Here is a 72,089-nt window from a genome sequence, read left to right as displayed (position 1 = left end):
AGTATTACTGTAAGTGCAGATAGCCTTCTAGTAGTGCACGTGGTAAATGTATTACAATCAGTCCCGGCCAGGGGGATAAGGATGTGAGGGGCGATGAGATGTGCATAGTAGTGTAGGGAATTCATCGGGGAGCAGAATTCAGTAAGGAGATAGCCGTGGGGAAAAAGCTGTTCCTGAACCTGCTGGTCTTGGACTGGAGGCTCCTAAAGACCCTCCCAGAAGGCAGGAGGACAAACAGTTTATGAGCTGGGTGGTAGGAGTCCTTGATGATGCTTCGGGCTCAACGTAGACAGCGTATCCTCTGTACGTCCTCAATGGCCGGAAGCAGAGACCCTGTGATGTGTTGGGGAGTCTTCACCACCCGCTGCAGAGCCTTGCGGTCTGAAACCAAGCAGTTCCCATACCAGACTGTGATACTGCTGGTCAAGATGCTCTCGATGGCGCAGTGATAAAAGTTGGAAGTGTTGGTGGTCCAGGACAGGTCCTCTGAAATTTGGATCCCCAGGAACTTGAAGCTAGAGACACGTTCGACAGCCATCCCGTTAATGTGGATGGGGTCAAGCGTGCCTCCTTTCTTCCTCCTGAAGTCCACAATGAGCTCCTTTGTCTTTTTTTTGTTAAGGAGCAGGTTATTGTCAGCACACCATGCTGCCAGGTGCTTTACCTCCTCCCTGTAGGCTGTCTCATCATTGTCACTGATAAGGCCAATCACCGTGGTGTCATCTGCAAACTTGATGATGGAGTTGGAACCATACACAGGCTTGCAGTCGTGGGTGAAGAGGGAGTAGAGGAACGGGCTCAACACACAGCCCTGTGGTACGCCGATGTTCAGTGTGATTGTGGATGAGCAAGTGTTGTCTGACTTAACATGCTGAGGTCTACTGGTCAGGAAGTCCAAGATCCAGTTAAAGAGAGATGTATTCATGCCTAGAGCTTGAAGTTTGGTGGTTAACCTGGATGGAATAACGGTGTTGAATGCTGAGCTAAAATCCACAAACAGCATTCTTGCATATGAGTTGTTATTCTCCAGATGCATGAGGACAGAGTGCAATGCTGTGGAGACAGCATCCTCCGTGCTCCGATTCTTGCGGTAGGCAAAATGGTGGGGATCCAGTGTGGATGGGAGACAGATCTTTAGGTGTGCCAGGACCAGTCACTCGAAGCACTTCATAACTATGGGCATGAGCGCTACAGGGCGGTAGTCATTCAGGCACGTTGGGGTGGACTGTTTAGGCACTGGCACAATGGAGGTGGTCTTGAAGCATGTCAACAGCTGTCCGTAAAAACCCCAGCCAGCTGTCCAGCACATGTCCTGAGCACGCGTCCAGGGATGCCGTCAGGTGCGTGCGTTGATCCAGCTCAGTGCTGCATAGACTTCTGTGGTGGAGAGTGTGAGGGGCTGGTGGTCTGCAGGGAGACTGATCTTAGAAGCTGTCTCCTGGTTATCCCGGTCGAAACGAGCATAGAAGTCATTTAGCGCGTTGAGGAAGGAGACATCAGTGGTTGTCGGGGTGGCGTTGCTGGGCTTGTAGTTACTGATGGCCTGGATGCCCTGCCACATACATTGGGGGTCGGAGTTGGTGAGGTGTTCCTCGACCCTTACCTTGTAGCCGTGCTTGGCCTTCTTGATGCCCCTCCTCAGGTTGGCCCTGGATAAACTGTAGGCTTGAGCATCGCCTGGTCTGAAGGCGGCGTTGCGGGCCTTCAGCAGGAGCCGGACCTCCTTGTTCATCCACGGCTTCTGATTTGGGTATGTGGTGATCTGTTTCTGGGTAGTGACGCTGTCAATGGTGGTATTAATATAATCCAGCACAGAGGAGGTGTAGATGTCAATGTCCGTGTGAGAGTCACAGGTAGCCTGGGAGGCAAACATACTCCAGTCCGTGTGTTGGAACCTTTCCTGTAGTACAGAGTCCGTCCCTTCAGGCCACTTTGATGGTCCTCACTGATGGCTTCACACGTTGGATGAGTGGTAAGTATTTGGGGGTGAGAAACAAAGAAAGGTGGTCTGACTGTCCTAGGTGGGGGAGGGGGGTAGCTTAGTATGCTCCAGCTATGTTTGTGTAAACATGGTCCAAAGTTTTGTTTCCTCTGGTGTGGCAGGAAACATGCTGGTAGAATTTAGGCAGCACTGCCTTCAAGTTGGAGTGATTAAAATCACCCGCAACAATAAAAGCAGCCTCTGGATGCGCAGTCTGTTGTTTGCTAATAGCTGCATGTAGTTCTCTCATAGCAAGCTTTGCATTGGCATCTGGGGGGATATAAGTAGCGATTATTATTGTGGAAGTAAACTCCCTTGGCAGATAAAAAGGTCTACACTTAACCATAAAAATTCCAGGTTAGCCGAGCAGTGTCTCTCGGTGATGACAGAGTTTGTACACCAGGCATTGTTTACATACATGCACAGTCCTCCGCCTCTGGTTTTACCGGAGTCATCTGCCGTTCTATCTGCCCGGAGGATGTAGCGTCCAGCTAGCTCAATAGCGTTGTCGGGTATGCAGCTGTTTAGCGAAGTTTCTGTAAGAATCATGATGTTACAATCCATAAGTCTTTGATGCGATGTCGTAACTCGTCCATCTTGTTCACCAGTGACCACACATTAGCGAGGAAAATGCTGGGTAAAGGGAGTCGGTGTGGTGTTAGCTTTAGCTTAGCCCTTAGTCCTCCTCGCTTCCCTCGCCTTTGTTTACAGTCTCGTCGCCGTCTGCGGTGGCCGGGCGGGCAGATTGCGTAGCCTCCGATATGAGAAGACAGCAACTGAGATCAAGCTAAACCTCAGCAGTAGCTTAAACCACAGGTAGGCTACCGCAATGACACAGCTAACGACAGAGCAATTGCCTCATAAAGTTTTTACCGGCCCTGTGTGCCTATCATCTGATGAAATCGTTCAGTTGGGAGGACTGAGAAATGAACGTTTATTTCAATAACAAGATACCATAAAATCATGAATGCTTTCACTGTTAAGGCATGTTGCACAGCAGTTTTCAATGACACACATTTGTATGTAAACCTTTACTTTGACGCTGACAAAGTCACGTCACGATTAGTTCAAACACAGCTTAGTTGCATAAGCTTACCCACAACACGTGCATCTAACCTAAGTAAAATATTGCATTGTCACCGCTGTTTTTTTAATTAACGCTAAATAAAATGTTAGCTGTGAGACGTTATCAAGGCAAGCAAGCTAGCTAGCTACCTAGTGGGTTAAAGGGAACTTCAGGACCACTGATGTACTACCTAGCTAGCTAGCTGCATTAAACGCAATGATATAGAACTTGCTGCGTGACGTATATTCAGAAGAATATAATCGTTTGTAAAGTCCATGCGCATTAACTAATTAAGAGGTAGTCTCAGTTGTAGACAGAACTTGAGAATCGTAGCCAAATATGATTTATGAATTTCCTCAGCAGGCTCAGGTGGTACATCCTTTGTCTGGCCTTTGTTACCTGAGCTTGGATGTAGTTAGTCCAGGTCAGGTCCTCGGTGATATGAACCCCAAGATACCTGAAGCTACTCACTCTCTCCACTTGGGTCCCGCCAATCATGAGTGGGGTGTAAGATTGCTGCTGCCCCCTTCTGAAGTCCACAACCAGTTCCTTGGTTTTGCTGAAGTTCAGATAGAGACAGTTCACCTGACACCAGGTTATCAGCTTGTCCACCTCATCCAGGTAGGCGGTCTCATCATTGTTGGAGATGAGGCCCAGAACCACTGTATCGTCAGCAAACTTGACGATAGAAGTAGAACTGTGAGAGGACACACAGTCATGCGTATAGTGTAGAGTAGAGTACGGGGCTCAGGACACAACCCTGTGGGGCTCCTGTACTTAGGGTGATGGTGTTAGAGGTGGATTGGCCCATTCCCACTACCTGAGGTCTGCCTGTAAGTTCAGAACCCAGTCACAGAGGGGGTGTTCAGTCCCAGTTCCTTGAGCTTGGAGGCCAGCATGTGTGGGACTATGGTGTTGAAGGCTGAGCTATAATCAATAAACAGCAGCCTCACATAGTTAGTACAAATTCTGCCGCTGTAACTGTAATTAGAAAAGACGAGGCACAATATGAGCTTGTGTTCAGCTTGACCGCAGAATTTATTCTGCCATTACCGTTTTTGTTTTCTTTACTTTGCAAGACACCTTATGACTCATTGTCTCATTCGTAATAATCTAGTCATATAGTCACTGAAAGCATAACCACTTGATGTAAGTCCATAGCCAGTACTAAATATTTTCTTTAACTTATCAAATAACAATAAACAATATATACTGAAGAGAACATCTGCATTATCACAAAAAATAAAATATTCTATGTATATTTCAACTCCAATTTCTCTCTAACTGCAAAAAACCTCTTTCCAGTGTCATAACACTTAATCATTCTTTAATGCAAAATACTTTGTTTTCCACATTTCCCATTATTCTGTCAACCTAAACCACTTAAAATAATCTGTAAAGTATTTTCCTTTACCAGCTGTAAAACAACAGTATTGGTATGTATTGTCCTTGGTCTGTAGCAGTGTTTCAATTAAACAAAACATCATGAACATTATCATATGTTCACATCTTCCCAAATCATCAACATCACATATCAAATCATGAACCGTAAGAAACCCATGTACCATTAAAACCTTTTGTTCTTCTCCTTAACCTTTCTTTAAACAAAAGCTCATGTAGTTTACCATATTTGGACCATCTGTGCATGAACAACTCAAAAAAAAAAACAAAAGCGCTCTGCCTTTAAGGACGCGATGACATCACCATTCATTCTGAGCCAGTTTCCTTAGCATGTGCGCCTGCCATTTGCTACTCTTTATGTTAGGCGGAAAAAGCAAATATCTGTCCTGTTAACACAGTTAAACCGGCTCTGTTAAATAGTTTAACATGTGCACAAACCCTTTAGAATTTGTACAACTAACGGTTTTGACAGTAACGCTTTTAAATAACCTATTAGTGTCTAAATCGCGTTATTTGTCATCCCGCTTAGTTCCACACTCAACAGGTCCACTAGTTTAACATACTAGCATGTAGCCTATCCTTCAATTTACCTTATTTTCACAAAACGACTATACTCTTAAATGACATTCAGTGGACCTCTAAGATGAACAACATGCTTAACATATAGGATAAGGCATATGTACTTCATTTTGAGGAATATTAACTAACCTGTAATTAGAAAAGACGAGGCACACAATATGAGCTTGTGTTCAGCTTGACCGCAGAATTTATTCTGCAGTAGTGATGTGCAGTTCGTGAACGAACGAATCCTTTTGAACGAATCTTTGAGGTGAACTGAGTGTACTGAATCCCTAGTCTAAAAGATTCATTCCTTCCTCTTTGCAAACATGCGCGCTGATTAGCTAGCATAGCAGTTATAACTCTCCCTCCAGTATGCGGTCTGTCCACGAAGCAGCCTATCACAAAACTGTATCAGCAGTACGATCATGACAACAACTAGCCAATGGCTGAAATGCTAAAACACTCGAAGCACCTTTCACTGGCCATCTCGACACAGCTGACGATGTGGGACAATGCAAGTTCACAAGTTCATCAGTTCACCAGTTCGTTCGGACTCAAAGGAACTGTGAGCCCTCAGTTCACCAGTTCATTCGGACTCCAAAGATTCACTGACTATGAAGACCTGGTGACTACATGTTGCCAGAATCGCTAGTTCCCAGTATAGCAGGCTTGGGCTAAATCCGCCATTGACTGTGACGATGCAAAAGGAATCAGAGCGCTTCCGTGACATTATTATAGGAATTAAAAACAATATTAAATATTCATCTACAAAATAATATTGCAGGTATAATCATCTACCTGCAATATTATTTTATATTTAGGCTATATTTTTAGCAGTAGCATATTTTAGGTGCGCACAAATTATCGCAGTTCTTGTTTATCACAACTGCAATTTTACATGTATTTAATGTTGACATCACATTTCCTTTTAACGTGAATAAAGTCCTTATTAATAAATACTGACAAATCAACATAGTAGGCTCTAAAACAAAACAGAAATGTGATGCATAAGCCTATGCATCACATTTGTAGCGTACTATGTCTACATTAACAACAAATAAAAATACGACATCACTTACTAGGCCTACAATATTAAAATGTTTGGGCTTGGTTAGTTCAAAACTTGTAAAACGAAGTTTTTTTTTCTAAGGATATAAGCGTGGCTCTTTTTTCCTCAGTCCTTTTTTTTTGTTTTGGCAAATGACATGTACTTAGGCTATTATACGCGTTAAAATGTGGGGTTCTATTACCTTATATATACTTATGTATATATAAGGTAATAGAATGCGGCTGCATGATTGTTTGAATAGCATGGTGCAGCTTCACGTAATGAATATTACGATTTAATTATTATTAATTTCATTGACATTTGGTTTCACACGTGCTGTTTTGCCGCAGAGCAAGCTGTACATGATGTTTGAAACAATGAAGAGTAATTTTTACAGTGCAATAAAACTAGCCTATTTAGGCTACAGATTCGTGTAGGCCTATGCCACCCGGCCGATATGGAAATGAACGAATCAGTGAGTCAAAGATTTGAATCATTTTATTGTACTGAACGAAAGGAACCGAATCACTAAAAAGAATCGTTTTTAACACCACTAGCGTCAGTTTGTGGAAAAATAGGCCTATACCTAACATGACATTTGCGATACTGCGCTACGCGCTAAGATAAAATCCAGGTATTTAATAGTCAAAACTGCCTGTTGTCTTTTTTGTCTAAACTCCATAGCCTATTTCTTTCTAACCAGATCCATTGTTGGCGTATGATTTGGACGCTGTATGTGATGAATAGGCCTACTTCAGGTTTCACCACATTTGTTTGTGTGGAGCAGTCTGTTCCGTAATTACAGATAGCCTACACCGCATTTGTCTCGCTTTCTGCAGCTGAGGCCTTGGTGGAATGCAGATGAGCTAATGAATATTTATTCTCCTTTTTCCACAAGGAGAAGTAAACATCAATTTTCCACAAAGCAGATGAGTATGTCTTGAGAATGCGACAGCCTCCCAATCCAAGTGAGCGAGTGAACGAGTCCATGCTTCACGCAAACACAGCAGCTGTGCTAGCAGACAGATTGGAAAAGGTGTGTTGTACAGTGATGTTTAGGGGCCTAAAAATCTAAAATGTTAACACATTGAAAGGCATCCTGTGACAGGGGTGTAGACCTGGCAGAATCCTAATACTGAATAAGCACTGCCATTGCTCTTCATATAGGCTACTGTGCATATGTGTGAATATGGCGATGCTAGCTTGTATTACACCAAAAGTAAGACTCTATGGACATGTACACTGCCAATGCCACAGCCGTCTATAACGAGCTTTGGGAAATCACTATGGCTTGTAATTGGAAGTTAAATGTTGGTACTAGGGTTGCCACCTGTCCCGATTTTCCCAGGATTGTCCTCTTTTTTGAGCGACTGTCCCGGGAAATTTATAAAATTTATATTCTTTCCCGGGACACGAATTGTTTTTTGTGAAAATGTAGCCTACGTCTAATTTAGAATGTCATAGTTTCAAATAAAACCTCATTTGGTTTCCTTCTACTGCTATTCTGTTTTCTTCCTGGTTATGTTTATAAATCACATCCAATCCTGTGTCCGTAAATGGGTAAAACGGTTAAAACACAGCGACGATTGGCCATGTCTATACTTTTCTTTGATTGGTAGCAGAATGCGAAAGCTTACCTTATCGCCTAGCAACTGCCCGGGCTGTCGGTCTGCCGCGCGCATCCGCTCCACATCCACGACCTCACGGCGACTTCAGTTGCGAGGTAGAGGTAACGTTAGTTTTTTTTTTACTTAATATTTATTTTGTCGGTTTTGTGAAGTGGGGGGAGAGACGGACGAGGGGGACGACAAAACAAAATAGGGCGAGCCACCAGCGTCAAAGAAAAACGATTTACAACGTAGGGGAGCGCGGGGCACAATCTAACACATTTTGGTTTTTGCGAAATATTTAAGTTGGAATAATCATGTTTTTATACAAGCAACATACATCTCTGCTACAAACGAACACAACTTTGTTTCTAGCACCTACCGTTCATGTACAATTCCACCGAAAATGACGGGAAGTGCAATGTTACAACTTACCCCATGGGTGGGGTTAACTGTAACAGACAGAGGGTTAGTTGTAACACTTGCTAGAAAAGTCTGATAAATTAGCGCAAACAAAGTTAATTCAATATAATTCTATATTGTATGAAACAAATATATTTTCCAACCATACTGCATTATATAATATCTATCTATATGACAGACAGACAGTGCATAATTCATGGGCCCACCCCTCACAGAAGACACACTTCACCCATTGCTCCCCAGGGACAGAGGAGGCAAAATCTTCACCACATACAAGGCAATGGCAATTCTCAGAAGACTTCTTAGCTACATTTTTCTTTTCCTTTGCACTCAAGATCTTTCTTTTGGCCTTGAACTCCAGTTTCCTTTTTTTCTCCTCTTCCTCATTTTCTATCGTCTGTTTTACTGGAATGTCTGTAAGGATGGCGCTTATCCTCCTCTTCTTCACCTTTGCAACAAGTTTCCTTGGTCCAGCCTTGGGAAGGGCCTAACTTGAACAAGGCTGAATACTGAGAGAATGCTCTATCACATTCTAGTGTGACTATTTTACATATCAAAAACGCTTATACAACACCGATATGAATACTGAGAGCAAAGACAAAAAAACAACAACCATCAGTGTATTTCAACATTGTTACTTTATTGTAATATACATTGTAACATTGTTACTTTAGTGCAACATGTATTGAAACATTAAAGTTGTAACTTTATTGTGTTACTTAAGCTTGTACTTTAGTGCTGTTACGGGTATGCCACATGACGTCAGGTAAAGGGTGCACGGAAGTAGGGGTTATGGGTCACGTAACATCAGGGTCACGGGTGCACGAAGGTGTGCACCTCAGGTAATTTAAACGTCTATGGCGGCAAGCACAGTCGTCGGGGAATCTGAGTGAGTACCAGCGTGGTATATTGTGCAAATTTAGTGGTTTTCTCAGTTTAAGTGCAGCTTTATGTGTAAAGTTTGTGAGACGGTGGTGCATTTTTTTGTCGAGTTTGTTTTCTAGTTTTGTTTTGTCGTTTTGGGTAGGACGGTGGAGCCAGTCTGACAGTCTATTGCAGACTGGCTGGTCCCCACCGTTTTATTTCATTCTTTTGCACACCGATCTCCAGATCTCCACTTTTCTCTACTCCACATTACCTTCTTCCCTCTCTCAAACCACTCTTTCTAAAACTCCTGTGCACTGCTATCTCTCCAACTAGCTTTTCTCTGATCCGTATAAATACTGTTCAGCCAGTTAAAACTCCAAAGCACTCGTCGCTGCATCGTCTGCCCGGCTGGACCAAACACGGAAGAGTGAGTAGCCGGGTTGTTGTACTTTTATGGGCGGAGTATTTATCCTGCCAACTGCCCTGTGACTGCCTGTAGTCACCTTTGGCAGGAGTCTGGCCGTAACAGTGCAGTATTCATTGTAACATTGTCATTGTGACATTTTAGTGCAACATTCACTAACAACTGTATAGCAGTCCTGTGATTCATTCACAGTGAACATGAAGGTAACATTTAGAATAGAGGTAGCCTGTAGAATATGCATACAAGTAGAGGCCTACACTGGACAAAATAATAATCTCCTTTTCTACTGTTCATGGTATATCTTGAAGCACTCATTGTGCGGTGGCGCTTTGCATTTCTCACATGCATAGGTAGTGTGCATAGCACAATGACGACATCTCTGGAACCACTGCATCGTGTTGATTGGCCAGTGAGAAGCTTTGTCATATCTTGCCTGATCTTCAACAGTAGCAGCCAGTAGAGATCTCCTTCCGTGGCTCAGTGGTTTCGTGCCAAACGTTTGCATAAGAGACTGTGCCACTATTTGTGAGAAGGTGAGCAGGTTGAGCATGGTCTCTCCCATAATGTCTCTGTAAAAGAAATGGCTGTTTACGAGTGCACTGTTGAGTGACCATTCAAACATGGGCCACCACCACTTCTTAGACCTGATCGAGATATGGTATCTTGAAACCTGTAGGTTGTGAAGGTCAACACCATCCATGTGCTCATTGTATCGGTTGATGCATTTTGGTTGTGGGACTTTGTTATAGGCATGTCACTCCTTGTTCCATCTCTTGACAGAGGTCTCACTGTATTTCTCCTCCATGTTTATTGCCACTGTGACAATGTTATTGTCTTTCCAATGGACCAGCAACTTGTCTCCTTGGGTCAGAACCTCAGAGCTTCCCCGGGGTAACTTCATGAAGTCCTTCTGTGGCTTGAATGGGACATCAAACAGACGATTTTGCCTCATTGTTCCAGAGCTCCCATATCCTCTTTTTGTCATTTCATCGAGGAAAGTGAAGTGAAGAGGTTGTTATGAAAGAACTTGCAACCTTGAGGCACCTGAGCTTGCTCTGCAAGACCGAGAACAACACTGGGTCCCTGACCCAACCCAGTTTCAGGGAGGAGAGTGTGGGATCCACCATATGGCTCCATGTGATACATGTAACCACTGGATGAGACAAGGCTCCAGAGCTTGTAACCAAAACAGATTGGTTTACCTCTTATGAATTGCTTACATCCATGTCGGCCATAGTATGGGATCATGCCCTCATCCACTGACCGCCATTCCTGAAATGGCATGACTTTGTATGACTGATTGAGCTCGGAGAAGATGGGCCTAACCTTAAAAAATGGGTCGTCAGTGATCTTTGTGTTGTCAACCACATGAACTGAGGCCATTATTTCATCAAAGCGATTTCTCTGCATTGCATCTGAAATGCTTTCATTGTGTACATCACTGTCAAGTGACCAGTACATGTGTCTTGGAACAGAGCTGTACCCAGATGTGATAAGGATCCTATAGAATGTAAGGAGCTCATCCATACTCAGATACAGTTGCTTGTCCTTGGTCTGGGTGGAGTAGAGGTTGGACATTTCAAAGGTGATCTCTCTTAGGGTTGGTGGATACATTAATAGGAAAACATCCATTGGGTTGGGGCAGCTTTGTTTTACACATTCTGCAGCATTTGGGCTGTATACTATGTGTTTTGGAATCACAGCGGTGGCAGGCCTCTTTGATCGTTTGAACACTTGATCTTTATTTTTGACCACCTGCAGCTTTGCCCTTGGCTCTTCTGGCTGGCCCCTATAGCTTGTAGAGGCGCTTGGATCTTCTGACTGGACCCTTTGGTGGGTAGAGGCCCTTGGCTCTTCATTATCAACAGTGGAGGGGGTGGGGGAGGGGGAGGGCATCATCACTGATAACGTTGTTCCTGTCATGATCAGTTTGCATAAATTCGGCATTTGCATTCAACAGCCTAGCTGGCAAATGGCCTGTCTCCCCCTCATAGTCCATATCTGACCCATTGCTATCACAATCACTGAGGACAGCATCTTTCTCATTTTGAGGGATAACTGCAATGTTGCATGCCTTGTCTGGGTGGTCACCTAGATCCAACATACCCAGAATTTGACTCAAAGTGAAACTAAATGAAAGAACAGAGTAGAAAGTTAGGTAGAACAAGAACTATGTATGTGTATAAGTATGTGTATACCCAGATGCACTGTGTTATCCTGCTGGTCAACATGTTTACTCATTCTATGACCACACTGAACAAAGTTGAGCAACTGCAAATGCATATATCAATACTAGACACCTTAAAGATGATGTGTACCAAAAATCTTTGTCCTATCATGATGTTAACATACTTTAGTAACCGTTTGTTTGGGAGCCTTGATGTAGCCATCGTCTTCTCATGGTACAACCAGGAAGTAAACAGCTCTGGTCATGTGACAATTTACACTAAACATGTGACAATGCACATATTTCACCCTTTATTATTTCAATATTTGCTGGAAATGCATTGATACACCATTCAGTAACATTTTTAGAGCCTTATAACTGAAAAAGTTTTTTACAGTCACTATTGTGACCGATGGGATTAATGTACCTAAACATCGATCAATGATCACCAAATTTGTCTGACATCTCACATGTCATAAACACCATCTATCAAAAAAAGCAAAACTCTCCATTGATGCCCATTATAAGGAAAAGGCTTCATAGCTTTATTTTCCAAACGGCGATCAACTAACAAAAAAACCAAAACTGAAATCCAATGTAAGGGTGATCCAGAGTACAGGGGTTAGTACACCTTGTGTGTTATTTGTGTGTTTTTTGTGTGTTTGTTGTGTTATTTGACATTTTAGCACCTCTTTGTTTTATTTTGAAAAATAGGACCGACCTCAACACTTTCATTGAGGAAATGATTGACAACCGTAAACTTATTTTTTTGTCAACATGAAGATGACTAGTTATTGTTTGTTTCAAGTTTTTTTTGTTTCAATGTATTTGTTTAACAATGTTTCATGTTTAATAAATACTATGAAAAAATGCCTTTCACGAAACGACATGTGACAGGTGTTGAAAGGGTAATTGGTCTGCGGTGAAGAGGAAACTGCATGGAGGAACACTTTCTATTAATGTGAATCTTGAGTCTGTAATTGTAGAGTTGATTACTACAAGTCAACAAATAATGTAATAGTATTTATGCACTATATCAGCTGTATCATACATTTGTCATTCAACACATTTCACAATGTAAACGTCACAGAGCAGAGTAGTGCTTATACAGGAAAGGGGAAAACATTTAAATCTTTAAAACCTAATTTTAATCAAAATGGTCAGCAATGAGGGGGGCCAAGCAGCGAAGCAGGCCAGAGTTGCCATGGCAATGTATGTTATTATGTCAGGCATAACTATAAGCATTCACAAGCAGTTTCATGTGAAATATAAATCCCAATTTATAAACAGTTATCAGCTAAAATACTTTTTTGGTAATTACAGCGCCCCCTAGAAGCAGAATACCACCAAATTTCGTATGCATCCCCCCAATGGGGTCCCAAGTCCATGTACCAAGTTTGTTTTTGATACGTGAAAGTGTTGCAGAGATATGAGCTCACTTCCTGTTTGGCGGCTTAGCTGCTGATTTCGATTGGCTGTTACGGGCGAACGCTTTCGAAAATGAAAAATCCATTTGATAACTTTTGTGAACATTGGTCTGAAGATCACGTATGCCACATTTGGTGAAGATTGGAGAAGATTTGTGACCGGTGAAACTTTTTTCGTGTTTTCAAAAAAATCCAATATGGCGGAAAATCCAATATGGCGCAAATTGACATCATAGGGTGCGTTGAACTCGGCTTGACCCAAGGATTCCAACGGTACCTCATTTTTGAAAATCGGACAAACAGTTCAAAAGTTACATGTCTAAACGCAGGTCCAATTTTGACCGGTTGGTGGCGCTAGAGCGCTCGTGGTGCAGATATGAAACTTAGTGAAAAGAATCAAGGGAGGGTCCCGAATCAGTGTGCCAAATTTCACAACTTTTTACCAGATGGTTCTATGGGCTGCCATAGACTTCAATGACGGAAGAAAGATGTGTAATAATAATAATAAGAAAAGGTAGAAACACAATGGATGCCTCGCAGCTTTGCTGCTTGGCCCCCAATAATAAGAAAAGGTAGAAACACAATGGATGCTTTGCTGCTTGCCCCCCAAATATACCGTGCCTATAGAAAATCATCACACCCCTTTGAAATAGTTACTTTATTTACAAATTTTGCCTTACAACATCAAACGAATGAAAGAAAAAGGCGACAGTTCTGAAAATGAATAAAAAAAAAACTGAAAACTAGAATAACAGGGTTGGAAAAGTCATCAGTCCCCTGATTTAATACTTTGTAGAGCCACCTTTTGCTGTAATTACAGCCATCAATCTCTTTGGATATGCCTGTACTAGCTTTGCACACCTAAATTGGGGAGTATTTGCCCATTCTTCCTTGCAGAATTGTTTGAGTTCAGTCAACTTCCGTGGTGAACGGCAATGGCCTGCTCTCTTCAAGTCCATCCACAGATTTTCTATCAGATTTAAGTCAGGGCTCTGACTTGGCCACTGAAGGACATTCACCTTCCTGTCCATAAGCCACTGCATTATTCTTTTGGCGGTATGTTTAGGATCGTTGTCGTGTTGGAAGGTGAATTACCTGCCTATGTTCAGCTGTCTAGCAGAGGGACGCAGGTTTTCCTCAAGAATTTGGGTGTACTTGGCAGCGTCCATTTTCGCTTCAATCCTCACCAAATGCCAAGTGAAAAGAAACACCCCCACAACATAATGTTGCCACCATCATGCTTCACAGTAGGTATGGTGTGTTTTGGATGGTGTGTTGTGTTTGCTTTTCGCCAAACATAGCGCTTGGAGTTCAGTCCAAAAAGGTCAATTTTGGTCTCATCTGACCATAGCACCTTTTGCCACATGGCATCATAATCCTCCACGTGTGTTTTTGCATAGCGCAAACAAGACTGAGTGTGGCACTTTTTCTTTCTTGCCACCCTGCCATACAGGCCAGCTTTGTGTAAAGCTTGTGAGATTGTTGACACATGCACAGACCAACCAGTCCCAGCCATTGTCCAAAGCCTTGTAAGTCCTTCAAAGTTGCCTTTGGCCTCTTGGTAGCTTCTCTGATCAGTGTCCTCCTGGCTCGGTCATCCAGTTTGGACAAACGGCCTGATCTAGGCAAAGCGTTGGCCATACGCTTTCCACTTCTTAATGATGCTCTGAACGGTACTCAGAGGGATAGCTAAAGCCTTCAAAATCTTTTTGTAGCCTTCTCCTAACTTGTACCTTTCTACAACTTTATCCCAGAGGCCAAAGCACTTTCCCAGCCATGGTGAATTCTTTACAGTACCATGCACTACTAGTGGTGGAATCTTCAAGAAACAGCTGGTTTTATTCTGAAGTAATCAAAACCACTACAATTGATGGCAGGAGGGGCAATTAGTCTGGTGTTTGATCTGGAATTTGGTTGTAACTTAGCAAGTTTATAATGGTACACTCTAAGGGGCTGATCACTTTACCAAACCAGGTATTTATTTTATTAATTTTTAATAATTCTCCAGAATGTTTAAAAATGTTATTTTCACTTTGATGAAGAGGGTTATAATGTGTAAATACAGCTCAAAAAAGTTAGACTTAATTTATTTCATTTTCCAGGGGGGTATGTGACAAACGGTAAAGATTTTCACGGGGTATGATGACTTTCTATAGGCACTGTAGCTGCAAGCAGCAATGAAGGAGCCAAGCACCTCAGGGTCACCAGGTAGACAACTAATCAGAACAACCCCTGAACAAGACACCAGTCTATCACAGGGTCAACAGACACATTGACACCCACTCTTCCACTCTCGCCTATGGGCAATATAGCATGTTCAATTGACATTACCTGAATGTGTTTGGACTGTGGTAGAAAACCAGAATACCCAGAGGAAAGCCACATGAACACAGGGACAAGGTACAAACTGAATGCAGACGCACCCCGAATTTGAAACCTCCATAATGTTAGGCAGTACTGCCACCCATTTGCACCACCGCACTGCCCCCCACTACATATATGTCAAGCTTAAATATAAGCAGTGCCACATAAAATGCAGTGTGCCTTCTTGGGACATTGCAATGAGAAGTGCCAACTGGAGGCGTGCAATTTTTGGGTAATTGAATAATTCCAAAATCATGGGGAAAATGGCAGGGAAGATACCATATTAGCTGAATATAATACAATGTCCATGATTAGTAAAAGGAATCCCCATTTTTCAACACCTTTATTTGGTAAAAGACTTTTTGAAGATCAAATCATATTTTTTAAAGAAATCATTTTATTTGATATCAATTTAAGAAAACACTGAATGAAACAAGGCACAGTGACATATTTTCTACATCTTTTAGATGAAACTGCCACATTTAAATATAAATACAATGCAATCACATTTTCAAATGTATAAGTTATTTAAATAAAAATAAAAATAAACGGGTCTACTGGGATTTCTAAATACCACTCAACAATCTCAGATAAATGGCGCCATCTGCTGTTCTTAATGTATGATTATATTAAAAAGTCTAGTCCTCGCATATGGGATAACCCCACTTTTCAGATGTAATTTCTGAAGTAGAAAAAAAAACCCTGTCTTACATTCAGCCCAATATGAAAAGTCCAAATATTTCTTCAACACTGTTTAGTGTATTACTTGTGCCAATAGGTCAAAAGGTGCTGGAGATGTGCCTATTTTAAGTGCTACAAACTGATTGTATCTTAGCAGCCATGCTATTTGGACATTGAACTAAGTGTTCATTTTCCAGTTAGGACCTGATATGTAATGACCTACAAAAAATGGTGGCAATATCTGCTTTTCTTTGTGTGGTCTGTGCCTTTTGATGTCTATTGGCTCAAAATGTCATTAAAAACTAAGTACATGGACACATGGGTGTTTAAACCTGTTTTTCAGTATAGCATCCCAACGTGGCCAAATTTCACTAAACTTGCTGTGTGGCACCCAAGCCTAATTGTAAGCATGTGTATCGACTTTTATGCCAATGAGCAAAATCATTGCAGAGATATGGCCACTCTTCCTTTGTGGCGACTTCACGGGTGAATTTGTGGGTACACTGCGGCCACATTGTTCAACCTGGCAACTATCCTTTAACAACTGTTAAAGACAATGGTCCAAAGAGGTAATACACAAAACCTCATTGTGCCATAACTCTAGGAAGAGGTGGTTAAATGTGTTTTTGACAAAATGAAAGATGGATGACACACAAAATGGCTGATGTGGAGGTTTCATAAGTTCCCAGACAGGATCCTTAACTTTGATGAAGAACAAGAAATTTAGTTGAAATATCTGCTTTTCTGCCAGAATAATGGGTATTTAAATGATTTTTTAATGGTATAGCGCCCCCAAGTGGCCAAATTTCATGAAACTTGGTGCATACCCAGTATTGCTAATACCAACAAAGTGTACCAAGTTTGGCATCACTCCAACAACGCACTGCTGAGATATGACTCACTCTCTGTTTTTGTGTGTACTAAGGATGTGAATTTTAAGAAGTGTCCTTAATCGATTGTTGTTAACCTTATCAAATAATAATCAATTAATTGTCGGGTTTTTTCTTAGCCCACCCAATACTGTTTAGTAGGCTAGGCATAAATTCGACGACGATCATTGAAGTTTATTGTACTCTAGGCTATTATAAAAGCGATAGTTACCTTGTATATATACATAACACAAATGCATGTTATATTCCTCAGTTAAATGTTTATTGTAAATCAAAAATATAGGACATTCTTGTATAGCATATCAAAAAATGATGTGTAGGCCTAGGTTTCGTTTTCCTATTAAGGCCAACAGGAAAGAGGGGGAAAAAACTTAAACAACTCTGTTTCGTTTGTCTCAAGTGAACCGATAGCCTAACATTATCCCTCTTGAACGATATAGATGACAGTAGCCTAAACTAAGCCTTCTGAACTAAAGGCATACACACTTCAGAGTCTGATCTCCTATGCTCACATAGACCTAAATAACCTAAAACCTAAGTATTTTTATTCAGGAAGATCAGCATATCTACGTGGTCAGGGGTGAGTCTTGTGCGCAGTCTGTTCACAGTAAGGCCAGCTGCTGAGAATATGTAACTTATTTGTTATGGTATGTAGCGTGCGTGTTACCTTATATGGTTTGTTATGTTTTCATTTGCGCTATTAAGTTTCTCATAGATTTCAGTTAGCATTTGCTGTATTTTTAAATTAAATCGCTGTTTCCTCAAAGCTAAAATTGGTTAGAATTTCTCCAATCTAGTGATCTAATGGCACCAGTTATAGCATGTGCGCTAAACGGCTAATCACACCGGTTAAAAACATTGAAAATATCGGCTATTACGTGGTAAACTGAGCGTCTCAAGCTTCAGAACACGACTGACCAATGAAAAACACAGAAAAAACTCGTCACGTTACGTCACTTCCATGTCCTACCAGTGGAGCCTGCAGCCAGACCCTTCTCAGTCATGGCCGCAGAGGGACCAGCAGCCATGGGCACAGACTGGTCAAGTGTGGAAAGTGTGGCAGTTGTTGGCTCTGGCCTATCAGTGACAAAGCCTGGGGCAAAGTCATCTTCACTGAAGATATCACAGTTGTAGGGCCAGATGCCTGTGCATGTAAACCCTGATGTGATATTTTCAGGGGTTGCAGCCTGTGGCAGGGCTTTGCTTACAATGCCAGGGATGTCATAAATCGTGGCACTGACACTGGGGTGGCTCTTCATCCAGCAGTCAAAATGTGTGTTCATTCTGTCTTTAAAAGAGCGGAACACAGTTCTGTCCAGTGGCTGGAGCTTATGGGAGCATTGAGGCGGGAAGGTCAGCAGCACAACACCATGCTCTTTGCAAAAATTCAGTGCAGACACAGAGATGTGGGAAGCATGGTTATCTAACAAAAGGAGGACCTTGGACTCCTGTGATGGCTTCGTGCGGTGGACAAAATGGCGCAGGAACACTAAAAACTCAGCATCCTGCATCCATCCTGACCCATTGGCTGCACCAATAGATCCTGTGGGTCCATCACGGATGAAGTGTGGATGAAATTTCTTTCAAGGGAAGATAAAGAAAGGGGGAATAAAATTCTCCTGTGCATTGACCGCAACAGCAACGGTCACTAGGCTGCCTCTCTCGCCAGATGTCATGGCCCCAATCTGCCACACCCCTTTGGGGTCCAGAGTGAGTGCAACTGCGTCAGGGAGTGCGTCTGCGTCAGGACAAATATAGGTAGGAGAGGCAATAGGGAGTCCTACAACTGTTAACTTATGGTTTATCCCCCCCCCCCCCCCAAAAAAAAAATGGTGTCCGGTTTTTCATAAATCGAAGGTGGCAACCCTAGTTGGTGCCTGTGAGGAAATAGTGGAGCTAATGTATTCTGATTGAAAAACTGTATAATTTTGCATGTGAAAGAAGTTCTGGATAGTTATGTCCTTAATTGAGATTAACCACATGACCTTCTTGTTTTTGATACTACTACTACTACTAACAACAAAAACAAAATAATAATAACAATAATAATAATAATAATAATAATAATAAGGTCAACAAAGTTCACCCTCACCTCCAAATGGTGCTGACTGGGCAATGCTAATATGGTATTTTGCCATATTTTCAGGTAAAGGGTCAACAAGGACCACGATCACCAATGAAGGACCAGGCTGGGAACAGAAAGTATGCAACTGGAGCAAACAGTCCTCAAAAAGTACTAGAAGATATCCACACCAAGGGCACTCATCATAGTGGCCTTTTAGGTACAGCATCCACAAAGGATCCACAAACAAGACAGAAATGGACAAGGGATGAGTATAAAGACGTAATGGAAGCATTCCATGTTGCAACATTGTATCCCACCAAGAGCTCAACAACATTAGTCACTTATAACATCTGGCAAACAAGACATCCAACTGAACGACGTAACCTTGATGCCAACAAACTTGCAAATATCAGGCAAGACATTATTAAGAACAAAAGATTAACAGATGTGGAACTTGAAACCATCCAACAAAACATCAGACAAACCATGGATAACAACAGCAACACAGAAAAGAATCCAAGGCAATCTGAATCACTTACAGCTACAGAAAAGGATCCAAATGTAGAGAGAAATACCAGCAATGATCCTGCCTTCAATGAACAATATTAGAAAACCTTACAAGAAGAATCAGGAAGCGAGAAAATACATGAGATTAAAGAAAACATTAAATGAAAATGGGAAGCTCTAAAAGAAATACCAATGAGAGAAAGACCAAGGATACCAAAAATACAGAAAGACCAATATACCAAAGTTGTCATCAGTTATGCCAATAAAGCCACCACAGCAAAGGAAGAAAATTAAGAAAAAACAACTGACCTGGAAAGAGAGGATCGAGAAAGAGATAAAAATGCATGGAGATTTGTCTGTTCTATGTGAAATTGAAAAAGGGTGCAACAAGAAAAGAAAAGGACACTGTTAGTAAAATGTCCCAGATACCTAAACGTGTTTCGTTCCGACAAAGAAGTAGATCCAGTGTTCGTAGAAAAAGACAGGAAGGTTTACTTGCACAGCCGGCCGTGGGAACATCAGCATGTAGCAGAAGTTCAACAAGTAAGGTTTAGTTCTTTTTTATATAGTTACAGTAAGTGTATTTACATGAGTTACAATGACCAGAGGGGGTGCTGTTTTTGATTGGTTTTGGGGAGCTGTGAATTGCTAAACAGCTCCCTCTCTAATTGGGCCTCTCCTGAACCCCGTTGCATAATTGGCTCCATTTGTCAGTGCTCCGCCTCCTTAGCTGTTGTGTTTTTGTTTTCCGTGTCCATGTGCTTTTGTTTTCCTTGTGTTATAGCCCTGCCCCGCTCCCCGCCCGGTCTCCGCCCGCCTGATTGCCTGCACACCTGCTTCCCATCCCCTCGTCAGCCCTGCCCTATATCTTCCCTGCTTTTCCCTGTCCTGTTGCTAGTTCGTCATAGTGTGTTTCGTCCCCGCCATTTGCTTCTGTCTGCGTATTTCTCATTTTCGACCCTGCTCGTATCCTGACCTCGTTTTTGCCTGCCGCCTTGCCACGTTCGCCTGATTGCCTGCCTGTCCAGTTCCCGACCCTGCCTGCTCCGGTTCCCGATCCTCATTCTGTCCACGGACTGCCTTCCGGTTTTCGACCCTGCCCGTTTCTGATTTGCGATCTGCCTGACGATTTCATTAAAGACGCTTGGAACCCGAAGCTCCCGTGGTCCGTGCCTGAGTCCTTGCCTGAGCCCTGACACCATTGGGTTCAAACTTCGGAAGTGAAGCCCATATATGCAGACTGTTACCATCACGATGCGCCGTTTGGCTCCAGTCGGATGTAGCGGCATTGCTTTGTATTCAAATACACATCGCTTGTCTCCAGCATTTGTATTATAATACACATCGCTATCTCCAGATCAAACGCTGTGCTGTTCCTCAGAACTGTCTCCTAACAACACTATTATATCAAAAGCTAATAATCAAGAAAATGGAGGCCCTACTCACTGCGAAAAAGAAAAGCTAAAGCAAGAAATTCAAGCCAAAGCACAAAGATTAAGAAATTCAAGCCTAAGAAGATACATGAAGAAAAGTGAATTTGTTAAACTAAAGATCTTTAGAGAAGATGCAAAAAGGTTCTAACTAAGAAGATGAGAAGAAGAAGTTGTTGTCAATGATTCACCTTCTATTGAAGCTGTGGAGGAGTTCTGGAGCAAGATTTGGGAGAATGAAAAAAGGCACAATGATAGAGCCACCTGGATCCTCGAACAAATTGAGCAGCACAAAAATTTAGAAAGTCAAGAGTGGGCTAATAGAACTATAACAGAAACTGTTGATGCCATCAAGAAGACCAGTAACTGGAAGGTTCCAGGGATAGGTGGGATAGCCAATTTCTGGATTAAAATCTTGCCCAGCATACACAAAGACCTTACATATGCATAAAACACCATTGTCAAGAATCCAGAAAAATGCCCCAACTGGCATCGGTATCACCTCCTTACTCCCTAAAAGTGATGAGACCCAGAACCCCCAAAGCTACAGACCTATTACCAGCCTGCCCACCATGTCTAAGATCCTAGCCTCCATCACCACTGACACTTTCCTTGAATGCAATAACCTTCTACCAGCAGAACTAAAATGGTGCAAATGAGGTAGCTATGGATGCAAGGACCAGCTTCTCATTAATAACGCAATCATAGAAGAGACCAAATCAAAGAGAAAGAAGCTGTGTACTGCTTGGATTGATTATAGGAAAGCATTTAATAGGGTGCCGCACTCCTGGATCTGGAAAAGCTTAGAAATATATAAAGTTTGCCCAATTACCATCCAATTTATTAGAGAGAGCATGAAGACCTGGATGACCTCCCTAAATCTCCACTACGTGAATGGAACACTAACATCTACACTAATCAATATCAAAAGTTGAATCTTCCAGGGAGACTCACTGTCACCATTTCTCTTTTGTAATGCGTAAGCACCCCTTAGCACTTTACTTAACAACAGTGGCATCCTTTTTATATTTGCCAAAAATGATGACCAACAGATAAGTCTACTTAACATTGTAAAGACCTTCAGTGATGACATTAAAATGGAGATTGGGCTTGATAAGTGTGCAAAAGCCACCTTTAAAAGAGGAACGTTCACCAATACCTGTGACATCAACCTTGACATCAACACCACAATCAAAGAGCTAGATCGGGAGGGTACTTACAAGTACCTAGGAATTGATGAAGGAAATGCCATTCAACTCTTAGCCATAAAGAAGAAAATTCAAAAAGAATTCTGTAGAAGAGTCACGATGGTACTGAGAAGTGAGCTTAATGCAGCTAACAAGTTTGAGGCCATTAATACATTAGCTTTACCAATAGTGACATATAGCTTTAACATCATCAGTTGGAGCCTTAATGACATCAAAAGGATTGACACCAAAACAAGTAAAATGCTGACCGTGGAAAAAATTCACTACCCGAAAGGTGATGCTGACAGATACTATATACCAAGATCAGAAGGAGGATGTGGTTTAATTCAGCTGGAGTTGACTTATAAAACTACAACCATTGGCTCGGCCACATATCTATCAACTTCCATTGTGCCTCTCCAAATAATGAAACAGCATGATAGTAAGAAGAAGTTATACTCCATAAAGAGAAGCTGCCAAGTACAAAATTGAACTGGTAATCTCAAATACTATACCAACCATTAATGAGGCAGCTAACAACTATGCACAAAGAGTCAGACAGAAAGCAAAGCTACTCATACAGCAACAGCTACAACAAAACTGAGAAGAGAGAGCAATACATGGGAAATACCCAAAAAGAATAAAAGAAGCAGACGTTGACTGGCAAAAGACCAATTATTGGATCAAAAGCCATGGAGTGAAAGCAGAAACAGAAAGACTGATCATTGCTGCTCAAGACCAGAGCCAGAATGAAACACATCTGTCAATCTGAGAAACTATCCAAGTACAAGGGTCTTGAGATTGAGATCAAAAGGATATGGGAAATGTTCACAGAGATTATATCAGTGGTTATAGGAGCTCTAGGACTTGTAAAAAAAGGCATGGAAAAATTTACCAATGGGATTCCAAGCAACATCCAAGAAGTACAGAAGATAACCCTCCTAGGAACAGTGCACGTTTTGCGGAGGGTGCTCTTCATTACACAAAAGACAGTCTGTCCTATAGCATCCAAGGACCATTGTTTGGACCCAGTTCTATAGATGTATCACAAGATGCAAAAAATAATAATAATAACAACAACAATAATAATAATAATTGTATATTTATATTATATTATAGGATAATATAAATACCTTAGTTTGTCCTTGACTGTGTATCAAAGTAGGAACGTGAAACTGATTTAGGCTAGGCCCATATCTTTAATTCACACACAAATGCACACTCACACACTGCTCCCAGTACAAAATGATGAATGCTGTCACCAACATGGCCACATTTTTACTGCAAATAGGCATGGGTATGCATGCCTCTGGACAATGGATGACAACAGTCTTAAATTCTGCTTCAGTTACTGCACTTTCCAGGAAATATGACACTATTTTGACAGGCTTAGCACTAGCCCGCAGCCTGCTTCTCTTCAGCACTGTTATGTAAGTCAGGTGGAAGAGAAGAATTACATCTTGATGGCTCTTAGTCTTTAATACACAGACAAACAAGTCCACACACATAGAGAGCACAAAAATAAATGTTTTTGTCAGGACAGTCATTTTTGTAAATTCAGAGAGAGCAATGAATGGAAATGGAAATCCACTAATTAAATGATTGAGATAATTAACTTTCATTAAACAGAAATAGATAAAGTAGGGCAAGGATTAAAACAAGGTCCATACATTATACAGCATTTTACAGCGGAGCATTAAATCAAATCCTATATTTTGCCCATGGACATGTGTTGCCATGGGAACACCAGGGTAGAGCTTGTTGGGCCAGGGAATTTAAAGAGGCTGTGCAGAATTTTTATATCTCCTTATATGTCTTTCTGTCTTTATTTATACCTAATCTTGGCAGGAAGAGAGACGGGGGAGAGAAAGAGAAGGACAGAGGGAGAAATAACAGGAAAGAGAGGGACAGAGAGAGCAACAGAGACAAATGTGGAGACAGGGGGGAGCGACAGAAGGAGAGACAGAGAGAGAGGGAGTGAGAGAGAAAGAGAGGGAGGGACAAAGGGAGAGACAGAGAAAATGAGAAGGAGGGACAGAGGGAGAGACAGAGAAAGACAGGGAATGCATGGGGAGAGAGAAGGGAGAGATGGAAAACTGTTTCAGCATAATCATACAGCATTCCACTAGTGCTTCTCATTGAGAATTGTAATAATAAATGCATGACAACATGTCTGATCATCTGGCAGAATGGCTCTGTAACACTGCACTGAGAGTTGCATTTGGAGGTTGCATTTGTTCACCAAACGTCCATGCTGTTGCCTTTTGTCTCCTGCTTGCCCATGGGGACCATGGTGAGCTCACTGCCCTGTTTTCATCCAACCCAGGGGTGCTCCTGTGTGAGCTGCGCCTGAGGCCTGATATGAGTGGGTTACACTGAGAGTGTGTTACAATGAGAGTGCTAATAGTGCATTTAGTTAAGAGTGTGTTACAATGAGAGTGCTGTTTGTGAAATTGGTTAAGAGTGTTACAATGAGAGTGCTATTACTGGATGTGTGTGTGAATGAGAGTATGTGAGTGTGTATGGGTATATATATATATATGTGTGTGTGTGTGTGTGTGTGTGAATGGGTATGTGAGTGTGAATGGGTATGTGTGTGCACATGACTCTATGTAAATGTACTCTATGTGTTTGTGTGTGAGTATGTGTGGCTGTGTGTGAGAGTTTATTTGTATGTGATTATGTGATTGAGTGTGTGAGTGGGTGAGTGGGTGAGTGAGTGTGGACCCTGGCAGGTGCTTTACAGGGCTCAGAGTCTGAGGGGCAGAGGGAAGGTCAGTGGAACCTGAGGGACCTTTTCGGGATGGTCACCTCGTAAATTTTACACCTTCGCTGGAGGGAAAGGAGATGGGGAGAGAGAGAGGGAGCTGGCCTGAAATATTAAAAAGTGAGTGCCGAGGAGAGAGGGAGGTGGAGAGAATGGCACTGGGCCCACGCGGACACCTCCAGGTAAACAGCACAGGGAGCGAGAGCGCCAGCCTCTGGGTCCTCACGTCTTTTACATTTCTAATTAAAAGAGATAAAGAATCTGGGAGTCGTCAATGCCAGAGTGATTTCCCAGTTAAGGTTTTAGAGGAGGCCATAAAACAGGCAGCCTGGAACCATTGATTTTATAATTAGCTCATCATCCTGGCCTTGAGAGAGAGAGGGGTGGAGAGGAGGAAGGGGGGGGCGTGAATGCAGGAGTCGAGGACAGGAAGAAAAAGACAAAGTAGAGGTGGGCAGACAAAGGCGACAGCCGAGGCAATGAAAGAGAAGAGGACAAAGATGTGTGGCTCATAGGGTATAGCAGAACCAAGGCACAGGAACAGTTTTGTTCGGTCTGGTTCTCTGATACGGATGACATTTTGATCAATGCAGGCCTTTTTCTTTTCTCCTTTGCTCAGTACATCAGCTATGATAGAAGTGTGTACTGTATGCACCTTCAAATAAAAATTCCCACCCAAAAGATATCAGTTGGACATGACAATTGGTAAACACAGTATTTTATTACATAAATTCAACCACACACTTTTGTACAGTATTACACCAGCCAGAAAACAAACTTTATGGAAACCGATGGCCAAAAACAGACAAAAAGGGCTAAAATAAAAGCAGGCAGCAAAATATTGTTGAGCTGCAATGGCAACCATGGCCTGTGCAAACATGCTAGTGCAAGCTACACCATTTCTCAGTAGGACATTGTTGCTGAAAGAATACTCTCCCATGATCCTTTGCATGAAGATTTTACAGGCTCCCAGGAGGAACCCAAAACCAACCTCCAAAACAGCATGACCTCTACATGGGAAATCAAAGTAAAAATACATTAAAAGTTTTAACACTCATAATAGTAAAGATTTCATAGTAATAATGACTATCATGATAATGAGGGAGGCAACAACATTTGAGGGGTTTCCATGCAGGACTTTTACATGGTTCCAGTCACTGATTTCAAGTTGCAAGACATTCTCCTGTCCCAGTCAGGTCACAGCAGCATGGTTTTCATATACAAACCAGAAGAAAGCACCTGGCTAACGGATTTATGCTGAATCGGTGACAGCTGTGAGCAAACACTCTTCTACAGCGTCATTTAAAGGAGGAGGACATCCCCCTCCCTTTTCATGGGGCACTGTGTTCTGGGTCAAAACCAGACTTTGGCCTGATGTATGTATATGTAAGCAATACTATTGATAATTACTATCAATATGATCCAAAGGAGCCAGTAACATCCTGTACTGTGTACAGACACCCTTCTGCAAATGCAAAATGCAATTCATATTCAGCTATAAGCAGATGTTTTGTAGCAGTATAACAGGTGCACATTACAGTAAATAGCAAAACAACCACAGAAGGTGCCTCTAATTTTCAAACAAGCTAAAACAAAGGCATTCCTGTGGACCCCTGGGTCATGCACAGAGGAGACCCAAGCAGGCTGACTGTGCCATTCTCCTCTGAAGTCATTCTGCTTTCAGTGCATTCCTAGGACACATTCTCTGTGAGACCCCCCTCAGATTTAAGGGTTAAACCAGTAACTCCAGGATATAACAACTCAACAGGTATTGATTTGCCATTTAAAAAAATGTCTCTCCTCACATTTCCATTGATACAGGTTAGGGTTAGGGTAATTCAATACATCACCTTCCCAAAATATTCCTAGATTTTGGCATTCGTCAGGTCTTCATGCATTCTTTCAATCTCTATCAAAGTAATATTGCTTTTTATTTTATGTTCCTCTAAAACTACAAAGCACAGTACAGTCTCACTCATGGTTGTTGCTGAAAAAATTAGATTTAAACATACTATTTATTAATCTATGAGGATGAGGAATATACCTTAAACTGTGCATAACTTATGCTCTGTTAAGAAACCCTGAACCATGAATACCTCATACCTCATACCATGAATTTTTGGCAGGTAACAGTTAACTGTGATATCAGTACCCATGTAAACTGGATACTGTGAGTTCGTACAGCAGTGAACACCTACACAGAGGTCTCTCTGTACCATGCCCCCCAAACCCCCAGGATGTTGTTTAGTGAGGCTGCAGTATCAAAGCTGAAGCAGCCTTGCTCTGATGTAAACACAGCTCCATTAAAATTATCCCAGACGTTGCAGACCAAATGTCCCATGGACGCAACTCTGATCCCCGATGCTACGTATATACTCAGCCTGTTCAGTGTGTAATGACTTTTTTCCAATGCTGATTGTGATGCCACTCACACAAAGTTAACTTTCACTAGAGAAAAATGCGCATATCTGACTGTGGGAGGCTCCCTTTGGCCAGGGTGATTGCTAACAGTAGAAGTAGTGCATCACTGCCCATGCATTCCCCTGCTATGTTCATCCATCAGCGGAAGACACTGGAGAAGTGAGGGGTGGGGATTAGCATTGTATTCCAGCTCTGTTCGGGTGATCACTGTTAGCACCTCCAGGATGTGTTTCACACAGGTAACGTAGTAAACCTGACAAAACACTTCAAAGAGTGTCAACCAATCCACAAACACAAAGATTCTCAGTGGGGTGGTGGCCTCCCTCCGTCCACTGTGTGTTTCATACAAAGTGTGAATGCAGCTGTGGCTCAGGAGCACTGTATCATTGTTCACTGGAACATTACGCAGACTGTGAACGTCATGACCGGGGCTGACTGCGCGGTCAGCATGTGGCCCTCACTAAATCTGTGTGTCAATTTAAAGGGGCATACAGCTCCGGTGGAAAGATAGCACTGGCATCAGAGAGAGAGCTGGGCATCAGAACCACCACAGATACTAGACTTTTAGTGCGTGGTAGAGTGAGGCTAAATTCAACCGTTCAAAAGACTGAGGTCAACCCATTTAAAAAAAACTGGAAACACACACACATTTTACATTCACACTCAACGTAAAAAAACAAACAAAAAACAGCTCCTTTTTTTTGTTGGTCAGTCCATCAAAAATGATCACACGCTGCATGCCCTCTATGTAAGTAGTTTCTGTGATTACATTGTGTGTGTGGCAGTGGTACATATTGTATAAGTGCATTTTATAGGTCGTACTGCAGTTCCAATGGGAATACGAAGTTCATATATATGTGCAAAGAAATACTGGATATCAAATTTGCATAGTCAGTGTGTGTATCCATATGCAACAAACTGATTATCATTGCCCCCAGCTGAGCGTTCCTCTTGCGTTTCCACTCACTACCACAGGGGGGAGTCTGCAAGCTCACTGCAAGAGAGGAACAGAGACAGAGGAGAAGATAAGGTTGTACGCAAATGAAGAGGGCAGAGGCGTGAGAGTGAGGTGCTGAATGATACTTTAATGATGCTGAAAATTGGCTGTGAACTGCCCAATAATCATAATAATACTATAATAATAAATCATTGCTACAGCTGCGCTGTTGATTTTTTCCCATCCTCCGCTTCTCCTCAAGGCTGAAACCATCTCCCTTTGTTTCATTCTCTGTCTGTCTCACCTGGTTCTACACACAACACAACACTTCTACAAGGTTTGCAGTCCCTCTATTGTTAGGTGTGCCCCAGGCTTCCATGGCTCTTTATTATCCTCCCTTTGAACCATCCTCTCTGTAGGCCCTCCCATAGAGTCCGATATGCAAGACATCAATCAGACCTCTCACTGCTTTCTCTTTCTGACAGGCAAGTATTCTCACGAATCACAGACGTGCAGGCAGCTCCACACCCGCCCCAAAAACCCTGTGGATTCTTTTGTATTACCATGTACCTCAGAGCAGCACGTGAAAAAATAAAACTCTTGTTCAGAGTGCATCTAGCACTGTGTGAGCCCTTCAGGTAGGTCTAGAGCAAGAGGTGGCAGCAGTCATTACAGTTACCTAAGGATGGTGCCTGTGTGGTTTGGCAGCACCTCGCCCGTTTCCTCCCTGGAGCTCTGGCCCTCTGATTGGCCTGTCTCCTGCTCCTCCCCCTCCTTAGGTCAGACAGAGTAGGATAGACAGACAGAGAGAGAAGGCAGACAGGGGATGAACACCTTCCAAAAGACTCCTGAAGGGACCAGTGTGGTTAATGAGTGCTTGTATCCATAACTTTGTGAGTCCTAGAGAAACATTACATTACTGTTATTTAGCAAATGCTCTTATCCAGAGCAATTTACATATAATTTCATCCATTTATACAGCCGGATATTTGCTAAGATAATTGTGGGATAGGTACCACGTCCAAGGGTACAACAATAGCGCCACAGCAGTTATGCATACCGCTCCTTGCCACTACACTACACTGCTGCCCATTATCTAGAACCTTACAGGACAGTATCAGTGACCAGTGAGCAGCACCCTATCCTCCATTTACTAAATTGCTATTGCAGTTACTAAATTGTTGCTGATAAAAAAAAAAAAATCATAACGTGTCCTAGCTCTTACCGACTCTGAACTATGCGGTGGAGTGTTACTGCCTGGTTGCCGTGGTGACAAGAAGGGGGCTGGCTGGCAGATGACAACTTCCCCCTGGGACTGTTCCTTGGATGGGGATGAGTCAATAGGCAGGACCGGCACCTCCATTTGGGAAGTCTCACACAGGCTGTAGGAGACCAGGGGAGCAGCAGAGCGTGGCAGCTGCAGAGCCTCAGGATTCTCATCCTCAGCGTCTGATGTGGGGCTGCTAGGACAACCTGTGAGCATCATAAGAGTGGAATTATAACCCATGAGCATCATAACAACACAACAGAGTGCAATTATGACCCACGAATACACGTGTATAATTGAATTTGATTATGACCTGTGAGCATCATAACACAGTGCAATTATGATCTGTAAACCCACACATTGTAAGAGTGCGGGAATACAACTTGCAAGCACACATTATAAGAGAGTGGTATTATGACCTGTGAGCACACACATTATTATAGAGTGTGATCAAGACTTGCATTTAATGTAACATAGTGTAATTATGACCTGAAAGGATTGTAACAGAGTGGGATTATAAACTATGAGCACACACATTATAACAGAATGGGCTTCTGTGAGCATTTCAACAGAGTGCAAATACAAGCTGCAAGCATTATCCTACAACAGAATGGGATTACAACCTACAAATTCATACATCATAATTTAGTAGTATTCTATTCACTTAGCTAGTGACATAGCTCTGTGTAGCTGTCTTAACTGAATGTGATTAGCTAGCTAGCAAGATAATTTACAGACATACATTATGAAATAAAGGTCATGTCTCCTTGCTCTACATACGCATGTATAACTGTAAAAGATAGACCTTAATGGTCAACAGAATCAGAAAAGCATTGGTTTTTAAGACAACACTACATGACTGGAGCTTAAGCTGCCTTGGCCCTAGCATGCACCTGTCATGCTTGTCCTTTGGAAAGTGCTCAGAAGAATTGCAGCATTGGCAAACCACAAGGGAGGGTGCATTTTGCGTTGGGGTCACTTACTGCTGGAGTTCAAGGCCGTCTCCACCCACTTGGTGTCGGCGACTGCCTCCAGCCTCTGCTCCAGCTGACGCACGTAATCCATGAGGTCCTGCAAGGGCACGCAGAAAAGGACACACATGACACGTCAAGGAGATGTCAGGAACATCGCTGCCCTTTCCGAGACACCACCCCACTCCACACACTACATCACGCTCAACAAGTTAACCGTCCATAGGCCGAGCCATCTTCTCATGCTGAAAACTACCGCGTGTCAGCCTGGAACCTTCTTGATCTTAATTCTCTTAGACCTCTATAGTGATGGATGCAGATAGCCTTGCCTACTCAAAGCCATGCATGGTGCAACTTCTCATGCAAACTACTGACTCAGGCAAGGAAAGCGACTGCTTGTCTTTGGGATTATTATGAACTGAAACTGGTAGCCTCAGAAGACTCATTTCTTTCAGTTAAGAGGTGAAAAGCATTCATTTAACTGTAGGCTTGTTTTTGTGGAATGGAAATTCAGGTACCAAACACAGGGCTTGCTAACTGACTGGACAGCAATCTCCACAGTGTACGTCTTAGTATGGCAAGTGCCAATAGAGACTGATTCACCAATGAATGCGTTGTTGATTGACACACAACTTTATGCCATTTTAAAATGTTGATTTTAGGCTTTGAAAAACAATTAAATAAGGGTTCACCTAACATGTAGCACACATCTTACATATTATCTGTGAACGTTTAGCTTAGCTGGGACAGTTTAGACCATGTGCTTGCCTGAAACAGGTTATAACATGGTTTACTGTGAACATCTAGCTTAGTCAGAATGGTTTAGACTGAACATTTGGCTCAGACAGGATGGTTTTAACTGTGTAGTATAGGCTGTTGGTGGTTTAGACTCATGGTTTAGGCTGTGTGTGTCTGGCTTAGACAAGATGGTTTAGGCTGTGTGCACTTTGGTGTAGACAAGAGAGTTTACACTTTGGGCTCTTGGCTTTGACAGGATGGTTTAGGCTGTGCATTTGGTTGAGAGGATAATATAGGCTTTTTGTACATGGCTTAGATATGATGGTTTAGGCTGTGCATTTGGCTAAGACAGGATGGTTTAAGCTATGTGTACTTGGCTATATGTACTTGCCTGTTTCTCCAGCATGTTCTGCTCTTTATCCTTCTGGGCCACACGTTGACTTGCCTTCAACTCTTGCAGTTCCCTGCGTGCCTCAGCCAACTGAGCCTGTAGGGGGCAGTTTTCAGTACAATCACTACACAGAACGTGTCAATAGCCTGTGCATAGCTAGCCAGAGGATAACTGACTGTGGACATGTCAGGCTTCCATGTACCCTCAGATACTACTCGCCCCCACTTTATGATTAATGAAATATAAGTACACCTAAAAAGAGGGGACTGACCTTCAATATGCAATCTGGTAGTCTGATCTGAAGTAAACATCAAGTTTTGCAAAAGGTGTGAACCATGAGTGAAGAAGCAATACATATGGGCTATTGTTTGGAGAGGAAATGGACAAGCAGAAACCCTATGTCACTGGTCCCAGCCCAAGACTGTTGGGCCATTTACTAGAGAGATTCTCTGGCAGTAAAACTGAATTATATTCTTGTGAAAGGACTTCAGTCAGGTAGCATATAACATTTAATATAACATGATATTTGTATATAAAGATGAGTGATGCTTAGGATAAACACAAGAACCAAGGTGTTTGAGTCCTGGTGTGTGGGTTTGTAATTGTACAGTGTGTGTATGTGTGTGTATGAGTGTGCGTAGAATGTGTGTACGGGTTTGTGTTTATTTGGCATCTGTGTATGTGTATGGGAGTGTGTGTGTGTGTGTGTGTGTGTGTGTGTGTGTGTGTGCGTGGTATGTGTGTATGAGTGTGTGGGCTTGTGTTTATGTGGCATCTGTGCATGTGTATGGGAGTGTGTGTGCGTGTGTGTATGTGTGTGATTACCCTGTTGGTATCTCTCTCCTTCACCAGCTCCAGCTCCACCTTCTCCCTCTCCATCCTCTCCTCCTGCAGCCACTCCTCCTTCCTCTGCACCTCCCGGCTCAGCTTCTGCACTCTCTCTCTGTCCATCTGCAGGAGTGGAGGGTCAGGACATCCCACAGCGGCCACACATTGTGCCATAACAACGACTGGCAAGTCCAGATGGCCAATCAATGCCAAGACATTCATTCAGTTAATGAGGCCTGCATCAGCCAGTCAGCATGAAAAGCAATATATGTCCATTTTTTGTCAAATTCGAAATGCTAATATGCTTAGTGTGCTCTCTTACACTGTCTCTGTATCTACATATGTACATAGCTTCTTATATGCAACTGTTTGTATATATGCCCAAGTGCCTATGCCTACGTGTCTCTGTGCTTTATACATATGATGTATGCCCCCCTGATTTGGTGGATGGCACACCTGCCACTCAAAAACATTCAGTATTGTCTATTGTGCCATGGTACATGCGGGTCTTTGTACGGGCGGCGGCAGGGCACCTCGGCACTGTTTCGCAGGGCCTCGCGGTCCTGGGCCCAGCTGGCCCGCCCCTCCCGCAGGGCGAGGCCAGCGTCGGCCAGCTGCAGGGTGAGCTGGGCGGCCTGGAGGCGGGCCTGGTGCAGCTCTGCCTGGCCATGGTCCCGCTGGGCCGCCAGGTCGCTGAGCTCTGCCCGCAGGCCCTCCACCATGCGATCACTGGTGTTGAGGCGCTCCTGCAGGCTATGCAGCTCGCTCAGGGCCACCTCGCTCTCCATCTGGGGGGAGGGTGGGGGGGGGGGGGGGGGGGGGGGGTTGGTGCAGGACAGGGGTGCACTCTCAGTTTGTCTCTTTTCCCAGGGTTCAGTGATGTGCCTGACAGTGTGCTGGTGTCCTGATATCTCTGGGAACTCTCTCCGCTCTCTCCCGCTGTTTCTCTGTATCTGCTGCCTCTCTTTCTCTGGCATGTGCTTCCTCAGTTTTCCAGCAAACTACTACTGCTGTCTACAATTAGAATAAAAAGTATATCCAGAACTTGCATTTTAAATGTTAAATGTTGCCTTATTTCCAGTTGACAAATGCAGAGTCCATAGCCCATCTAAAAAGTTGAGGAGGGGTGGGTCCAAAATCATCACTACAGAAATATACTTAATAACTCCCCTCATGCCCCTCTGCCCAGGAAGAGGGTTGATCCATCCAAGCCAATTGCTTTACATGCTAAACAATTCTTTCATTATCAAGACATCCAAGAAAGCGCTGGCTCGGTTAGGCTGCGTGGCAATATGTGGCCATCACTATGTAAGTAACTTGTAGTTAGTGAGTTCATAGGAGATCCTGAATGTGATATATACAGTTATGGTGTGTGAATTTGTATGTTTTTTATGGTCATTCAGAAGTTGCTAGACTAAACTGTAGTTCATAATGGCTTATTCATAGTAGCTAACTTAGCTTTTACTATATGTGCAACTGAAGCACATAATGTTATTTTTATTGATGTAGGGTTGGAAAATGGAGTTCAAGAAAAACCCCTACATTTTTATATTTAGCTTTTTCTACTGGTGAAATTTAACAGCACAATGCAATATTATCAAAATAAAGCTGGAAAACAATTCAAGAAAAACAACACCCCAATATTTTATACCTCTATATTTACATATAAATATCATTATTTTTCACTATGAAGAGATCTCTAAAAGGTTTTTCATTCATGTCAGAATGTCTTTGATCATGCAGGGCTGTAGCAAGCAGTAGCACCATGCAGATTTGGGTGACAACGAAAGATTCTAGCTTTGAGGACAAAAAGGCAACAGCTGTCAGCCCTCATGTTCACATTATGTTCATTAAGATTATCAGAGAGTGAGATCATGCAGGGACACATCGGTAGTTTTTAGCCAGGGCAGGGCAGAAGTTGCTCACAGAGATCCAGCTGCAAGTACTGTCCCAAAGAAAGGAAACAGGCAGCTCAAGTGCATGTTAACAAGAAATAATGTAAAAGGACAAAATAATGCCTGCACTCATTCTGGTAAACTATATTTGGGAATAGAGGCTTAGAGTTTGGGTAGCATTTGTCCAAATTACATTATAGGTAGGCGATTATAAAGCCTGTATATATTTTTTCAGGGGAAGACTGCAGTCAAAATTGTGGTCAAACACATCACAGCCATAGTGAATTTGAGACATCTACACATGAATTGTACAAATGTGATTTAGCCTCCTTCTCCTGTTGCATTGTCAGAAGTCTGTGTTATTGTGTAGACTTTTTCTACACTTTGCTGATTCTGTTCAACAGGATGTGTTCCTACTGCACATTACAGTCTCATAACCTGACAGGACCTGACAAAACATGGTGGGTTTGGGCTGATTTGGTCCTATAATTGTGTTACAATGATCGGCTTCCAGTCAGGCTAGGCTCAGCCTTTCTGCATGTCAGGGTTTGAATGCTCTGCTATCTGAAATCTTGGCTAAAATCTAATTTTGAATGAATCACATATACACAAAGGGAATGAACAGTTTTAGGGCTACCAGATATATTAAGTTCAAATGGAGGATTACTTTATTTATGTAGTTATTTAGACAGGAAGAACTTATTTTTGCTTAAGTACCTTCTGTTTTTCTACAAATGATGGATTTGTTGAACTGTTCAGCTGAATTTTACAATTTTTATTTGTTTACTTGTACAGATATTTTCCTAACAAGTACAGATTATGTTGCATTCACTTGTTAAGCTGCTGAAGTAACTAACAAATTGTGGGATTTATTCTTTATCATTTATTTCTTTATGGTCCTTTAATCATAGAGTCCACTATGTTTTATGAAAATGAGAGGTTGGATAATTCTAATATATTTAAGCTGTTGAAGTAGCTCCTTTGGTAATTATTAGTGTTTTTGTGCAAACACAATCCCACACCCTGTGTCAGGTCAGGTCTGGACAGGTTAACAGATACAGAAGTCAACATTGCTGGGCTGGGTTTGGTTTGGGCGTTACAGTGCATGGGGTGAGTTGAGTTTTGTTACATGCTATTAACAGAGCCAGCCAACTGCAGTGAAACAGTATACATTTCCAAACATCATTAAATGTTTCTGCAATAAAATGCATCCAGTGTTTGTTGTAACTGCACTATTTTCATTTCAGAGAAACATGACTGATATTGTATCAGAGATTCTAGTAAAACACTATACTGACATAGGGTGCATGGTATGAAACATGGGAGAAATGTACAGCTGTAAAGTGAGTATAATCAGTTTGGGTAACATCTGTGCGCCTTCACGTTGGTGCATGATACCACCGTGGTTGAGTGTTACTACAGTGTGAGTAAGGCATGTGCTCTATGGAGGCAGGTGCGGGGGGATGCAATGTACCTGGAGACTCTTCCTTTCCTCCTCCTCATCTCTTCTTTGCATTGTCATCTTTTTCACTCTCTCCTTCATCCTGCAGATAGAGAGATATGATTGGCCACTGCTGCAGAGTATAGGAACAGAATGGCAGAAAGAAAGAAGGACAGGCAGACAGATGAACAGAGACTATCAGACATACCGACAGTGAGGCAGATGGACAGATAGATGAACAGACAAACACTCACTTTTCTAACTCTGCCTCTTTTTCCAGCTCTCTTTGTGTCAGAACTTTGATGTCATCTTCCAGCTCTCTGATTCGCTGCTGGCTCTGCACTTTCTCGGCTAATAGGCTATCCCTCTCTGCAGTGACCCCCTCTTGAGCTGACTGTGCACTCTGTGAGTGGAGAGAGACAAAGATGTTCTAGACTCAACAAAAGCTGAGTGAAATATGAATCATAATCAACAGAAATACAGGAGCAGCAGTGTGGTGTAGTGCTAAGGAACAGGCCTCATAACTGAAAGGTTGCCAGTTCCGTTCCCCACTGGGACAATGCTGTTGTACCATTGGGCAAGGCACCTAACCCACAATGGCTTCAGTAAATATTCAGCTGTATAAATGGATAACATGCAAGACCTGTAACCTAGGTAAGTCACTCTGGATGAGAGCATCTGCTAGCTAAATGTAATGTTAATACACACTTCATGGTGAATGTGTGTCCTGCTGATACAGCACATATTTTCTCCTAATGTGTGTATCATATCATGAGTGACCAGAGTGGTACATCTGCATAGTGCAATGTGCCGAGTGAGTTATGTAACAGAAGGTAACAGAAAGAGAGTTTATGCAGATAATTATGGAGAGAATAAGGAAATGGTAAAATCACCCATCATTTAGCTGCCTGAAAACATTTTTCTTTGACATACAGGAACTCACAGTGCTGAGCAGACCTACATGTCCACCTCCAATATTCATATGATGGTGCTGTAGTTTGGTTGGGTGTGCCAACCAACTGGTAACATGAGAAACTGGAGATATGCCAAGCCATCGGTTATATTCTGTGCAGGACTTGGATATGGTGCATTATGGAGATACACAATAAGTTGTGATAACTATTCAGTCTTCACTTCACACCTCCATGTGGACACTCAGGAGCAATCTAGCCACAGAAATGAAGCACTTGCACATGTGGGTTGAGCTTCGGGCACCTGTAGCTTCTCCTCCATCTTCTCCATGCTCTCTTGGCTCTGTCGGAGCTTCTCCTTCAACCCCGCGATCTCGGCCTCCAGCTCCCCCCGGACCCGGTCCCACTCGCCCCTCACCCCCTCTCTCTTCTCCTCCTCACTCCTCTTCTCCCTTTCCACCACCTCCCTGGCCTGAAGCAGCTCCGCCCGCTCCCTCAAGCACTCCTCCAGACGGGTCTGCAAGAGAGGGGGGGGGGGGGAGGAGAAAGAGGGGGAGGGAGGGAGGGAGAGAGAGAGCCATGTCAATAAAAATAATCAACTGATTTCATGTATGACTTGGTAAACAGTTTAGAATCAGTCACATTTCTGTTCCATTGATTGAAAAGGTACTATTTCCTTACAACATAAGTCATAATTTCTGTTTCCTTATCGCTCCCACCTGTAGAAGCTCAGCCCTGGGCACGACCAGCAGAAGGTCCCCCCCCTCCTCCGTTCCGTCACCCTCTTGCTCCAGAGTGACCAGGTCATCCAGTGGGTTGGGGGCGCAGAAGGTAAACTGGGAGCTGCGGGCACACACCTCCCCCTTCCCAGTCACATACACAAACTGGTACTCCACCAGACTCGGTCTGGGCAAGTAGCAAGCTGAAAGGTTCAGACAAGAGGAGACAGCAACCTGTGAGGACACTGCGGCACTAATGTCCTCACAATCACCCAGAGGCCTGTGTCAGGGCAGACGTTTACTGTCAGCTGTGATACATTTGGAAATGTATCTCTGCAGTGGGAAGCAACAGGACCAGTGCAGGGCTGCATGTGTCTCTGTTTGTTCATTGAAAAGTAAAATGCATAGCTGACAACAGAAACCAAATGTGCCCCAGCAGCTAAGACTGAATAACTCACAGATAAGACTAGAATAACTATACAGTTAAGTAACTATACAGTTATATAAGAATAACTCACAGTTAAGACTGCAGTGAGTAATATGACTTAAATATTTTGTCACGAGACTCAAAAATAAATCTTTTTAGTACCATGCATTGTGTTTGCCTGATTAGGCTATAGATAGCTATATTACCTTCATTTAGGCTCTAACTCAAAGTGGTGAACATCTAAGTGTTATGGTTAGGGTTAGGGTTAATTGTCTACAGTGATATGTTAATTGAAGAACGGTGAGTACTTCAGTGAGCTAATACTTCACTGGGTGGGCAAAGTGCTCGTGAGCTTTTCCAAAACTTTGACCGACCACCTGCTCTGCACACCTCAAGCAATCACTTCCCTTCCCCGTGTCCAAGGTGCCACAAACAATGAGAGTGTGGCCTTTTTGCTCCTCCTCTTCCTTCCTTCATTGCTGTGTCTCTCCTGCCTAATCATTACATTCTTCTGTTCTCAAAGCCATCGATTTGGTCTCAGGTACCTAATTTACACACAGAGAAGCACACCAAGCGGCTCTCTCCAATGCAGTGTATAAGGATGGCCGTGGTCCTTTGGGCACACAAGTGCCTACTTTGCCCCAGGAAAATGCTTTCTTTATATCTAAATCTATATTAACAGCCGCTGGTTCTGCCCCATGGTTTATGCATCTTTTTCCTCATAGACCAGACTGGCAAAGTGAGTAATTACACATGCAGTCTGGCAGGTCCACGGTCATAACCCTTAACACACTGCCATACTGTGTACAGCGTTCAGGTCCGAACACAAAGTGGGATCTGTGGTCCTGTGATGACCTCCTATTAAGGCCTGTAATTTGGCCCCTCTGCAGCAGAGATGGGGAACTTTAATCCCACCATAACCCCAGATGACAGAGAGGTGAAATAATTGGCTCAAAAACTTAAAATGCATTTAGCTGCATCACTTTTCACATGATTAATCAATGCATTTGTGAATATATGGGGTTTTTCACATGTGGTAACAAATACAAAAACATGGAAGTCAAAAAATGTGATTTTCCTTCCATTTAATAAAATTAGTTAATATTATTTCAATTGAATTTAGAGTTGAATACTGTGTACGTCTATATACGGCTGACGTCGATATAATCAGAATATCAATATATTACATTATCAGTGTTAATATCAATATATTAATCTAATCATCAGTGATAGTGTCCATAAACCTTTCTCCGGAGGGATAAATATTATATTGTATTCAGATTCTGTATTCTGATGTGTTTCAAAGAGAGGCATTTTGAATAAAAGGCTTCATTAGGCCTACAACGCATTTTCCTTATTTAGTAGATGCTCTTACCTATAGGGAATTAAAAGGTCACACATTGCATATGATTAGAGAGGTTAGTAAGTACAGGTGACTAACAAGGGGTACATGCAGATGGGGTCTGCACACCAGTGTCTCCTGCTGGTCACTCTGCACAATCACAAGCAACTCTAACCTTCTCTGCTTCTATAAGAAACAGAAAAGCATTGAAAAGCCAGTGTACGTTAACATAATATTAGTAGCAGTATTGTAGCCATTGTTTACTACATGTGAATGTGTTCAATTCCCATTTCCTTTTCTGTGCTGCATGACCAGGCTCTGTTCGCCCTGAATGACCACCCATGAACAAATCTAGGTTTTGTTTTTTTTTAACAAATGTATTGTAACAGCTGCAGAGCCACATATTAACAGGTCCCAATGGTTCCTACTCTGACTTCCTGTAAGTACACATTTATGGAGGTCACATTATGATGAATTCCAGTCAAATCTGAACCTTTGGTCAGATGAGTATGAGGAGACTGCAACTTAAATGAAAGATTTTCTCTTAATAAAGTGCTCTGATTGCGACACAGGTTGAATCAGGCACTGAAACAGATTTACTGCCAAAGCGAGTGATGGCAGATGCCTGCACAAACTATTGAACAGTCTGCTCTCCAGCGTCATGTGTGATTTATGGAGGGGATATCAGGCATAAAGCTCAAAACCACCTGCAATGAACTACAAATCATTTTGAAAAAAATGCTACAAGGTAACCAGATATAAGATAATGATGCTATCAGGTAATCTTGCCAAGACATGTTTTACCCTATCACCTGAACCCACTTTAGACAGTTTCAACTCTCTCTCTTTTTTTTCAACTGCACTTCAGATATGAGTAAGCCCAGTCACTTTCTAAACACAACAAACTGACTGGAATAAAACTAAACTCTACATACTATTTTAAGTCTAATAAATTCAAGTGACTGACTGATGCTCAGAAGCAGGACATCTTTACTCAAGACAGACAAAACTGGTAAAACCCTCAAATCAGGGTGTTGTAAATCTTCACCCTTAAGTATTTGTATCAAATACATAATCTGAGGGCTGTAAATGATGCTGTTTGAGGGGGTGGCAGCTCCAGCCCCACTGAGATGCCACAGGAGCTGCTTTTTAGTGTGGAACAGGCGCAATGATCATGCATGTACCTTGAAAATGCACACAGCAATTGGCACTGGTTCCCTCTGTGTAGTCCCCTGGAACGAGTGCCCACACGAAGGTGTGGTAGTCTCTCAGCGTTGACCAACCCACCTGAAACAGCGAGAGAGCGAGAGAGCGAGAGAGAGAGGGAGGGACAGAGAGACAGAAGGTTTTGAATTTTAACCCCTCTTTATTGAGAGGTTGTGGCATTGCATCACGGAGTGCTACATAACAGCAAGGACACGATTTATTCTGAAATTATCCTGAACAGTGCTCATGCATTAGACAGTCACTGGAAACAGGGAGGGGGGGGGGGGGGGGGGGGGTTTGCCTTCTTCAACATGGTGTCTCTGTATCAAAGCCTCCCCAAATCTGTCCTCATCCAAGAATAAAAAAATACATCTTGAAATACATCTGTCACTGTGGAACTACTTCACCTTGAAGAGTCCAATCCAATCATTGCTAGCCCAGGTGTGCTGTGTGCTTAAGCTGTAGTGCAACTCTACTCGGCTCTGCGGGTGGTAGCTCCGACCCACATTCTGAAACTCCACCTTCCACAGCTTCTCCATGGTGGGAAATCAATCAGGACACAAACCACCTGCACCAGGAGGAAGAACTAGAGAACAAGAGGAGTGAGAAGAACTTGTGAAAAAATGACAGTTACAATTTGAATCCTCATATTGGGAATCCAAACAGTACCACAGACTAACAGATGCAGGTTAACTTACATTCCTTCATTTCAAAGAGCACAAGCAAAATAATATTACACCTCTGCAACTACAGCCAGTTTAATACAAGGTTACGGTTCACACAATGGAATAGGGCTTGCAGGTATCATTACCAAAACCCAAAACATGCCAAGGCAGCAAGCACATGTGTGGGAGACAGAATGTGCTTTTTCACATTACACTGTCATAAAAATACATAAATAGAACAAGCAGGCTGAATTCATCGCTATTTCACCACCTACCTGCCTGCAGTTAGAACATGACTGGTTGCACTATAGTTACCCCTAAAAATGTCAAGGCAAAATAAAAATAAAAAAAACACCCAGCCATCTGAACAGAAACAAACTCCCTGTTCCTGCCCCACCTGTGTTTTCTAGAACACACCTAGAGCCATTTTGAACAGGTATGCACGCATCTTCATGTTTACAGCATTTGGCCTATATAGCAAAGTGGTTGCAGGGCATTGCTGTCACACCTTTTCAACACTGGATTATGCAATATAGTGTGGAATATAGTGGGAAGCACTGCGTTCAGCAAAAAAACTCAATAACGCTTGAGTCATAATGACCCAAACTCAGTGAAGATATGTAGATGTGAAGCTTTCTCCAGTTTCAGTCTGAGACCATACAGCTACCACATAAAAAAACAATGCACACATGGGCACATCTATAAGGTAGTACAGCACAGCCTCACTCCAGACAGGATTTAATGAGACATTTTATGGTCCACGGTGACCCACATAAATGTTCTGCATCTTAATCTATCAAACATGATTCTTTCATCTCTCTGTTCCCTGTCTCTTCTCTGATTCAAAAAGACTCACTGGGAGAGACTACTAGCATGACAGAATCATACTGAATTACCATTTTTTATATGGACAAATCTGATTAGAAGTCAATAAAACAGAAGATAACTATTCTGTTGTTTTACATTCAGGGGACGATACTAAGTTGAACTTCTGAAAAGTGATTAGTTAATGGAAAAAAAAAAACTCCTGAGTAAGAACCAGGCAAGGTGGAGTAACCTCTTTGAGGTCTATTCATTTATTAAAACTGTATGACATAAACAAGTCATTGCAAACGTCATGGGCAAAGCAGGGGTATGAGGACAGCGATAAGGTTACAGGGTGTTGTGAAATAACGCCAAACAGGAGACAGCGGCCCGCGAAGAATATTTGTTCTGAGAAAACTATGGGAGTCACATAGAGAAGGGGTAATTGGAGTATACTTGTTTTGGGTAAAGTATGCCTACTCAGCGAAACATGCAGGACTTAAGAAGGGGCATCAGTTATAAATATATCATAATACCCACTCGCATCATCCCCATCAATAACAACTCGAACTGGATATAGCTCTAGTATTGCGCGACAAACCGTTACTAAACACCAGCAGCGGTCACGAGAACCACTAAATAAGTAAATGCATTCACCAATAGGGGACACAGCTGTCCCCTTTACCCTAATTGTCACTGACTGTGCACTTTCTACAACGAAAACAAGGTGGCTTAACGTCTCTTTTTCATAAATGTAGTTTTAGGGTCATTTTAAAATGTTGTTTAAAATGTTTTTTTGTGTGTGTTACCTTGTCCTCTTGTGTGTTACCGTTCGTCGCCTTACACAATAATAACAAATTAAATTAGAATTTAAATGAAAACTCCGTATTCTGATGAAGTAACTCTGTGTTGACCACCTTAAGCTACCGGAACAGCACGAGCAGACACTTGGCACTAGAGTAACAAAAGTGCGTGAACAGAGAGGTGGATACATACACAGCCTGGATGCTTATAAATAGTTTGTGGCGCACCATAATGTTAATAGGTAGCAACGACAACAAGCTAAGCAACTAGCAAACTGGTACGTAAGATGATAACATGCTAATCCACGAAGTATTGACCAAATGTACTTGAAAATACATTTGCAAACCTAGCTGAAAAAAAGCGTTGCGAGCAAAATGTGCGTCAACAAGCATGCAACAACCATCTAAACCGGTCTTCTGCTACGCATTCAATATAAAACATCTTACAGATGTTGCCTGAAAATAATAAATAATAAAATAATAAACGTAAAAAACAAAAAGAAAGACATATTATACAAGTACTAGCTGTGTAATTTACTGAGACGGATTGCTACTCACCTTGCGCTGCTCCAAAGCTTTTCCGAGTGAAAGAGAAAATATGTATTAAATGGAATACAAGACCATAAGAAACTCTGTTTGAGGAATGGCAATGTTGCTAAAATATAATGATGTGTTCAGTGCCGTCTACTCAACCTCAATGTGCCAGCTGCTGCACTTAACTACAGCAACAAAAACACAGGCATGACAGCTTGGGCAGTTTTGCAGGACTGTGGGAAATGATGTTCTTGAGAGCTCCGCAAAATGGTAGTTGACGAGCATATGAACTACAATTCCCAGTGATAAATAAATAACAAGTTCCGCCTATGTCGATCGTCTTAAGAGCGTTGCATGGAGGGAAATGCTGTTTTTGAAATTAACTTGAAGTTGAACTGAGAAATAACGCTGAGCCAGTGGCACGATAAAAACTACAGGTTCCAAAAGTCAATGGGAGAGAATGGTACGATGAGTATTTTTATCTGGGAGGAGAGAGGTCGAGTTGTTGTTTCTTCACAAATAAAACGCATTTAACTCTGATTGGTCAGATTGTCTTACAACTAGGTCAAGGCCAATTAGATGCGACTACGCACTTTTTACGGGCATGCCACTAGCCGAAATCGTTAAATAAAGCTTGTACCAGTTGTTTATGTCGTCCGCTGAGCGGTCCTAGCCGATGCTCAGCGAAGACCATAAGCTGTACAAATGTCATACAAAATTTGTCCGTACATAACTCAGCAAACAGTGCACGAAATGTTTGTATATTTTTTTTCCGCAAGGTTGTGTACAACCCCCTAGACGTTGTCCGAAGTAATTAATTCAAATGACCTTTTAAAAGAAAGTAATTAAAATAGCATTTTAATTAAATTAAATTTACCTTAGGTCCTGTTCCTAATGTCTATGTAATTGTGCAATTGAGCCAGGATTTATAATGATCAAACTTGAATCAAATAAAGCCACTCCATGTGTAAACAGTATCATGTCACTGCTGAGTCTGAGTAACATGATATTAAAACGCTTGGCAGTAAAGAGGTCAGGCATATCGTATTATGTTACAATCGCTACCATAACTTGTGTCGTGTGATTATAACAGTCAACAACATGAAGGCGGTGAAGGTTTAAAATTGTGTTTCTGTAGACACATTTCTATCATTATTCACGATCTTTTGATCCATATAGGCATGGATATGGGCCGAGGTGCGGAATTGTGCAACAGTTCATGTCTGCATTCTCATCTCCAAACCCCCTCGGCGTTCTACTGCAAAAAACACTAGGTGGCAGTGCACATCAACGAAGTGTGCTCTGCGGTGGAGGCTCTCGAATAGAACTGTCAGAGGGCAGATCACCCCAGCCCAAGATTCACATGCACCATAAAGAATAAGGCAGAGGAAGCCCATTTATTTTTGTTGTTGTTAAGCTTAACTTTACAGTACGTGGCTTCTGGTCAGCTGCTGTCAGTAGTCGGTTGTTAGAGTAAATGCTTTCACTGCATTCAAAATGACAGCAATGCTGCTCCTAATTAATTGAAGGATCATTTTGTCTCACACCATGAAGTTCATTATCAGCAGTTCATTTACGCAGAGCATTAGCCTGATTAATTTTATCGCTATGGCTGAGGGACCAAGCTTACGTGTGTGGGAATTTACAACAAAATGTGGTGAAGTTATTACAGGCATCACAAATTCAAAATATGATTTATGAATGGCTACTAATAAAATGAAGATGAAGAAGCAGAAATGCGATGTAAATTAGCAACAGAAATATTAGTACACTAGAATGTATGAACTAATGAACAAATATGAGTATCAATTTTTCTTTTGTGTGCATAATAAATGACATATATGTGTGTGTGTGTGTGCGTGTAATAAATGTACCATATCAAGACATTAAAAGTGATGCATGTACAGTCACATTAATGAGTAAGCACTCGCTGTGTGACAAGCTTTTTCTGGTTCAATTTTTATGTCCTGTGTAGTACAGCTTTTGAAGGGACACCAGCAGCTGCCCTGGAGCATTTTATTACCAGATGGCCAAAGCCAAGCGAAACCGTGATTCATTTGCACTAGAATGGAAGCATATAAGAAATCAACAGTGCCTCCACGAATGACTGTCAGCCAGTAGGGGCCAGCCTTCCTATAGATGAATGTCCCAATTGCTGTGATGTGGGACATAGTGTTGCAGTATAGCCCCAAATATTTTAAGCCTAGCCCCGAATATTTGAAAAATGAGGTGTTTATAGCAGCACAACAGACAGACTGTATAACAGAGCAGAACTTGACTTCCAGCGTCCGAAAGTGTGATAATATTTATTTATTATAAAGGTAGATATAACCTCCCCAACCTACCGATGCTGACCTCCCTTCAAAAAAACGAGACAAGCCCCAGGCAAACTTGACTTAGCCCCTGATCTTTTCAATGGACAGAAATGCCCCTGATTATAACACATGGAATATGTCACTCATCTGCCCATCAGGGCATCCCAGAATTCAATGAGCTGTCCATCCCAGAACCCTCCACTGTCCACAGCAGTAAGTCTATAGGGAGGGTTGTTCTTCTGCAAAATGGCTGCTGTACATGGCCCAGGAGGATACTACAGACTGGTGGTGGATGAATGTCGTAACTCCTCACTGTAAAATGCCTTGAGATCCTTACAAGACCCCAATGAACCTAAATTCCTCCAAATCCTCTGACACTGTCACACCTGTCATATTTGAATTGACAACCCACCCCTAGAAATCAATGGTTTTGATTTCCTTAGATTAAACAATTGATCTCTATAGAGTGCAGGAGGGAAAACAAGAGGCTCTGTTTGATGGCTGTTGGCCATCCCACACAATGGCAGATCTCACTCTGGTGTGGGCACCGGTATGAGCACCCCCTCCCCTGCAGGCAGCACGGAGCAAGATTTACTGTCTCCCTGACACGTGGAGCTCTCCTGTGATGTGGGCCTGATTGCCCCCCGGTGTGGAGAGGCTCCTGTTTGGGGTGAGTGCCCCCAAGGACATCTGGCTGGGGAGGCAAAGCCGCAGAAAAAGAGCCTGGCCACCGCGGGACACTACTTATGTGCAGGCAATGGACGAGCCAGCCCAATAAAGAGCTTTGAGGTGGTTTAACTGGGCTAAAGAGAGGGACCTGCAGACAGCAGGGGTGGGAGGAGGGAGAGTCAATTCTTCCTAATTTACAGCCAGGCCAGAGAATGCCAATTCAGCCTGTCCCCCACTTCCTCTCCACTCTCTGAGAGGCGGCAATTAGTGGTGTGATGGTAGTATTGCCCTGTGTGTGTACACGCTATCCATTTATACAGCTGGATATTCACTGGCAATATGGGTTAAATTACCCAAGTGTAGGAGCTCCCGAGTGGCTCAATTGGTAAAGATGCTTGCTGTCGAAGGTGCAAGGTCAAGCACTATGGCCTAGGCTTGATTCCAATGTCAACCAATAATGACTGGGAGTCCATAGCAGCGGAACAAAATAGATTTCATCTGCTGAGGGATAGGGGAGGGAAGGTTAGCCAGAGGGGTCTGCTCCATTGCTCATCCATGATCCTCATTGCTCAGTCGGGTGCCTGCAGTTCTTCCTGCGTACGTATGAAGTACACTATATGGACAAAAGTATTCGGACACCTGACCATTACACCAACAGGGACTGTAATGACATTGTATTCAAATACATATACTTCAATATGGCGTTGGTCCCCCTTTAGCAGCTATAACAGCTTCCACTTTTCTTGGAAGGCTTTCCACAAGATTTTGGAGTGTTTCTGTGGGAATTTGTGCCCATTCAATCTGTAGAGCATTTATGAGGTCAGGCACTTATGTTGGATGAGAAGGCCTGGCTCGCAATCTCCTTTCCAGTTCATCCCAAAGGTGCTCGATGGGATTGAGGTCAGGGCTCTGTGTGGGCCAGTCAAGTTCTTCCACACCAAACTCATCAAACTATGTCTTTATAGTCCTTGCTTTGTGAACAGGGGCACAGTCATGTTGGAATAGAAAAGGGCCTTCCCCAAACTGTTGCCACAAAGCTGGAAGCATAAGATTTTCCAAAATGTCTTGCTATGCTGGAGCATTAAGATTGCCCTTCACTGGAGACACAAAAAGTACAAAACAAAAATCCCAACATCAACCAAAAAAAATGAACAAAGAAAAGAACTAACCACAACTACTCATAAGTCTCACAGCTACACTCTGTCAATCCAGTACATACTCTCTCTCATTCCCCCACCGTACTTCTCCCATCCCAGGGTGCCCCCCTCACAAGTGCTTCACCCATCTCTGGTGTCCCTCACACCGGGGTCAACCTAACCTGGGGGTCCCTCATACGGCTCACGCACTGGGCACGCCTCCGATGGCCTCACAGCAAGCCATCCCACTCTGACACCATATGTAGTATACCCAAATTGGGAGAAAAAGGGGGAAAAGTACTGGATATTCCAGAAAACAATGGGTACAACGGGTAGAAACAAAATGGGAAAAATGAATCAGCAGCATTTGGTTACCAGCCCTGTTCCTTACCACTATACTGTACTGCACAGCTTATTGTAAAGCAGAGCTGGTTACATGGCTGTCCCTCTACCTGCAGCTCATTTTTATTGCAAAGTAAGAATCCTCTACTTAACATGGTGCTTGTGCATTCTCTCCAGTGTGGAGCTCTCCCATCACACCCTGTTTCAATTATATGATAGACTACTTCTGGCAGATTGATTTGGGCAGGGGAAAGACTAGAATGTGTGACATGCATGCACGTCTGTGTAGAGGCACTTGTGCCATTGGCTCTGCTTGACATGGGTGTAGGAGGAGGCTGAGCTGTAGACCCAGCTGAGACAGACAGAGTGGTGGGTATGAGGAGTGGAGGTGGGGGTGCTAGAGAAGGGGGCGATTGGGGCCAGTGTGACACATCCAAGCCCAACAGGTCCCCCTGGGGAGCTGTCTCTGACAGCCACTGTGTCAATACACAGAGGTGGCTGCTTCACGGCTCTCACTGTAACCCGACATCGCACAGAGTCTTTCAGATGCCGTGCTGTGATGTAATCCCACTTTTCCTCGCTGGAGAACTCAAGAAGGTAAGTTCATATAACTGGAAGGAGTGGAAAACTGAGGAATGAAAGTCAGGCTCTCTAGAGAACACAATCATACAGGGGCACACAGAGAGCCATGCAATGTCCAGCCAAAGTCCTTACCCTGGAGTGGCCTTTCAAATCCAGATTCAAATCCAAATTCAAACCCTGTTGTTGTCTCAGGTACATTGAAGCATAGCCCAGATAGAGCACAGAGGCAGGTGATTCCCAAGGACCTTCGTTAGTTCTTTAAGGGCTTGGCTGAGTGATGGCTCAGTATGTCACCTGACACTCTGGTGATTGAGAGTAATGGCATAGGGGGGTGTGTGGGGTTGCGGGGGGGGGGGGGGGGGTAAACTGAGGTGCCAGGGTCAAGGTTAATGAGAGGGCCGGAGGTGAGGAGAGTGCATGGTCGTGGGACGGGGGGTGACAGTAGCGCACGGCACTGGCGAGGGATCGCCTGGGTAAGAGAGGAGTATGGGAGGAAGATTGGATGGTGTTCTGCAGGAATGGAGGAGTAAATCAAAGTGAGGGATGACAGACAGATGGATGGAAGAGGAAGGGAGTGGGGGGCTGGGGGGGGGGGGGGGGTAGACTGACGGCAACGGCAAGGGCCGCGGGGGAGAGCGGGTGAGGGATTGATCAGGGCAAGGGAGGACAGAATGGGAGTTAAAGAGCCCTCCAATGGGGGGGGTGGGGGGAAGGCAAGGGCACTGGAAGGAAAGAAGACAAAGGAGGAAAAAAGGGAAATGGCGAGCAACAGAGAGGGGTGGGGAGGGGGGTGGCCGGCAGGGAGCGGGGAGCGGGAGATGTGGGTATTTAGTATGCAGAGCTGATCGGCTCCATCTGCTTAGCGCAGCAGTCCCCATCGTATAACTGTCTCCCGGCTGCACGCCGCATAAAGAATGTCCCAGATTTGATGTAATTCCACAAAATTAATGACAGCTTTACGCGGGATGGGCCGTGAGGGAATGATTAGTGTTTGATCGTCCATCTGATCCGTGCCCCACGCCCTGCCTGCAGCGTGGGCTCCCCGCAGCTCCCTAAGCGAGCACATTTATTCACAGCGGCCACAACATATACACACCTACACATATACACTCGTTCATACCAGAAGCCACAAGGTATATACACATACACACTTACTCTCATACTCACCAGAGGCCACGAGGTATACACACCTACACACATACACTCATACACAACACCAGCCATGATATATATACACCTACATATGTACACTCATACAAACAGCAGCTATGAGGTATATACACCTACACATATACACTTGTACGCACCAGCAGCTATGATGTATATACAAGGTATTACAAGGACCTGGTATTACAAGGTCAAAATGTCAAGGGTGTCAGTCCAGGTAGAGTCTGAAGAGGTATGTCTTCAGCCCATGTCTGAAGGGTTGGAGTGAAGGAGTTATTCTCAGGGGGGTGGGGAGTTCATTCCACCAATGGGGGGAGATGATGGAAAAACGACATTGTGAGGAGTGTGGGCCTTTCGTTCTGTTGGTGGGAGGAGAGAGGCATCCGGATGTAGCAGAGCGAAGTTGTCGAGCGGGTGCGTAGGGTAGAATGAGGTCCTGGAAGTAGGTTGGGGCAGTCTTTTTGCAGCAGAAAAGGTGAGAGTCAAGCTTTTGAAGCGGATCCTGGATGCGACCACCTGTGGTAGCCCTGTACTAACCAGCAAAGGCCCACCAGGGGCCAGCTCTGTGGGGAGTCTGCCAGTACAGATTGGCTGTTCATGTGAACAGCCTGAAGTGATGGACCTTTTAATAATATGGACCAAAACCCGACCAGGCAATTCCAGCCAAGCAGGCTGCAGAGGCACACCACAGTGATAGAATGTGACGAGGCATGGTTTGCATCCGCCTGTCATCCATTTGATCGCAGGGGGAAAACGTAAGTGATGCATCTCACCCCATAGCACTGTTGGGTGGCCTAACCAGCATTCAAACCTGACCAAAGCTCTGAGCTCTGTTGCTAATGTTTCTGCCCCTGCAAGCAGCCATATTCATGCCTCTCTCTCCTTTTCATCTCTCTGCTTTTTTTTTTTCCTCTGTGCCGCTTGACACCCCCTCCTCCTCTTTCCTGTCATCCCGCCCTTCCTTCGGCTGTCTTTCGGTCCCTTCTCTCTGCCTCTCTTTGTCCCTCTCCTTCCCTGCCTTGTTTGAGGTTTTTTCTTTTAGCAGAGGGGGAGACCTTTCCTGAATCTGTGACCACAGCTCGCAAGCCTCAGGAGGGCCACGAGCAGGAGATGGATTTGGATGAGGCAGCCCCTTCAACAAGCTCCCCCAGATTCCTTCCCCAGTCTCCTTCCGCTGCTCTTCTCCTCCGTCTAAATGAAGATTCACGCTGATGAGACTTGGACGTGAGGACAGGCCTCGGAAACCCCGAGACAGACATAGAGTAGGGTACACCACCACTGCTGTTTCAAATCAGATATGATACTGTTGGAATACCAGCTGCAAAAAATGATTTACGGCAGAGGTTGCCAGGCAACTGTATATTCGACAGCTCCTTTTCCCAGATAGTGACCCTCTTCTGATGAGATATCCTACTCTTTCTGAGGTGATCACATGTTAGAGGTCAGAGTTTGATAATCATCACTTGCATACTATCCTCTATATGAACAGGATAACATCAGTGAACAGGTAGAGAGAGGACCTGAGCAGACATGTTATCTTTTCAAGGGATATTTGACAAGTCTCTCTCCATCTTTGCAAAATTAGAATTTACACATTGTTTCGTGATAGTTTTGGAAGGTGCTTGCTGAAGCAGACGGCTAGGATTCCAAACCTCCACCACCCTTAGATTTTTCAAACCTGAGGTGTGGAGAGGTGCCACTTCGTCCCATTCTCTATTTCTTCTGGGTGCTGTGCTGACAGCTGCTCTGTTTTTGGAAAATGTAGATCATCCTTTTGCTCAATGTTTGAGGCTAAAACATTCTAAGCATTGCAATTAGTGCAATAAAGCTGTAGGGGATGAGACAGAACAAATAAGTACCTTAAGCCTGTTTGATGGGCCCTGAACACAGAGAACAGTGTGTTTGTCTGTACTCCTGTGCACGCACACACACAGTGGGTGTTCTCATCACGGGTTGTATCTCCTAATTTGGGCTGTGTCTCACTGTAGGCTGTCTCTTTCGCTGTGGGCTGTCTTTCTCACCATGGGCTGTATCTCCTACTTTGGGCTGTCTCTCTCACTGCGGGCTGTCTCTTTCACTGTGGGCTGTCTCTCTTACTGTCTCATACTCTTGATGTGTTTCTCTTTTTGCTCTTGTTTTACTACATTTCTCTCTCGCTCACACACAAGCACTCAAGCATACACATACACACACGAACACATACACACTCTCTCACACACACATACACTCACACATGTACACATACACACACCACACACAAACGTACACACACACATACACACACACACACACACACACACACACACACACACACACACACGCACACACACACACGCATACATTATTTCCATCTTAGTCAAGTCACTTCAAAAGCTGGTGTGGTACAGAGTTTTCTGATGCTGCATTTCTGTAACACTACAGCATCAAAGTTACAGAAAAGATGGTGCATACAGGACACACCTGACCACATCCAAACATGACTATAACCATACAAGACTATAACAGGATGCAACTATTACATACAAGCTTCAATGAAGGCATAAGTACTAAGTATATTTAAGTGAATTACAGCAATGCAACAAAGCCTGCAATAAGAGGACGCAAATAAGGGATGGTGACTTATGCTACAGTAGGGAAGCAATGGCACAGGTGAAAGAGGTGGGTTTTCAGACCGCTCTGGGATTGGAGCCAAAACAGACAGGTGATACAACCAGGACATGTGGTAACATTAGTAAAAAGGTTGGTAACTGGCAGTGTGAATGTAGAGCCTGGTGGTAATGAATTCAATAGTATTAGTAACTGGCTGATAGCTGGCATTTGCTGGTGTTGCTAGTGTTAAGTTGTGGATCCTGCAGCTGCAGGCTACGGGGGTGCTTAGGTTGTCTCCTTATATCCCAATGTCTACATAGTATTCATGACTTTTTGTGCACCCCTGTTGTTTGCAGTTGCAATCCTCTGTATTTTCACCTGGTGCTGAGCCTGTGTAGCTGGCAATGTTGCTGGTGTTGCTAGCGTTAAGTTGTATGTCTTGTAACCCACCATATTGCTGGTGTTGCTAGTGTTAAGTTGTATGTCTTGTAACTGGCAGTATTGCTGGTGTTGCTAGCGTTAAGTTGTATGTCTTGTAACTGGTAGTATTGCTGGTGTTGCTAGTGTTAAGTTGTGTATCCTGCAGTCATGCCTCTTTGCCCCTTTAGCTGTGTGCGACACCCCTCCACACACACTCCCTCCCTCCTCTGCCTTTAACCCTTATCTGAGAAATAAGCATTTTTACAGAGTTTGAGCCATAAAGAGAGAGAAGCAGATAGCCCATAAATCTGGTCATAAAAACGTTGAGCTGTCAGAGGTGCCATCAGCTATCAACCACGCGCGGGCGGGCTGATGAAGGAGGAATAGGTGATAAAAAACAGCATTTTAGGGAAATTATGTCTGGCCCTCCATTTGCAAAGTGCTGCAGCCACATCTCCACAGAATCTTAATCACATGAGCCCCCCACAAGGGGAGACTGCAGTGTGTGTGTGTGTGTGTGTGTGTGTGTGCGCGCACGCGTGCGTATGTGTGTCTGTGTGTGTGTCAGTGAGAGTGAGAGATAGAATGAGAGAAAGAGGGAGATGGAGAGTGAAAGAAAGAGCTGCAGACAGCCAGGGATGGTGAACGAATGTTTTAGACAAAGGAATGGGGGAGAATGGAAAATTGTGCAGCTGACATAAATCACTTATACACCACACTCTTCTCTTTCATTCCCTGCTGTTCTCTCTCTGTCTCTCTCTGTCTCCTCATTTTCACTTTCTCTCCTTTATTGCCAGGTATTTTTATTTCTCTTCCACCACTTCTCTTCTCTCTCTTGCCACACTCTTTGCTCAGCCCCCTTGCCGGCTCTGTCCTTCCCTCCCTTTTAGTTATGTATTGATTTCACTCTATCTGAGCATTGAATCTTTTTTTAATCCACATTCTTAAATTGCTTTTTTTATATTTTCTCCGACTGTCTGTCAGCGATTGTTCAGGTAATAACCTGGGCTTGGAATAAACCAAAAATACAGGCTGTCTGCGCCAGGCCCCACAATAAACAGAAGCATTTTAAAAGCATCCCATCCTTTCCTTTATGTGATTCAGGTCACGTGGACAGAGTGGGAATAAGGCCGTGTCACTGTGTTCTCATCCATTTATTTTTGCAGTACCCAGAATTCACCCCTAAGTCCTTCCACATCCCCAGCAATAAAATAGTAAGCAGATTGAAATTCTGGTGGATCGTTCAAACCTCAGATAAATGATAGCAGAAAAGCTTTCCCATGAGTACCCTTCCATGATGTGTAAGGGGTGGGGAAGGGTGAGGGTGAGTGGGAGACGCTTTAAGGAAAGAAAGACAGAGGCCATGCTTGTGAGACTGAACATTGAGCTGATGAATGCACCTATTGTCTGATCTCTGACTCCCCTTTTAATTGGAGGTCCTTTGTTAATTAATTTTAATAGGCTTTTTAGCATCTTGGTAGGGTGCCAGAGACTTCCCCCTAAGTCATGTAATCCCGTGCTGAGCTGGTGAGAAAGGGAGGTGCATAGAGAGGGAGTGAGGTGGCACTGTGTCACGCTAGCATGTTTTGTGACCCATGACGTGACCGTCAGAAGTGCCCTAGTGTCCACGGTGCGGGGGGGGCTTGGTGCCCTGGGGTGCTGCTGAGACAGAAAGCGGGGTCCAGGACTGGTTCTACTGGGGAGTCTATGTGTGTCCATCCAATCTAACCTTTCATCTGGCCTCACCAAGCATTTTAACAAAATGGCAATGATTTCTGACTGACTGTGCTATGTACACGTCCATATGTCACTTTTGAAAACTTCATTTGCACCAGAAGACATTGTGTTTCAGTGAGAGCATTAAAATGCAGAGCGTTGGCTATTTTGAACACTTACTCGGCTTTGCCGCGATGCTTTGAAAACAGGCATCCAATCTATTTGATCTCCACCAGAAGCTTGAATAGATTGGATTGGCAAATGAATCCATCAGCGCCACCAGATTGGCAAATAGATCCACCAGCGCCACCAGAAATCACACCAAAAAAATGAAACTTGTTTTAGGGGCTGGGAGCTGGCAGTGGTGTGAAGATCACCCTTTGAGTTCAACAGTGCACTCTGCTGCATCAGCTAAAAAGTGCTACTGGGAATATATCTTTAAAGGCAGTCTGGCCCTCCCAGTAGGCCTGCTGGAGTAAACCCATCTAGTTCCTTTTTCTTTTTTTACAAACTAAGATATAAGCAAGAAACAGACATGGAAACAGGGGTGTGGTGTGGAGATTAGGCTTGCAGGTCTGTTACAGGTGTCTTTTTACACCATGAGCCGGCAATCAATGAGCCGAGAATCAGAGTGACTATCACACCAGCTCTGGAGTGAAGGCAGAGACTGACCCTGGAACAGTTTAACTTTTTAACACATAATTAATGGGGTGAGAATTAGGAATGAATGATCCAATCACAGAACAGTTCTCAGAGTCGCTGTCTGTCCAGAGCTGAGTGTGATGTGGGAGTTTGTATCAGGGATGTGCTGCCACCCATAGTATTACAGTGGTACTGCATGCAGTTGTTGAAATCTGGCAACACTCTGAGGCCTAATTATGAAATGGCAAAGATGAAATCTTGTTGTGCTGGTACTTTAATCAACTTTTAAAGCATTCAGAATCTGTGAAGCTGGACAGATTCCCTACCATTATATTTACAAAAAAACAAATTCTCTAATGTCTTTCAGCTGCAGATTTAAACACTGCAGAATATATATATATATATATATATTATATAATATATATATATATATATTTTTTTTTAAACCTTTATTTAACCAGGATAAAAACCCACTGACATATAAAGTCTTTTTGTGTCTCTTCTCTATATATAGGTATAGAAACATGTGTTAGAAACATGCAATTTTAATCCATTTGTCAAAAGGCTTTAATAAATTAGATATAGACCCTCTTTTGTAAAATTTTGAAGGTATAAATATAAATATGAAAGACAAGGAAATAAAATGTAAGCGTGGGCTTTTAAAATGGGCAGCTGGGGAGAGAGGAGGGGTGTTACTGTTGCTCTTGAGTGAATAACAGACAGTGAACAATCTCACAAGTTTATTGCTATTTTAACTGGGTAACATGGAGAAACATGATTGTGGGTTGTACTGAACTCATATTGATAAGTTTGTCATATGCTGTCCTGACAAATTAAGACTGAATTTCTGGTGATACAGCTTTCATCTTCTGCATCTGCCATTGCCATATATGGTGGGTCCTAACTGATGAGGTTGCATTGCTGTTGTATCCTGGGGAAAAGGTATCCTGCTGCATGAGATATTAAGGTTGTGTGTGTGTGTGTGTGTGTGTGTGTGTGTGAGAGAGAGAGAGAAAGAGAGATCTATGTTAAGCTATCTATGCTATCTATGTTGTCCTGGAAGATAGTCTCTGCCAAGGAACAAATAATAGGCATACAATTTCCATTTCTTCATATTTAGAAATGTAGTGTTCCAGTCATGTTTTTTTATGAATCACTGCACCATAGTCTTTCAGATACAGATAGTTTCTTCCTTGCTTCATGCCAGTGCACTGACCACGGACGAGGAGCATGGATGGGGGCCAAGTGCGTTTGTGAATGGGGAACAGGGCTGTGGGGGAGGGGAGGTGGAACTGTTGGAGGAGCCTGGCTTTGGAGCTGCAATCTGAGACGAGGAGAGCCGCAGTACCTCGTGTGATTGATAGAGGGCAGCAGTACACACAGAAAGATTGGCCTGGTGTCGCCGCTCCAGTAACGACGCGGGACTGTGGAATGGAGAGGCCAGAGCCTGGAGCCAGGTTTTAAGTTAACTCTTTCATTACTGATCCTTTCCTTATTTCTGCCCTCCTGTGTGTGTCCTTTGCTTGCTGTCATGCACAGCAATTGCAGAACACAAACCACTTTGACGAGAACTGAAACAAACAAATGTTAAACCCATTCGCACAGCATTGGAGCAACAGGAGTGGGAATAGAGACATTATGCTGAGAATGCCATGCATTGGTTTTACCCACGATTAGTCGCATTTCGTAAAACTCTCTGCCATATGGCGAATTTTACTTTCCCTTTTGCATCTGCAATAAATTTTGTTAAAACAATGTTTGCTATGCTTTTTCTGGATAAAATGATACAATTTTCCCAGTCGTGAAACCTGGAGCTGGTGTATGAAATGTTTGTTTGCCGTGCAGTTCATTTGTAAACAAATCCATCAAACTGTTCTTTTTGTTCCCTCTCTCATCGGATCCAGCTGCAGATGTGTTACAACAACAGCGGACGAGATTCAAGATCCGATTTGCCTCGTGATCTCTAAAACAAACTAACATGCAGACCAGTGATTTTGAAAACGATGGGGCTTTCACTCGACAGTCGTAAAAGTATGGATGAGTTCATTCGAATAATTAAAGAAGTTAAAATCATAACCAATATAATATTGTACTGAACGCCATAATGCTCTTTTGAAAAATTCGATTTCTCCCCAGCTCAGAGTTTTTCCATTCTGCAAAAATCATAGAAAACAATTAAGCGATCCACGCCTGGAAATCAAATTAGGGCGTTGCTTCGTACCCCGACAAAATCTTTCATTTTATTAGTGAGGAGGAAATGGAAACACACTATCAAATGAAAATAACAAGAGCCTATTTTCTCATATAAATCCCTCTTCAGTTTTGTTATCTGCTTTTCAAACCATGTCGCGCTAACTCTTTTTCTCTACAAAATGAATCTAAATTTATATGGAATGGTATACGATTCACTTTTCATTTTGCCAATAAATGTTTAATGTCGTTTTGTGCAGGAGAATGTTTTATTTTTGAGTGAGTAACTCTGTTACTATGTACACTTGTCCTGACTAACTCCTTCGTCTGGACATGTCCGGCGCTCTGTCTTGCACAGTCCTCTGCTTCTCGCAAAACGTCGTAAAAACCTCGTTTTAAAACCACTCTGTAAAGGAACACCTGTACCTTGACACACAGTCATTGGCGGGTTTATGACACGTAGAAGCCACAGAGGCCACACACGATCATTTGCAGAGTTTTCATACCCATCTTCAGCCAATGAGCTGCACCTTGCTCTTCCGTGAACGTGACCATTTTGGTTCATTTTATGCCGATTTTCAGGTTGTCTTTCCAAAGCAACGTGTCAATGTGAAAGGCTGTTCTTGTATGGATTAGTTTTAGTCCATGTTGAGGGTGTTCCATTGGCTGGTGGTGGGGAAGTTTCCCCTGCAAGGTTCAGTTAATGTTTAAGTCATTCTGGGGCCTGTGGGCAGAAGGACAAAATTTCAGTCAAAACTATTTGAGTACCCTCAGGTCCACCAAGTGATTTACTACTGTCAGGGACATCTGCAAAGAGCCCTTTCACCTCTCACTCAATCTCTCTTTCTCTCTCTGACTCTCTCTCTCCCTTTCCCTCCCTCTGTCTGTCTGTTTCCCTCTCCCTCTCTCCTTCCCTCCTTTTCACTATCTCTCCATCTCCCATGCTCTCCCTCCTTCCTCTCTCTGTGCTCAGCAGCCCAACAGTAAAACCTTGGGAGTGAGCTGTCCGAATGAGTCACCTTCACAGTAAAAAAAACACTTCCTGTCGTGGAGGGGCTTGAAGAAATTCCTTTCACAGTTCCCTCCATCTCTCTCTCTCTCTCTCTCTCTCTCTCTCTCTCTCACTTTATCTCCTGCTGTCTCACACCAGGTCCCATTCCCTCTTCTTCTCTGGGCCCTGACCAACTCCTTCCTCATTCTCTCTGATTTTCCTCCTCAACATCCCTTCTTCTCTTCTGTCACTCTCTATTCCCCTACACACACACACCACCCCCTGCCTCTCTCCAGCTGGACTCATCAATCACTGTGACAGCCGACTGCCATTCTTCTGTGTGCTTCAGGCCTGATGTTGGAGGAGGAGGGTGCCAGTGGGTTTTTTTACATTTTCGAGTCTGTCTCAGTTTTGCAGCACCTGATTAGGCTCAGGTTCAGAGTTTTGCTGCCGCCTCTTTGCCCTGTGGTCTGCTAGGTCTCACATGTGCAGCCTGGGTCAGCGGGCACTTGACTGATAAAAGCTATAATCTTTAGAGGCGAGCCAATGCAATGGTTCAGGTTTAAAATTATGCAATACCTTGTGTGTTTCATGTTGGCAAAAAATTGGCTCAGGGCCTGTAAACGAACCATGTGACTCCCTGTGACATCGTTGTTTTTTGCTCTGTCCATTTTCAAAGGAGCGCAATACAAAGTTTGTATTTGATATGAAGCAACTGCTACACATTGCAGTCATGTGGATCTCATAAAGTTTTATTCAAGTTTACCTTTTTTCAGGTGACCTTTATCAGAGTGTTAATCATCTTTCATACAGCCATGCTTTTAATACAAAGCATGTAAAAATATCTAAACTGATTAGTTCTAACAATAAGCAGTTGACTCGTGATTAGCCTCAAATGGTCACAGATGTGTGAAAATAATACTTTAATGCACATACCAATCAATTGAAAAAGTCAAGGCACAGGTCAGTAATTTAATAAATTCCAAAGTTATATTGATTATCATATTACAGTTCTTTACAACCGTTTTCACACTTAGGTCAAAACCATGGCCACTTTTTCAAAACTCTTAATACAGTGTGCTTAACTACCATGCATATGAGCACATCAGTTAGTCTTTCGTGCAAAATGCACTACAACCACCAAAATACTTCATAATTCACCCAAAAGTGACTCATGCTGCCATAACTATAGCAAATGCTCTCTCCCAGCAAGACTACTTTGTCACTCAAAATACAATGGACTAAAACACAGAAACAACTTGAAGCATTGCAAAATGCATATATTATATGTTGCAGTAACCTCTGTTTTTGCATAGATTAGTGCTGCATTGCAAAAGTAGAATAAAGTAAAGTAAAGTTTACAGTACATATTGTAATACCAAACAAATAAATCTGAAATGCTGCAATCTGCCTCATGACAGCTCTATGCTACAAATTCTGAGGTATACTATAGTACAACAAAAAGTCTGCAGATGCTTTTCATTTCTAGTACAGTAAGTGAAACAACAACACATGATACTACCACTAGAAGTCTGCTGTAGCCCTAATGCTGATCCATGGTATCCTCTGTATTTTGGGTCAAATTTTTATGCATTTACTGTAACATTCTCCCTTGTCTTGAACCTTTAGAAAAAAATCTTTAGCATATCTTATCCACCCCTACAATCCCCCATGCCCCATAAATATTTGAAGCCAAGCAGCTATCATGACACCAAGAACAAACTTTTTGATCTGTTATTTTGCCTGTCACAATACTGTAGACACCACTACTGAGTGTGGTAAATTTACTGTAGTTACACTCTTGGGTCGCTTTCTCTCACTGATAGCCCATGACTTACATATACAGCAGTAATAGTGGAAAAATCTCTTCAGCGACAACTATATCTATATTTTGTCTATATACATTCACATTTCAATGCAAATATGATTTTAGTATAGATGGTAACAAGGCTCCAAACAAAAAACTGAATAAACTTTCTGCTAAAATCAGAATAATCTGTCTTATTTCAAGCACATAGTTTCATTTGTCTGTGCAAATGCAGCATATTTCCATCTATAGTGATCTAAATTTTGTTTTGTTTTGAAATGAAAGTTAACTGTTTTGAAAAGAGTATCTAAATGTCAGCAAAATTTGCTGTAGTTGTACAGAATTTTGCTGGTGGTGAACATCGACTGAGAGAGGTATTCATGAATTTTGTGTGGTGGTGATTGAATGCATTTTGTATCAAAGCAATGCAAAAGTATACACAGTTTAGTTACATAGTCTACTGATATGGTGAATGTGTTAAGTGTTTTGAAAAAGTGGACATGGTATTGAGACACGTGAAAATGATTGCGAAAAACTGTAAGATGTATGTTTCATATGCCAATTATGATTAAAATATGAAATCTAACATTATTTTTGCTGTGTTTTAAATTCATAGTTACAATTAAACCCACCAGCTTTGTGTGATTTTTCCAATAGACACACGGTGCAAAGCTCATGGTTATCATCAATACTCTTGTGGAGCTGGTAAGTCAGTCTTTTGTTTGTTTTGGGCTTGGTACGTGTGTTGGACTGGGGTAGGGGTGTTAATGTGTGGGTTATATGCTAGGGGGTGGTTATGCAGGGTGTGTTGAGGGGTCCATGCACAGTGTGTGGGTTATATGGTGGGGGGAGGGGAGGGGTATGCATAATGTGTGGGTTATAAAGTGGGGGGGGGGGGTCAGGCACAATATGTGGGTTGTAAGGCGGGGGGGCCTTGCACAGTGTGCCGATTATATGCTGGGGCGGTCTTGCACAGTGTGTGGGTTATAAAGTATGGTGTGGGGGTCATGCACAGTGTGTGGGTTGTGGTGATGGCTGGCAGGAGAGCACCATAACAATCTGTTCCTTAGCCACAGGCTACAGGAAGCATTACAGACTCACCAGGCATTTAAGCGAGGGACAGGTAGGGAGAGCTGCTTTCGGACACATCTACCACAACATTGCTGTCAGCCAGAGTCAGATGAGTCACACACCCTCTGACCCAGACCATCAGACCTAGAGAATCACCATCTACATGGACACTGTGAGGAATGGGCGAATAAATGTCCCATAATTGCGCTGTATGGCTTAGAAAAACTACTGTAGTCCGCTGAAAAATGAAAGAGAGAGAGACCACAAACAAATAAACCAAACAGAATCATAAAAAAAAAACCCATCATACAAGTCTTACTAATCATACAAGATTGGTTCACTCAGTTTTGTATGATGATGGAAGTTTTGCAAACCTATATTTCTCATTTGTTGGCTGAGCAGTAATTTTGGATATTGCTAGCAAGCTTTCATTTTGAGCTCTGCAGATCAGTTAAAAGCAAGGGTGTTTATGCATGAGTTCTGATATAGTGAACAATTTCATGCAAGGGGGCACCACCTACAAAATTGATTTCTTAAGATGTAATAACTCTTTACATTGCCATTTACATTCTTACCAGTTTTTATCTGTGTGTGCATAGGTGTGTGTATGTACGTATGCATGCATAAGTGTGTGTTTGTATATTTGTGTGTGTATGTGTGTGTGTGTGTATGTTTGTTTGTGTTTGCATGTGTGTGTGTGTTCTTGTGTGTGTGTCTGTGTGTGTGTGTGTGTGTGCGTGTGCGCACATGTGTGTGTGTGCATGTGTGTCTGTGTGACTCTTTAATGTGCAGAACAATGCAGCGAGATGTGACATTTGCTGAACCGCTCCCCTGGGTGGTGTAGGGTATAAAGTACAATTAGCGGCTCTAGTGAAGGTATTGCAAATAAAACTCAAAGCAAGAGAACACATCTACGTAAATTTAACAGCTCCAAAGCAGAGGGGAATTAAACATGACAAGGTAGCATGAAGAAGTAAGACTCTGAAGAAAACATCACAGTTTTTCAGACATCCTTTTTTTTACAGACCAGTCTTATTTAAAGCACAGGAGCTCTTATAATTGCTTTTGCCTGGAGAATTAGGTTCACCTCGTGCATCCATTTAACAGCGTGTTGTTTTGGATGCATTTACAGTCCAATGTTATGTCTTCTCATAAAAATGTTTATTGAGAAAAGCACACCATTTGCTGTCGAGCAAAGACCACTGGGAAGGGGGAGGAGCTCGGCTGTTATACAGAATGCCGCTGGCCTGCCCTTTGAAGCAAAATGTCCTCTTTAAAAAATTAGGGAGCACTGTTTTTAGAGACACCAGTTTACTTCCCTTGCATATTGCCTCAGGACCGGTCCAGTGGTGCAGTGACCTTTCACAAATGCATGTCTGCCTTGCTGCTGGACAGCTTTTAACTGTTACATCTCATGTGAGGGACAGTACCAAAAACAGCTGTGTGGCAAACCATATTATTACTCTCCCAAAGCCCTCAGCTGGAAACCTATTGCTGCTGCTGATATAACATGCTTTGCTGATTCAGCCAGACTTGAAGCCTGTTGTTAGCATTACTGGGTGCTTATTTTCTGTACGATTGTTGTGGCATGATTTACTTGCCTGCCAGTACATTTTGTCCTGGACCAATCACTGCAGGATCTCAAACCTGCTTTCCAAGCTGCCTGGGTTTATCAAATTGCACAGCAAAGGAATTTCCATCATGCAGCACTAAGGGCACCACTTGTGGTTGCCAATACTTTTTAATGCAAATGTGCATTTACCCTGAGCCTCACAGAGGAGCAGATTTACTGTATGTTTAAGATGCATTATCAAGTTACTGGCCAGTGAAAGTGCAATGTAACAGTTCGTATTTCATCCAAAATTTCAAGGCCTACCTGACAATTCAGCCTGTGGGCATTCCTTTTCCTTTTCTCTGAAAACACTTTTCTTTGTAGCTACTCATGTTACAGAGGAAAGAAACTGGGAAGTTGCACTACAAAACACACCAAAATATTTCAAGATGTTAACCATTCATTAGATTTATAAATTCTATATCCACAAAATCAAAATGAGAAGAGCAGAAGCAGCAGTGTGTTGGTGCATTGTAGGTATTCAGGGGTAGGTTGTGCCACCCGCAGTGATGCAAGCAAACTGGGATGCATTCATTTTGTCCTCTAAGCATGATTCCAAAGTCAGAGGGGACATTTTTTTCTTTCAAGCTAGTCGTAATTCAGACACGTTATATTACCCTCAAGAGGGCAATGGAAATGAATTTGAGCCCTGTAGACATCCAAAAAATGTTCTAAAATTAATGTGATTGCTTAGTCTAATCTGTGATGGCAGCTTTAGCTTTTACATTCATGTCAGCAGTGTTGCAGCATTTCAGATCATACTCTGTTGCAGGGAAACTATTGACAATGTCAGTGCAAGAAGAACAAACCACAATAATTGCATGCTGAAATTAAATGTTGCCCATTTCATCTTCAAAAGTATGCATTTTATTCTAACACTTGTTAGTTACATTTTAGATATAAGGCTTGACACCAGTTTAAAGTCACGGATAGTAGTGCTGTCAAGAAAAAATATGAGAGAAACACATTCTAGAGCTAAACAGATTCATAAGGAAATAACTGTTCTAAGTGTATTATGATGTGGAAAAACACTCTTATCACAGGTTCTTGCAGAACCCAGAGAATGCTGTCTGAAATGCAGAAACAAACATGCCAGCAACACTGTCCATGTAGCTGTTTATTGAGAGACCTTTTAAAAGTACTCATTTTTGACTTGTTTTCCTACTGTCAGGACTGCAGCATCTTAAGCCGGTTTGTTTTTGTTTCCCTGTCCATGTGCTTTTGTTTATGGTTTTTTCCCCTGTGTTCCAGCCATGCCCTGGTCTCCACCCTGTCTCCACCCACCTGATTACCTGATCATCTCCACCTACCTGCCTGCACACCTGCATCCCATCCCCTCATCAGCCAAGCTCTATATCTTCCCTGCTTGTGTCTTGTCTTGTTGCCAGTTTGTCTCAGTCTTCTGTTACGATACCCACTGTCTGTTCTGTTCTGTTCTGTTCTGTTCTGTTCTGTTCTGTTCTGTTCTGTTCTGTTCTTGCCTGCCAGTTCTGTTTGCCTTGCCTGTTTTTCTCGACATTGATTTCTTGGATCTGTTTTTGATATGTTCGCCGTGTTTTTCTGGATTTGGACTTTATCTGTTTTGACCCAATTTGGGATTACCCTTTGGAATTAATAAACCCGTTGTGAACCAGTCTTCCCTGTCTGAGCGTGGGTCCCTGCCTGAGCCCTGACACCTACATGGTGTCTGTCTCTCCCTTATGTTGGCCTTGACTTTGAGGCCTGCATGATGTTGAAGTCCCATTAACTAGGGAGCACATTACCCCAGGGCTAGTAATCTGCTCTATGCTATTATTTTACATTCAGAATGATGTTGTAGAGAGCGGGACTATTTCCATTAGGTAAAGGGTCTAAACAGGGAGGGTGAGCATGCCAAAAAACCATTGGCTGTGGTGGGGTACAGGCTGGCCCCGGGAGTCTGGGGCCTGAATCTGAATGACACGGCTAGCTGATACAACAAACACGCCCAGATGTCCTTATGCACAGCTGCTGTGTGAGTGTGCTCTGTGGGGACTGTTACAGCCGTGCTTTGTGGACAATGGAAGGTACTAACTTCAGCTAATGTGCATTGAAGTCAAATGATGGCCATGCATACATGCAAAGGGTGCAAAAACAAGGCATTCATGGGAAATGAGGGTGGCAGTGTAGCATAGTGGTAAGGAGCAGGGCCCATAAAGGAAAGGTTGCTGGTTTGATTGTCCACTGAGGCAATGTTATTGTACACTTATGCAAGGTACCTAACAAAGAATTGCCTCAGTAACTATCCAGTTGTACAAATGGATAAAATGTTAAAATTGTAACTTTTCTAAGTTGCTTTGGATAACAGTGTTTGCTAAATGACAATAATGTAAAATTTCTTGCTTTGAATGGAAAAGGGAGGAAGATCCCGAATTGACACTGCGTGTTGAAATGAACACATTAATTAACACATTACTCTGTCTGTCTCTGTTTATCATTTTATACCCACAAGACACATAGTGACAACCTCTCTCTGTCATTCATTTAACTACGAGCTACCTAATGGCTTCCATGTTTCCTTGAAATGGAGGGGTGTGTGTGTGTGTGTGTGGGTGGGTGGCCAGGGCGGGGGGCAGGGGGCGGTTTGACATCAGTGCTTTTAATTGGTGCCAGATGAGAGATAATCACCCCAAGCTATGCTGTAATGGAAATTCGGCTCATGCTCCGCACACAGGTGTCAGTTTGGAGTATGTGCCGTAGAGTAATGACAGTGAATTGAGAAGCACTGCTGCTGGGTGGGAGCTGGGCACCATATTGGTCAGGAGGGAAGCTCTGCAGCATGCATCCGTGCACGTCACAGCTGCGGCTCTGGCTGGAAGAACGACTGCGACTCTGACTGCCCTCGCTCTGTTCGCCGTGTGCTAGCCCCCTATCAGGGACACAAGAGTAAGAGTACTTCTCTGCTAAAAGAAAAAAAAAACAGCTCCTCCCGCTGACTGAATTGTGCTGATTCGCTCTGGTAGTTCTCGTGTTGCACAGCATTATCACGGCTCCACACTTCCCACCATGTCTCTCTCTCTCTGTGCCCTGGCTTTAAATGTCACTGTTCATGAAGCCAGCGGTGCTACCAGGGGGCGGTCCCGAGCATTGAACATCTGAAAATCATTAACTACATCATTGCCTTGGCAACGTATCTTCATTAAACGGAGACCACATTATGCTGTAGCACTCACTGGAGCTGAATTAATCTTCCAGCTTGACACGTGAGATTGGAAAAAACATCCTATTTAAATCACTATGAAGATTTAAATTAATGACGCAATGAAGTGTGCATGTGGAGATATAAGTCAGTGCACCCTGGCAAGGGAAACCCACCAGTTAACAGAGTGTGATAACAGTTCATTTGTTGATTTCAAGATAACCTTGAGTAAAGGGATCACAAAGTTTGGTAATATCCTCAGAGGGAAGGAGTAGATCAGTTGATCAAATATTACACAATTGAAGGCATTATGAAAAATACAAATTGGTCAAAGGAGGAGTACAGATACAAACAGATATGCCTCTTTTTCTTTTCTTCATTTCCTTTTCCATTTTCCCATTTAATTGTGCTTTAATTTTCCTCAATGATTTTATTTCACAAGGACATGGCATCTGCCAGTGTGGCCTGACTGGGGGCAGACCAGTTTGCAGAGGTCCTGTGAGCCCATCCCAAGCGGGGAAAATGTATAGTGAAGCTTATTAAGTTGTCTCTTATGTATCCCATAGTGCATGTCTCATGTGTCCGTACTGCATCTCTTGTGTGTCCCATAAGACATCTCATTACCAATTCTGAGTTTCCACAGACAGATCAAACTACCCCTGATTCTCAAGTGCATGTGAGATGCCTTTTATCAAAGTTTATGATTTATTAAATTGTTGGGCTTTTGGTTAGACAAACTCTGTCTGCTCTGCTGGACAGGGTCCATTGTTTTTGTAGGACACCCCCCCCCCCCCCCCCCCCACACACACACACACACACACACACACACACATTGTGATTATAACCTCACTCAAAGGGACTCAGACCAGCTGAAAAGTGCAACACCACTGGATACACATGTAATACACAAGGGTGGGCACTGATCCCAGACCAGTTTCACTGATATAATTTTTGAAGTGTGCTTTTGAAAGGCTGTCTGAATTTTCACAGGCTTGCAGACTGCCAGGAGATTACAGGGAGCAGTCTGCAAGCCTTTAATTCCTGACAGCTCATATAATTACTTTAATAGTCTGGATATGAAATTTGACCCTTGGCTGGTTAGGAATCCCTTCCCTGTGAAACAGCTGAATCACACAAAAGACAAAAGGCCTGACATTACTAGTGACTTATGATGTCAAATCTTATTTAAAAAATGAATTCTGTGTTTCTGGTTTTCACTGGTCATATTATTTTTTTAAGTACCCATACAGTAGTCAAAACCCATCTCATTAAATACATTAATGTAGGGCATACTCCACAGGTAACATGAAGACAAAGTCTAAGGCTTACACAGACACCCAACGGACCCTCCTGAATTGCCATACAAATCAGAACCTTCTAGCCAGACATATGTGCATCTTCAACTAAATTAAAAGACCAGGCATGAGAATTTGCCTTGTATTGGTAATAGACAAGATGACAAATGTACCACTATAACCTGTGCTATACAGAAAGAACACATCCAAAAACAACACAATACAAACACATTGTTCATGTAACACAATGACTGGTTGTGCAGTTAACAGCAGAATGTTAGAAACCGGTCCTCACTGGGTATGTATGAAGTCAGGGCTGAGGATGCCATAGGAGAAGGCTAAAAAAATAAAGGGCTCTGAAAATCCTACTGTAGCTTGCAACTGTAGAACTAATAAACTAGTATGGTATGGACTGCCAGTTCCTTTTCAGTTATGTTTATAGGGGTCATAAATTAATAAATGCGGTTTCAGTGGCTCTTGCATTTAAACGATGGATAGTCAATCACTGTTTGTGTTACGTAAAGCAGAGGGTGGAGATGTCTGGCACGTAAAGAAGCTCGTGCTCAGTTTTCCATCTGTGTTCAGGCTTTGCCTTCATACTGAACATTTACTTAGAGTACAATCAGCTTATCTTTGACAGGGTCCTTCTGAAGTTTTGATACTTCTCTCTTTCTTTGCCTCCCAGTGACCTAATGGTCTTTAAAAACAAGTATCTATTCTTCTTACACTTCATACCTCATTTCTAAACTACATTTAACATACGGTATAATCATTTGCCTTCATGAAAATTGCTGAGGACCTGGATTATTAATGTAAAAGTAAGTATCAAAAGTATCAAAAGTAATTGAATTGATGAATTAATTACTTCCTTTCGGCAAGCTATGTATGTCAATAGAGCTGTGTTCAGTACCTCTAAATAAATAGCACACCCACCATTGATTATGGTTTTTCTCTCCAATCCTCTCAACACCTGCAACTCAAAGGGGTATCTTTTTAACCCCCCCCCCCCCCCAAAAAAAAGAGAAGGTTTCATTTCTGTAACATGCCCAGTTCTACCTTTGTGAGACAACCCGACACAAATTCTGTACTGCTCTCCTGAAGCCTATGGATTTTTAGGTGTGAAGGTGAACTGGTGAGGTCACAATGGCCCCCACCTGACCTTGTGAATAGACCTGAATGAAGTTTTAGACAGATGCCCTCCTCACTGTTCCCCAGATTTCTATTGTTTTTCATTTTAAAAAGGTCTTTTGAAAAGGAAAAGATGGTGCCTGGTAATGGTGTGCCTCAACCCCTGCATAGCTGTTCTCTCCAAGCACTTCACCCACCCCCTTAGGGGTGACATTGCCACTGGAAGACTGAGAACATATCTGCAGCAGGAAACAGGTTTTCATTATTTCATTGTTGATTTTATATCAGTATTCCACCTCTTCATAAATCAAGATGTTCCTCTGGGCCTACATGCTAAGTGTGCCATGAAAGGATATTACTCAGTGCTTCATAATGAGTCACATCTGAATATTTCATGCAAATGGGTGACATACTTATGTGAGGGACTGAAGGGTGCACACATAGACATTGCTGTTATGCAAGCCTGTGATCATCTTCTTTCGAGCGATGTCTGTCCAGTGATGTTTTTACTGGCCTGTGGCTTTCATCACATTATGAAACATGCTCTGTATGTATTGCGACAATGCCCGTTGTGAGGTTACTCTGATGCTGTTCTGGTCCTTTTGACAGCTTAATAATCACATTACCCATTGTATTCTTGACTGTGGGATGTGTTGTTGTTGGTCAGCAGAGGTGCTCTGTGATGCATTAGGTTAACACATACATGCTATATGGACTAAAGTATTTGGACGCCTGACCATTACATTGTAATGACATTGTATTCAAACACATATACTTCAACATGGAGTTGGTCCCCCTTTTGCAGCTATAACAGCTTCCACTTTTCTTGGAAGGCTTTCCACAAGATTTTGGAGTGTTTCTGAGGGGATTTGTACCCATTCATTCCATTTATGAGGTCAGGCACTGATGTTGGATGAGAAGGCCTGGCTCGCAATCTCCTTTCCAGTTCATCCCAAAGGTGCTCGATGGGGTTGAGGTCAGGGCTCTGTGCGGGCCAGTCAAGTTCTTCCACACCAAACTCATCAAACCATGTCTTTATAATCCTTGCTTTGTGCATAGGGGCACAGTCATGTTGGAATAGAAAAGGGCCTTCCCTAAACTGTTGCCACAAAGTTGGAAGCATAGCATTATCCAAAATGTCTTGCTATGCTGAAGCATTAAGATTGCCCTTCACTGGAGATAAGGGGCCTAGCCCAAACCCTGAAAAACAGGTGTGGCCAAATACTTTTGTCCATATAGTGTATGTTTAGGGAGAGCCTCCCCATGTGTGGTCACCCTTTGTATAGGACCCCACCCATCCATTGCCCCAGCTGTTTTTCCCTCTCCATGCACATTTGGGAGGCTTATGTGGGCTAGACCTTTAGACAAAGGAGCACTGAGACAACTTTATCAGCATCTCCAGTTACACACACCATTTAACTGCAGCTTTGCCATGCCTCCCAGGGTGAATTGCTCAGGCTCTGTCTCAACCGGTGACCTCTGATCTCTGGCCCCTCTCTTCCTTGACTTTGCCAATAATGTCCAGTTGCCGCACCAGGCAGCGCAAACAATGGACAGCTACCTCTGTGGTGTTAATGCCAAAATGGCACTTAGTGGGAGGCTGACTCAGCAAGTCTGTCCTTCATCACATCTGACACGACAGCTGACCTGACTATTGGAGTGTATGTTTCAAGCGTATATGGTGAGGGGTGGTGACAGGCCTAAAGCGTGGTGGCTGCCCTGATTCAGTGAGGCTGGCTCAGGTTGTGTGGCAGTCCTCCCTCAGCAGATACATTTTCAAGCCCCTTATGCTAAGTTTCTGTCTCGCCATGGACGGTCCCTGAGTCTCCGTGTCTGGCACTGGAAGATTGCCCCATGAACATGGTAGCCTGACAGCATTCCCTGTGCAGAGGACAAGTAAGTCTTGAATGATGTTCACCCATTCCAAAGAGAGCAAAGCAGTTTCTTCCTTGCCCCTAACACTCGTCAGGACCAAGACAACGCTCCTTCCCATCCCTCGCCATCTCCCAGGCTGGTCGCAGGTGAATGTACCCGACACCTGAATGCCAATCACAGAGGGATTTCAGTGGAGTTGCAGAAACCAGGGTTCTCAACCTGTTGATGGATGTTGCCACTTTTCTCTGGAATGAGAGGGCACAGGTAACATAAGAGTAACACAAGACAGAAGCCTCAGTTCTTGATCTTAGACACCATCCCTCTGGAAAGATGTCTTCATTCACATCAGCAGTATAACTATGCTGTCCTCACTCAGCCTGTATGATGAAGGTCTAATAAGGCCACTATCATGTCCACAGCTGCACGTGACACTTACAACAATGTAGCCCTGCCTTAGCTTGATTCTCGGCCCATTTCCATGCCCCGCGTGCCTGACCCCAGTGCTGGTTCCACTGTAGCAGAGGAACCAGATGGCCCTCAGCGGTTTAGATGACTGGTTGATATGCCTCTCAGACAGAACACTGTGTTGCCAGCACATAATGGATCAGCTCAGGAGGGGGTGGGTGGTGATGTTTGCTGGTTTGGTTTAAATGAGGCATTCCATTAATTAAGGTAAGTGCATAACAGACTCAAATGGATTTTCTTTTACAAGATACTAATATACTCCTTACACCAGCTCTCCCAGGCTGGGCACATACGTATTTTATTACTTGGGGATCTCGGAGCCTGAAATACTGCTTGCATCTTGTATCAGTGCATGTCCTTTGCATTACCCAGTTTCTTGATGCATATTTGTAGTGCTGTGATGCTGAAGTATGAGCAGTCAAAACCACAAGGATGAATGGCCTTTCCTGAGACCCAAAGTGCTTTGCTTCAACTCTGGCTCTTTATTTTTACTCTGCTTTGGTCCACATATTCCCATGCTGGTGCTGAACCCTGCAGATGGACATAGGAAAGCAGTTCTGTTAGATAATTATGATGTGTTCAAAATACTATAATATGGATGTTTTAAAATAACTGCCTCATTCTTATGATTAAAGGACATAGTCTGACAGTTGCATGGCCTACAGCATGACAGCTAATTATATGGGAATATCAAAACTCGTCCATTGATGAACCCACCTCATCATGCAAACAAGTAATCATGACAACAGGTCTGACCACTACACTGGAAAGGTGGACTCCTATCTCCCTCATTGACTAAGACGCTATCATGGTCAAGGCCACCGTTTAGCTCAGAAATCCCCAATTCTCATTCACTGACATTGAAATTTCTACTGTTTATATGCATGTGGCAGTATGACATGAACTTATTCATACCAACCCTATGATGAATCATAAGAAGCTGCTAAACTCTTACTCACATTTCTTTGGGTGTCATCTGTCATGTCATCATGGAGCCATCCATAAATTAAGATGGAATAACCAACTAATAAAGATGCTAAAATACAGTTCCTATGGCTATTTATATCAATGTGAAGATGGTTCAGATCAAATCACTGTGATGGCAAAATCATCAAACTGTCGAGGCTCAGGCAGGGACTCAGGCACGGACCACGGGAGCTTCGGGTTCCAAGCGTCTTTAACGGAATCGTCAGGCAGATCGCTAATCAGAAAACAAGCAGGGTCGAAAACCGGGAGGCAGTCCGTGGACAGAGCAAGGATCGGGAAATCGGAGCAGGCAAGGTCGGGGAACCGGACAGGCAGGCAATCAGGCGAATGAGGCAAGGAGGCAGGCAAAAACGAGGTCAGGGTACGAGCAAGGTCGAAAAACGGGAAACAAGCAGACAGAAGCATAAAGCAAACGCCGGGGACGAAACAGGAGAAAAACACTGTGACGAACTAGCAACAGGACAGGGAAAAGCAGGGAACATATAGGGCAAGGCTGACGAGGGGATGGAAAGCAGGTGTGCAGGTAATCAGGCGGGCGGAGACCGGGCGGGGAGCGGGGCAGGAAAAACACAAGGAAAACAAAAGCACGACAGCTAAGGAGGCGGAGCACTGACACAAACAGATCAATCAGATGATGAGCTGTGCATATGTATATCACTACCAAGGTTGTGTCTCTCCTGTTAATATTATGCCTGAACAAGACCATCACCATAAAATGTTCTCAGACCCCGGACATGAATCTAAACATTTACAGGAAAGCACCATGGCCT

General features: G+C 43.1%; 1 protein-coding gene across 1 annotated transcript; it reads right to left on the bottom strand.

Moving 5' to 3' along the window:
• Positions 1 to 25,639: 25,639 nt before the first annotated feature.
• LOC118779305 (calcium-binding and coiled-coil domain-containing protein 1-like) lies at positions 25,640 to 43,381 on the bottom strand. The gene is made up of 14 exons (XM_036531348.1): positions 43,188 to 43,381; positions 40,765 to 40,943; positions 40,336 to 40,438; positions 37,383 to 37,585; positions 36,968 to 37,180; positions 36,007 to 36,155; positions 35,786 to 35,855; positions 32,950 to 33,204; positions 32,414 to 32,539; positions 31,589 to 31,684; positions 30,472 to 30,559; positions 29,447 to 29,694; positions 28,901 to 28,995; positions 25,640 to 28,278 (listed from the first exon to the last, which is right to left on the bottom strand). Exons 2-14 carry the CDS (start codon positions 40,894 to 40,896, stop codon positions 28,251 to 28,253), a joined length of 1,806 nt encoding a protein of 601 aa, XP_036387241.1. The 5' UTR covers positions 40,897 to 40,943; positions 43,188 to 43,381; the 3' UTR covers positions 25,640 to 28,250.
• Positions 43,382 to 72,089: the final 28,708 nt, after the last annotated feature.

This window comes from Megalops cyprinoides, chromosome 6, assembly GCF_013368585.1.
Source record: "Megalops cyprinoides isolate fMegCyp1 chromosome 6, fMegCyp1.pri, whole genome shotgun sequence".
Lineage (NCBI taxonomy): Eukaryota > Metazoa > Chordata > Actinopteri > Elopiformes > Megalopidae > Megalops > Megalops cyprinoides.
Note: the sequence above shows the minus strand (reverse complement) of the source record. Positions and strands in the feature narration are given on the sequence as shown.

Excerpts from the sequence above, each read along its gene's own strand:
- LOC118779305 (XM_036531348.1), bottom strand. The coding sequence starts at position 40,896 with ATGGAGAAGCTGTGGAAGGTGGAGTTTCAGAATGTGGGTCGGAGCTAC. Across the intron at positions 33,205-35,785 it reads AGGAAAGGAAGAGTCTCCAG|ATGGAGAGCGAGGTGGCCCT; the intron begins GTACATTGCATC and ends CCCTCCCCCCAG. Across the intron at positions 32,540-32,949 it reads CCCTGCGAAACAGTGCCGAG|ATGGACAGAGAGAGAGTGCA; the intron begins GTGCCCTGCCGC and ends CCACTCCTGCAG.